The sequence below is a fragment of the Arachis ipaensis genome, chromosome B3 (genome assembly GCF_059453495.1).
Source record: "Arachis ipaensis isolate K30076 ecotype BB chromosome B3, ASM5945349v1, whole genome shotgun sequence".
Classification (NCBI taxonomy): Eukaryota; Viridiplantae; Streptophyta; class Magnoliopsida; order Fabales; family Fabaceae; genus Arachis; species Arachis ipaensis.
This window is the reverse complement of record NC_142438.1, coordinates 11,615,470-11,675,916: the sequence shown is the minus strand read 5'-3', so window position 1 is coordinate 11,675,916 and position 60,447 is coordinate 11,615,470. Positions and strand designations below refer to the sequence as shown.

The window sequence follows — 60,447 nt, the reverse complement described above, 5'->3', positions numbered from 1 at the left end:
GTCCCCAAGTATCACTTGTGACCGTAGATGTACAGCAGAATAGAGTAGAGAACAACTCTCCCTTGAATGCCATTTTCGGATAGAGTAGAGAGTTGGGAAGAAGGGAAGAAGATTTGATGCAAGCCAGATGAGATGGATTACCTTTAACCTAAGCTTGATTTGGATTAGATTTTCTGCTTTAGCTTATGTGCTTCAAGCTTAAACTTTCTCTCTCTTGCTTCTTTGGTTACTAGCTTATGGAGGAAGCTTTTTCTCTCTTTCTCTTTCTTACTTTTCTGAAGTCTTGATTTGAGAGGAGAGGAACGTTGCTTTGGTTGGAGCAAGATGGAGGGAATTGAAATTAAGCTGGATTTGGTTCGGGTATTCATTTGAGCAACCCATCTGACTTCTTTCTTTTCTTTTCCTTGGGCTTCAATTTTGTTTTCAGCCCATTATTCTTTTCTGTTTGTTTTTCATTCTATTTGGGTTATGGAATTGGATTTGGCCTACAATACATAAATAATTAGTAATATGCAATTTGTAATTAATCCATACTAATTATTTATTTACCAAAAATAATGTTTGTCATCACTAATTACTTTAGTTAATTTCTTAACTCAACATTCATAATCTAAAACAATATATAAAGAGAATACAGAAAAAATAGTGTCCAATTTTCGTATAACAATCTTAACCTTATTATTGACGTAATTGCATTTTAAAAACTGGTATAAAATGCAATTATTATTAACTTTCCTTCATTCATATTGCGGTTACTTTTTTATTTTAGGCACACTCCTACTCATTGTGTCCTCTTTTTCGTTCCACTAATAAATATAGTACTCCCTTTTATCTTTCAGGTAATCCTATTAGTCTCATATTTATAAAGTATAATTATCAAAATCAGATCTCTTACTGTAATTAATACATAGGTATTAATTATGTCAATAATTACATAATTTTTTCTGTCTTTTTCTATCTCTTGGGTTATGTAAATTTTATTTTATTTTTCTAACCATGGATACAAAACCTTCTCAATATTGGAAGAGAAAGTCTATGTATATTATTCAAATCCTGGTAAAACTTTAAAGTATATTCAGTTTGAATGGTATCAATAATTTGAGAGAATAGATTTAAACTTAAATACCTATTCTTAATGAAGAGCATTGGGTATATATTTATTGAATTTTTTTTAAAGAAAAAATTTGTGTATTTTTTGTCATCTTTTATTTTTGTGGTGATGGACAACAGTAGTACTCATATCATCATTTCAAAATTTATTTTATAGTTATGCCAATTCATAAAGTATTTTACAAAAATGATGTTTAACTAAATTTTTTATCTTATAATTATTTTATATTTTGGGATTTAAAATTTTGTGTTTTTATTTTTATTCAAATATTATTTTTGTATTTTATTTTAATTTTGTTAGTTTAAAAGTATCAATATTAATTTTAATTTTTAATTTTTAAAATGAATAAAAAGATGTGATTTTTTTTATAAATTAGATTATTCAAAAATTACTCATTACAAAAGAAATTAAGTTTAATTCTTGACATGTTAAATAAAAGATGGTTTAATTAGATAAAAATATTTTAAAAAAATAATATGAAAATATAAGAACACATATCAGATAAAAAAATTTTCTTCTTTCTACGTCAAATTGATAAAATAAAAAAAAAGACAGAACTATTTTTTACGTGAAAAATTAAGAATAAATTAAAAGGATAGAAGAATGATTGAAAATATAAATTAAATAAGTAAAGTAAAGAGAAGGAAAAATGTAAGTTGAAGTTATGCATGAAATAATCGAATAAAATTTGCAGTCGATGAAGGCAATGAAAGACGATGGAGGCGATGCAATTGAGCGTGTTGAAGAAAGGAGAAGGGCGATAATAAGAGAAACACATAAAAGTGTGCATGAAGAACAAAATTGGTAGATTTTCCAAAAAAAAAAAACTTTAACAAAATAATTAGAGTGAAATTAAACTATTGGTGAGAGTACCAGGACGTTTTAAACAAAAGGATATAAACTAAAACTAACATAAAATTAAACAAAACATAAAGACGGTGAATAATATAAAGACATTGATAAAATAAAGGATATAAACTAAAACAAACATAGAATTAAACAAAACATGAAGATGGTAAAAAATGTGAAGACATTGATGTTCGCTTAGTTACAGACACTCAGTATTTTTTTATTGGGAGATGTGTTATCATGGTTATAGGAGTAATAAAACTGTTTTTATTTTAGTGTAACGTTGTTAGATTTTTCAAAATAAATTTTATGACTATTTTGTCTTTATAATTTGCTTTATGAAATGGTTTGTTAGAGGGTAAATATAGTCCAAAAAAATTAGAAACTAAAGTCGTGATCAACTCTTTATATTGGCTTTATAGATTTTTACCTTTTGTTATATGGTACAAAGATTATATATAGAGTAAAATATCGTTTTTGTCGTTAACGTTTGGGGTAAGTGATTCAATGTTATCCTACTATCAATTATACTAACAAATCAGATTATATTTTTCAATTATTCTCATTTGAATGTATTTATTTTTAATTAGGTCTCATTTGGATGTGTTCGATTTTAATATTATACCCACTATTTGTGTTTGGATTCAATTATGTCCCTAGAAAAGTGAATTATATAAATGTTGTAGGAATTAGTTTCAAATTTTGATGAGTTATTTTTCGGAGTGGATCATTGATTCTATCTCAGACATTTGTATTCTAATTTCAAGAAGAAATTTTTAAAACTCAAACTAAAGCGCTCATGATGTGTAATTGACGGTAAGATAACATTGAATCACTTTTACAAACGTTAAGGATACAAATAGGACGATTTGAACGTTAGGGACAGAATAGGATTTACCCCAAACGTTGGGGACAAAAACGATACTTTACTCTTATATATAAAATAATAAATGGTACATGTTCTCATATATAAGAACATGGAACTTAATATTACCCTTTCATGGAGTTTCTCTACCTTAATAAAAGAATTAATATCATTTACACTTAATGTTTATTTTTGTACTTAATAAAAAAAATAATATAATTTAACTTTAATTTTTAACTTTTAAGATACATGAAAAGTTGTAACCTTTTATGCATTAGATAATTTAAAAGATACTTATTATATATAGAAAGTTAAAAATATTCTAAACTTAAAAATTAGTTTTTTAATAACAAAATTAAATTTGTTCAAAATCGTAAGGAGAGTTAAAAAGAGAAAGAGAAAGTTAAAACTTTTTAACTAATTACAAAGAATCACCACCATCAAAACTATTGAATTTGAGTATATTAAGTGAGGTTTAAGAAGCAAACCAGAACGATAAATCTAAAAGTTTTCTATCTCTCTTTATATAGTGTTTCACTTTGACTAACTATTTTTTATGGATAGTATTCAAATGACGAACAAAATAATAAGAAGATTCGTATTAGATTATGAAAATTAATCTCATCCTTATAATATGACGACGATATTTCAAAACATGTAAAATGAAATAATAAAGTATAGTTTAATTGATGTGCACAATAAAATAAATATAAAACTTATAAAATAATAGTCAAATGTGGATAATAATGGTTGTCTTCTGTCCTAAGGTACTATATTAAACTGCAAATTAAATTTATAATTATTAGTTAAAAAATTTACAATTATGTACTATTTTTTATTATTTTGGTTGAAAATAATATATTTTGATATTGTGTTTTAAGATTACTGACATCAAATTTTGATAATTTCGAAAAATTTTAAATGCTTTATGTCTTAATTCTTTTAGCAAAACTTCAACAACTCATAAAAATTAACACAACAGATAATTATAAATCAAAATGATAGATAAGAGTAAAAGTTGCGATGATGATACTTGGTAATAATTAATAACGATCGGATGAAGAGGATGTGGAAGGAAAGAATAGTGTTTGATATAATAGTGACGATGAGACAATGACATGTATATATATATAGAACAATATATAGTAAGAGAAAGAATAGTGTTTGATATAGTGAGGCGATATAATACAAATATAAATTAATAATTTTGAAAGAATAATGCACTTAAAGATTGTTTAAAAAATTAAATATAAAATTAAAAAAATATATTTTTTATCAATTGAAACTATGCATGAAGATAAAGAGTGTTTTGAATATAAATTTTTATCTTTGCTTTAAATTAAATATTATTAAAAATAAAAAAAATAAACTTAATAACATTTCTAAATAGTTAATTGTAAATAATGTTTCTAAATCCTTATTTTTATGTTGTTACACATAATAACAACATAATAAGTTTGTTTAATATCTTATTTACTTTAAATTTATAATGTTTATACATTCTAAAAGTTAAATAACTTATAAAATTTTTATTTTTGTTTTTAAATTTTTTTACTCTTAATGTTAGATTATTTTATTAAATTTATAATTTTAAAAATAAAATTATAAAAATTAATCTCTTCACAATAATAGAAAAGCGGCTATCGTACCTGTTGAACCGCTAGTATACATGTAAAACCAATCTTATCGTGTATATATCTTTTATAATAAACATCACTTTAGTCTTTAGCAATAATATTTCCTTAACAACCAATATGTTTTTTTTGTTAATTAGAAAAACAATCCAAATATATAATTAATTATAACAATATTTTTATATGAGTATAAAAAATATTTAGTGCACGAATAATATTGTAGAAGTAGAACCCGGTTCTCATTCCCTAAAGATCGGCCCCATCAGAAAAATATTTCACATAAGAAACCCTTCCTTTAAAGATTCGGATTGCACAAGACCTAATTCAATTTAACCAAAAGGAGGCATTCATTGCTGAAAAGTGAAAACCAATCAATAAAAAATGTAGCTTCGGAGTAATGAGGATGACAAATGTGTAAAATAGCTTCAGAAGATTAAAAAGCATGATGCACAGATCTTGATCCTCATGCCACCAATATAATCATAGCATCTAAGAGATACAAAGTCCTGATTTCAAGTGCTAAGAAATTCGAAAATGTAAGGATTAACACTGCAATGATCAATGTCCATAATGTCCTCATAGCAGTTCGTGCTCAACAGCAGAAAATATACGGATCAAATGCTCATATCAAGTAATGGATTTAACATACAACATTGAACACAAAACAAAGGCTATGCATTATTAGCATCTGGCTCAGACTTTGTTTCTGATGATTTAGCGTCTTCCGAAGCAACTGTGTCAATGGTCATATCCTCACCTGTATCTGCCTCAGCCATCACTTCATCCTTGTCAGCTACCGGAGGTTCAGTGCCATTTTCTATGCCATCGAGTTGCAGCTGTTGTTTTTCATTTGCATTCTCTTGCTCATCTAGCTCTTGTACTGTTGTTGCTTGTGGAAATGGATCAGTAGATATTGTCAATGTGGATGTAACTAACAAGTTCTACAAATGAAACACCACACGAGTCGAGAAACATTGCTTTCATCAAACAACATATGAGTTGATAACTGATCATAAAATGAATCATTAAACAACTCCAAATACAGGATTTGATTTGCCTCGATGAAGGATACCTTTTCCAGGGCCAAAGCAAGCTTCGAAAGATGTGGATAAATGCCTTTTGCATCCAATAGGATCTGCTCAGTGCAATATCAGAGAAACATTATTTTATGTAACCATGTTATAATGTTGAACAGATAAACTCAGACACTGATGCTCCAATATGCTATTGGACAACATACAAAAGAACTGGATATACCTCACAAAGCCTTTGCAATGTAAAGGGAGGACCTTCAATGAAACAAGTAAGCGCTACAATCCAGATAAATTACCAAATAGTTTAGTGAACCAAGAACAGAATAAACACTTAAAATAAGTAAGAACCTAAGTAATTAACAAACATTGTACACATTCTGAAAAGAGATGAATTTTAGACTTAGGAGATTTGTTGTGCAATATGAATGAAGGTGCCTGGGTTGAGTATAGAAGTTTATCATAAAATAAGAAACATTGTTCTAACAGCTAAACAAAGGCTACTTCATTATGGCATCAAATAAGATAGAGTGAATTTCATTTAAATATGTATGAATGAGTTATCAGCTCAATGATCAATACAGCTCATGCTAAGCCTTGGAAGCTTTTCTTTCATTGCTAATCTTCTACCAAACAACTGCTATAGGTTCGAGTTAAACCCTAGAACAACAAGTAGGCATAATCAAAACTATTACAAGAATTTGAATATTAAGAATTACCAGAAATTACGTAATTCATTAACATATTGTCTAAAAAATTTGGTTAATGTTGTTGTTTTATTTTGGTGCTAGATAATCTATAAAATTGAAAATGTTTAACATTTCCAAATAATTCAGTTCAATAACTTTTATCAAAAGTAATTTCAAAGATTGGTCTACTCTATAGATTCTTGGCTAACAATATGGTACCATCATCCAACTTGTTGACCACCTCAGAGTAGGATTCTCCTAAAGAAGCATATTGCTGTTCACTAGTCATTTTTGCCTCAGGGTACTCTGCTAATACCTGTATTACAAATATGGTGAAAGCATTATTAAAAAGACAAAACACTTTAAGTGTAAGGTCACTATTAACAAACAAAAACAACGTCGCTTTTCATACCATGTGTTGAAAGTAAGAACTATCATGCTAGAATAACACAAGTTTAATAACATTATGAACTTACAAGTTACAAAGTATAAAAAAACTACGTGCTAGCATACCACTAAGAACCAATACACTAAGAACCAATACAATATACACAAGAATGCATGCTAGCATACCTCCCCATACCTGCTTCAGCTGAAAAGATAGCATAGTCTTGAGCTTATCCCAGTCATGCCTGTCATTCAGAAAGTGCACCACATTAGCACTCAAAAATAAAGGTCCATTTCCAAGTCTAGGTCCACTGAAACAACCAATGAACCAATAACTAGAGTGATGGTAAGGTGCCAAAAGACGGCCTTAGCACCTAATTGATGACGGGGAAAAAGAATCCCTAAAATCTCAGCCATCTAACTCGGTCACTAACTATGATAATCAAACACAAAATAACATGAACTTGATCCTTCAAGAATCTTATCATCAGTTCAGGGTTTGGTACATCACAGATCTTAATATTTAATTTTTTGGAACTATCATCATGCACAAGCAAAGATTTCTGTGGAGAATCAATGCAAAATAGTACTACATCATTTCACGTCTTTCTATTCCATTGTATTGTATTGTATTTCACATCTATATATTTAATTTTTACCGTGTGCATTAACAATGTTCAGTTACACACAAAACAATAATCATATTTCTCAGATCAACCAGCCATAACCTAAAGGAACAAAAATTCAGTTACTAAAACGACTCGCACCAGAACTTCCCAGTAGATGCAATGACTTCTAGAACCTTCCTCACTTCTTCCCGAGAAACATCATCATCCCTTTGCTCACTATCTTGCTCACCATCCCTAAAAAAGGAAATGAATCAGAAAAACGAATCAAGGACAAACAAGAAGTCTCCCGTAACAATGAAGTACCTGTGGTTGGAAGAATCAGGTACCACATCATCACTGTGTGGATTAACGGCGTCGACTGAGGAAACCGCTGTTTGCTCTAAATTCTCACTCGATGGAACCTCCATGAGAGTCTCCTCCAGCTGCACTATAAAAGTAGGGTTTCATACAGTGGCGGATACGTATCTTTCTGAAGATGTGTACATACGAAAGAAGCACGATGAGAGGGTAGATACATACCTTGTTAAAAATTGGAATACGGAAAGAGTTGTTAGGTTTTTTAGATAAGTGAACGATGAAAGTGTGGTATTTTGAGGGCGGAGAAAAGGAGCAGGGGCCTCTGTGGTTCTGTACTGTGTGAAATCACGGCGGAGGCTCCGTCGTCGTCTGCGGAGGGAGCAAGTGTCAGTATGTTGAGCTGTGAAAACGGTGAGCTCAAGTTCTCTTCCTCAGTATTGGGCTTTCCAATTTGGGCCATCTAGCCCACATGTCTGGGCTTTCCCATGTATGATGTATTTTTTTGTAGCCTAATTGCTTCAGTCTAAGTTCCATCCATGTATTTGAAGTTTGTGATAAATTCACGTTTTAGCTGATTACTTTTTATTACACAATAATATTAAAATTTGAAATTTAGAATACAACGTAACTCAACAACGTATAATTTATCTATTCTAGAATTAAATATATTTGTACTATAAATTATTATTTTTTATTTGTTGTAGTTAATGATATATTACATAAAATTAATTTGATATTTGTTGTAGTTAATGGTATATTGCATAAAATTAATTTGATGTTAGAATAGCACAAAATTAATATTAAAAGAAGAGAGGGGGGGGGGAGTTAATCCTATTTTTGCACAAAATTAATGTACCCATTTATTTATGGGTCACACTACGGTAAAGATGTAAGGTACAGAGATTCTCTCTGAAATTTCTATCTATGGATACGTGTTTTTATTGTCTCTTGTAGCAATCAGCTTGTGACCATGGCTGTAGAAAGACTGGTGGCTTGGCTAAAAGCACATTTGAGCTAAGTGATCATATATAAAAATTTGACAATTGACAACCTTATTTATTTTTTATTTGAGAGTTTTAAGAGTTTTGTTTAAGATTTTTTTTGCCTAATAACAATTTTATAGTAATATAAATTTCTAATGGAGGTTTATAAAAAAATATTTTTGGCAAAGACTACACGTTTTTTTAAATACACTAGTGTATATTCCCGTACACTATATGAAATAATTAATAAAAATATATAATTTTTTTTATTAAAAGAGATTAAACAAAAATATATTTAATAAGTATTATTATAAACATTTTATAAAATTATAATTAAAATCAAAGTTTAATTATTTTTAATATTAAAAATAATTAGTATTTATCTTAATTGATTTGGATTGATTGAGTGATCATCTCACTCGTCTACCTAATTAAGTATTAGAATTTCGAATCCCATCTTGTGTATGTAACAACTTATTGGCTAGTGGCAGACCCTTAATAAATGGAGTTTCAATCCGTGGATAATTAGTTCTCGATCTGTCGAGTTGGAAAATACAGTAAAAGAAAATAGTATTTGTCTTGAAAGTAGAACAATTCTAATTGATGATAGCAATACTTATGGAGATTTGCCTTTGTTGAAATTTAACTGTGACAATTTTATTTATTGGTATCATATTTATTGAGGAAGTCAAACAATATGATCAACGTTATTACGGGTTAAAATTTTATATTTTATTACATGATTTTCAAGTTTCTAAACTTATAAACTTATGTCATTACAAAAACTATTAGATTGATTAATATTTTTTGGCAATATTACCAAAACACTGTAGTTGAATATATTAATTTGTGTAAAAAGAAACTATAATAACTTTTGTTATTCAATATATAATTTATTCTATGGAAAAATGAATTATTATTCCTAGATTGGAATATATGTTTTTCTCCATTTTTAAATTATTTTATTTGATAATAATTACCATTAAAAAAAATGAATGACTATACTATTTTATAATATAATGTATAAAATAATTTTTTATTTTAAAATTAATTCTAGTTAGTGAAAAAAATTCAAAATATTTTCTTACAAGAATTTAAATTTAAATTTGAATTTAGAATTGATTAACAACTTACCTTTTTTAAAATTTTAATAACAAAAACAAAATTAGTTAGCTGCAAAATATTCAGTATTTAATAATTTTAATAATTTAAATTTTAATTACCAAAAATTGAGTTAGAAATTAATTATAATTTAATAATCGATGATATATATATATATATATATATATATATATATATATATATATATTAGTACACAAATAATAATATCTAATATATCATTTAATTTTTTTAACAGAGCTAATGTATAATTTATTGAGAATTGATTTATTGTCTAAATTTTTTTTATAAACTTTGTAGTATATGAAAATAGTGATCTTATTTTTTATTATTATTTAAAATATTATTCATAATTTTTTATTATGTAATTAACTTAATTAATATTATTCATTGTCTTATATATTATTTATTAAATCATTTAATATTTATGTGGTTTAATGAATCAAACAAAATTTTAAATAATTTAATATCTATTCTAATTAAATTAAATATTTGATTAGTTATGATGGATGTAATTTAATGAATCAAATAAAATATTAAATGATGGAATATTATTTATTCTAATAAAATCAAATTAAATATAATTCATTAGTTATAATTAATACAGTTGAATGAATCAAACACGTTAAATTAAAAAATAATTTAGCTAACTTGTCTCTTAAGGACATATTTTAAAAAATATTTATTTTTCAATAATTTTTATAAAATATTTATTTTTATAATGTTTTTAGCCTATGCTCTAAGGGCACAATTAGCAGAGCCCATAAAAAATACTTAATTAGTTAATACAAATAATTAGTATACTTGATTTGGTTCAATAATAAATTAAAAGAAATAAATATGAAAGGAAGAGATAAAGAAAAAGTGAACGAATAAAAATGTGTAGTTATCAAAAGACAATAAAAGAAAATCTTTTTTATTTTTCTATTTATTAATTATTAATTTATTTAATTAATTTTGCACCATTTATTATATGTTATTCATCTTACAAATTAACACAATTAATTAGTTTAATTATAGATAATTATTTATAATTGATATAACTCATTTTACTATACTTTCTAAAAAAATAATTAAAAAGGCACGTTTTAATTTTTTGTTAAAGTAAAATAAAATAAAATACATAAATTGAATAGATATAAATTTGAAAATTATAAAATTTTGTTAACAATTCAAATAAATTAATACCATAAAACTGAATTTAATGTCTATTTAAAATAATTACTGACCTTCTATTCTTCTAATTATTAATAATTTAAACATAATAATACACTATAACTTATTTTTTTATTTATTTTAAGTAATTACTAACATTTTATTTTTTTAATTATATTCTTGTCTTATTTATCATACATGCTTTTGAATGGCAAAATTACAAACATTTTTTCAAAATGCTCAAATGCGTTATTACTTTCCATTAATGGCAAAATTACTCGGAGATTCAACGGGATGAACGCATATTGGATCAGATTGGATATGGCCAAAATTTCGATCCGATCTGCACTAAAATCATGGGATCCAATATCCACAGTTTTTAAGTTTGGATTCGCTCTGATCCGTACATTTGCGGATTGGGTCAGATCAGATATATTCGCAAAACACAAAAATATTTTTAAAAATTTATTTTTATTGAAAAACCTATTATTCACTTATTGACTTGAACATCGGAGTGCTTTTTACAGATATTCACTCCCTTATTTTTTTAATACCGACATATAATTCATCTCGACGAAAAAGCTTGCAGAAACTTATCGACAAACGAGCTATATAACCACCAACCTTCACAAAAAAAATAATAATAATAACTCTAAACTTAAACCCAAATCTTATACTCTTAAATCTTAAACAATATAAGTTAAAGCTTACTCCCTAATGTGCAATAGCTTTTTTCTGTTTATCAAAAAGCAAAAAAAAATTACATTTTCAAAAAACCAAGATGACCCTCATTTTTTTGTTTAATGAAATTAAATTCTTAGATAAAAAGAATTAGTAAAAATTATTTTAAGCATAATTATTAAATTCAGTTTGATTTTGTTAGTCGAATTCAGTTTGACTTAGTTGATTGAATTAAACATTTGGTCATCAATCCATATTGGTCGTTAAAAATAATAACAAGAGGTCGGGTTCGACACAGGCTCCACCATAAGGAAGTCGGGAACGATGGTTAGCTAGCAGATAACACTTATTTGAATAAGTAATTGCCCCTAAAATCTCTCAACCTACTTCCAAGAGTCAAACCTCAACTTCCCTAAGATAAAGGGATGGTTATCCTCCTTAAAAGGCGGAACTACTCCAACGGTGGTTATGGGTTCACCACTATAACTTGTTGAAAATAACTTAGTGAAAGTTGATTGAATTGGCACAAGTATTAGTGAACACATCTATTTTAAATTTTAGTTTCACACTTTTGACTATTTTATATTTTTTATCTATGCAATACCGATTTTATCGATTTAACTAATAATTAATCAGTTAAATCAAATAAATAGTGAATCAGTAATTTTATCGGTTTGATTCTTACAACTATGATTCAACTCATTCTACTGATCGGTTTATCAGATTATGGTTTATGGTTGACTGACTTCGGAATACGAATTTCAATTTACAGATTCGGATTCAACATTCACATCTCATCCTCCATGGTTCAGGGTTTAGGGTTCACGATTCAACGTACATTATTACGATGTCCTTTTACTAAAAGAGATAAATACATCAACTGCAATTTACGATTCCGAGTATAATTTTTACAAAATTTGGTTCTCTGGCTCCCAGACCATGGTTCACCGTTTTCACGGTTGCGAGTTTCTGGGTTCGGCTTGCGGGGTTCAGGTTCTAGAATTAATCTTGCTGTGTACTGTTCCAAAAAGGAATAACCAAATCAACTGACTTTTTACGGTTCAGGATTTGGCTTTTAGAAATTTGTCTATATCGTTTCGTCTCTCAAGGGTATACGAATTGTGTTTTGTAGATTAGGGTTACGATTTTCGTTCTTTGGGTCTTCCAAGTTTGGAGTTCAAGGCTCATGGTTTATATGTTTCGTTATCATATTTATTATTTATTAAATAATTCGATATTTACTCTAATCAAATCAAATAATTAATATAATTAACTAAATTAATTAATTTGATATAATTAATTATAATAAATGGTAAAATTTGAATGTCTAATCAAATTAATTAATTGATATAATTAATTAATTATAATTGATTTGCTTTAACGAATCAAATGAAATAAATCAGGAAACACCTTAAGAGCATGTCGCATTAGTTCTGTTATTAAGTGCAAAAATCTTATTTTTATATAATAGAATAGATAAATAATAAAGATATTTTTTTAAATTAGTATAATTGTGCATTATTCATTAAATATTAATTGTAATATTGTAATATAATTATAATAAAAATATTTTTTTTAAATAAATTTATTTAGAAAAATATAAATTGGTTATTAATAACCGGTGTCATTATCATATAATTATCATATTATTATTATTATTATTATTATTATTATTATTATTATTATTATTAGTTGATTACTTTTTTGTTCTCGGGCCAATTCATTGCAAAGGCAAAGGCATGCAATGATCCAACTATCTATTTGGATATTGTCCAAAAAAACAAATTAAAACCAAACAGAGCCATCCACCATTCCAGCGTAGGAAGCTCGGTTCTGTAGTGGGTTAGCTTTCTCTGCACAATTCTACGCTGCTCCCACTATCATGGCTCATGGACACGTGTTGTTATTATCTTCTTCTAATGAGAATATTTGTAAATCTTTATACACTTGCATCTGTACATTATAATTATCCTTATATATATATATATACTTACGCCTTTTTTTTGTCATTATTACATCAGGTAAGAATCAAATCTTCTCTAAACGAGGAGAAAGGACAAATGCCATGTGAACTAATGTTAAACCAAAAAAAAATTTCTGTCCTGGATTACATTCAAATTCAAATGTTTAAAATTTAAAAAGAAAAGGAAATTGAGCATGTTTATAGGACTGTCTTTATCTTTTTGTAAGAGATGATTGCTATATCGATCGTTGTCCATATTGAATTTACATAAATGATTTTTTCATATTAAAAGAAGGGAGAAAGATGAACTTCATAGAAAAATAGATTACATTAAAATAGATTACAGTAGGCGAATGGTAAACAGGTGTCATAGATACTAGACAGAAATATTCCATTAAAATGATAATAAGAAAAACATAATATCTAACAGAAATTGCAATAAAAATCTGCAACTTGACTGAGAAAAGCAAAATATAGTGCATATGAGGGTCAAAACCAAAAGTTTGGACCCTCCCCTTGTATGTTGTATCCAACTATCTAAGCAAATATTATTTGGACATTCAAACTGCTTCCTAAACTACATAAAACGTGCATATAAACTCTTGTGGTAAACAATTTGTTCAAGCCAACGTCCATATAAAACTCTTGTGGTAAACAATTTGTTCAAGCCAATCACTTAGCCTTTGGAGTATTCTGGTTCTCTGGCAGCACCTGCAGTGCAGTTCTTTTCCTCTCCACTTCCTGCACATGTTGAACAGTCAACACTTAATAAGAATACCACTTAAATGCAAAATTGATAACTCAAATAGATTTAAAATAAAATGCAATTAACAACTGATATAGAATAAGAAATTCAGCCTCACCTTCCCAGCAGCATTATTATTATTCAGCCCCAACTTCTTTAACATCTTCCTTAGTTCTCTCACACTCTTTTGATGCAAATCATCGGTTCGGTTCTCCTTCACACTCTTTTGATGCAAATCATCGGTTCGGTTCTCCTTCATACCAACAGCACTGTCCACTGTTTGAATCTCATTTGCAACACCCTTTGTTTCTTCCTGTGATTGTTCAACAACAACAGATTGTATTGGAGTATTATTACAAGCTTTCACCAGCGTGTTGGAGTTGAAACTCGGCATATGCATTGAAGCATCCATAGCTGTTTCTTTTGCAGCTGAATCATCATTAGGTTCTTCATTTTGTTCTTTATCTTCAATGAAAACTTCTTCTGCAACTGCATGAAAATTAGATTCTTCATGTTGTTCTTTATCTGCAATGACAACTGATGAAATATCACCTTCAACAGCTGTGTCACAATTGAAACTCAGCACAGAGAGTGAAGCATCATCAATGACAACTGATGAAACATCACCTTCAACAGCTGTGTCACAATTGGAACTCAGCAGAGAGAGTGAAGCATCATCAGTGGGAACTTCTTCTGCGACTGCTTGAACATTAGATTCTTCATGTTGTTCTTTATCTGCAATGGCAACTGATGAATCACCTTCAACAGCTGTGTCACAATTGAAACTCAGCAGAGAGAGTGAAGCATCATCAGTTGCAACTTCTTCTGCGATTGCATGAACATTAGATTCTTCATGTTGTTCTTTATCTGCAATGGCAACTGATGAAACATCACCTTCAACAGCTGTGTCACAATTGAAACTCACAACAGAGAGTGAAGCATCATCAGTGGCAACTTCTTCTGCGACTGCATGAACATTAGAATCTTCATGTTGTTCTTTATCTGCAATGACGACAACTGAAGAAACATCACCTTCAACAGCTGTGTCACAATTGAAACTTAGCACAGAGAGTGAAGCATCGTCAGTGGGAACTTCTTCTGCGACTGCATGAACATTAGATTCTTCATGTTGTTCTTTATCTGCAACTGATGAAACATCAACTTCAACAGCTGTGTCACAATTGAAACTCAGCAGAGAGAGTGAAGCATCATCAGTTGCAACTTCTTCTGCGACTGCATGATGTTGTTCTTTATCTGAAATGACAACTTCTGATGAGAGATCATCTTCAACTAGCTTTTCGGGATTGAGAATCGGCAGAGATAATGAATCATCATGTGTTGCAATTTCTTCTGCAGCTGCATCATCATTAGAATCTTCATGTTGGTCATTACCTTTCAATTGATCAGATTCATCCTTTTGTTCTTCTGCTTCTCGTACAGCTAAATGGATCAATGATGATTCAAGAGTAACATGGTTAACATCTGCGGAGGATTCAATGCAGATCTGAGCAGCACTTGCATCCTTTTCTTCTAAATCCTCAGATGTTTCTTCTAATTTTCCTTGGTGATTTTGAAGAGTGATATCTTCAAGACTGTTGCTTTTCTCAGTAACATCAGAAGAGTTCTCAGAATTTGGATTTGCATAATCCTCTTCTGAAGCATTACTATCCATTTCCTCAACCTCTGTCTTGGATTCTTCAGCAGATGATGCACCGATAACATCAGAAGCACCATCAATTAATTTCTCTTCCTCCATGGTGGAGGATTTTTCCAAGAGCTCAGAATTATCAATAACAGTTAGATTTTCTGAGGCTTGAGCAGAAGGCACATCGAAGAGGTCAGATGCATTGATCTTTTCCAATCCCTCTTCCATGGATTCTTCACAGTTCTCCAATTTGATTTCAGATTCTTCTTCTAGATTCTCACCAACTTCTGATGATAATTCTTCAGAATGGTGCAATTTGACTTCACAATCTTCTTCTTGGGGCTCATCAGAAGAACAAACATTGGATGAATTCAGTTCAATAACTGCATCAGAACTTGCTGAGTCCTTTTCATCTTCAGATTTGTCATCATCCTCTATTTCAGATAACTCAGATCCTGCAAAGTGAAGACCACCATGCTCAGATAACTTAACAGAAAGATTCTATCATGCAGATCTACAACAATAAGAAAAGAACAAACCTTCATCGCCTCCGTGCACATCATTCTCCTCTATTGCTTGGTCCCCTTTATTCGAATCTTCCAGTGTTTCACAACTTCCTTCCAACTTCACATTTGTTTCACGTGGCACGGAATCAGCTTTCAAACTTGACCCCTTGTCTTCTGATTCAGCCTCCAGCAAAGGCTCAACATCAATTTCTTCCACAGAAACTGCTTGCACTTCTGAACCCAAATCATTGACTTGGTGGTATTCAGATTCAGTTTTCATTTCCATAGAGCAGACCTCTTGTTCATTAGTTTCTCCTGAAACCACGTCAGTCACAGTCTTCAAACTAGCCCCTGCATCAGACACTGTACCAAATACAGCATATATCAAAATCATGCTACAGAAGTTGAGATAACATCGAATGAATCAATTTACACAATTTAACAACCAAACATTACCCTCTTCGGTATCTGCAGAGTCTTCAATTTGCTGAGACACACTAATGATTTCTTCAGAAACATCATCAACCTTTTCAAGTCCATTGTCTTCAGCATCCATCAAGCTCATGTTGGACAGGTTCTTCTCAAGCAACCTCACCGACCTTCGAGTACTATATCCTTGCTGAACCGAAGTTCCCTTGGTTTTCCGGCCAGTGGCCCTTGTCCTACTGCTTGGAACAGCAGCAGGAGTCTCGGTCAAATCAATGATCTTTTCATTGCCCCTATTCTTCTCTTCATCATCTTCAACCGCCTCAACTTCCTTCTTTCTGCGCAAAGAAACTGCAGGAGCCCTTTTCTTTGCAGCAGGAGTAACCAAAACATTGGCATCTTTATTCTCTTGCTCAGATGCTATCACTCCGTCACCATTTCCTGCTCTTCTAGTCCCACGCTGAGGCCTCTGCGAAGACACCACCTTTGAGCTTTGTTGTTCTTCTCTAACAGGTTTGTTTCCGGTTGCGGTTCTAGACGCCGCACCACGATGAGGAATGGGGGTTTCAGCTGCTTTTTCAGCTTCAATTGGATTAAAAAATTCATCCAATCCTTCAACCTGAACCAATTTGGGGAAAAGAAATTTATTTAACAAAAAAACGAAAATGAAATTTTGGTTCATTGTTCCCACTTTACATAGTCACAAAAGGGTATTTCGGCATGAATAAAAAAAAATCAAAATTGAACAGAACAGAACAGCAATAGAATTTTGCAATGACAAACAATTGAGATGATCTAAGGAATAATGAAAGAATACGAAGAAAAAGGGCAGAATCGTTACATGGGGAAGAGCCGAGAGAGCGTTAGCCATGGCAACATTGGTGATGTTGGCGGGAATCTTGTTCTTCTTGCAAAGTGCTTGAAGCTCCTTCCTTGAGAGGCTGTGGAAGTCCATGATCGAGTGAAAGAGGAAACAAAACAAGATGTTTTGGATTGAGAGAGAGAGAGAGAGAGAGTTTGAAAAGAAAGCGAAAGTCAACAAGTGAATGGTGATAGTGTAGCAGATTGCAGAGTAAGGGGTGTGTGGTATTTGTACAGTGTAGTCGGCGGTTTAGCCGTTAAGGGTAGAGAAACGTTAAGGAATGTGACCGTTGGGAGCTTGAATTTGAAATTTGAATTTTTTGTTGGATTAAAAGATTAAAACATGATTGGTGACCGTGAGTGGCGAGTTTATTTACTTCAGTATACATAATAATTTAAAATTATTTTATTTTATTTAATTTAATATTCATAATTTTATGTATATAATATTTAATATTTAATATTATATATTTATTTTAAAAGTAATTAATAAAAATAAAATAAAATAATTTTAAATTAATTTTTATTGTTTATTAAATATTTTTATTTTGTTTCTTTTTCAAAGTTGTGGATAGAACATAGAAGTAATTTAATACGATGAGATACTTTACCTATTAGTAATAAAAGCCAACGAGTTATACTTCAAATGACATAGTCTTCGCATATTCATTTAAGAGGTCGCGATTTCGAGTCTTTTTATCTTCAGCATGTATATATATATATATATATATATATATATATATATATATATATATATATATATATATACTCAATGAGTTATAACTCAAATAACATAATTTTTTCATACTCACATAAAAGATTGCGAATTCGAGTCTTTCTATTTTTGATAAGAAAATATTAAAAATTAAAAATAAAATTGAAAAATCAGCAACCTCTCGGTGTGATACATTCATGAATATGGCATGAGGGTTGAATTCATTGATATTACTCACAATAATATCTACTATTTCTATTTCTATTATTTATTTTTTTTTGGTGTGTTTAACTAACATTTTTTGTCTTGAAATATCATTATCATTATCAGTATTCATATACATTAAAGAAAATAAATAAATTATCAAAATGGTCTCTTAAATATTATTCATTAATCAAATTAATTTTTCAAATTTTAAAAAATTTAATTTTTATACACGGATAAATTTTTAAAATTAAACTCAATTTTTATATCACATAAATTATCTAGATTTCTAGTCTTGAAACTTGAACCCAAGAAGTCAATTTCCGATATCACATTTGTTATTATTATACTCATAATTTATTAATTATTAATAAACAAATTCCACCAACGCTAGATAATGGCAATTTTTTGCCCTGAGTGATTAAAGGGTATATATAAAACATAAAAAAGATTTTAAACGTGGCCCTGGATATAATAAATACTAAATACTCAAAAAAGTAAAAATAGATTTTAAATATACCAATAAATATATTAGAATCTTAAGACAGATCAATTTCTCATACATATGATGTTAGGACTTAGGACATAGAACCCACTAAAGATCACTTCCGCATAAATTTCTTAATCCATAATAATCGCATACATTGGACTATCTTCTTTCTTTGTAAAGCCTTTTTCTTTTTTGGGGGGCTACTTCTCATAATGCATTTGAGTGGGGAGTGTCACAACTTGTTTTATCAAACACCCAAAATGGAAAGTTACATCGACTTAATTAAACTATAGGCAATAATAGTATATTATATAATTTTTTTTTTACCAAAGATAAGGAAACTCGAAACCACAACCTCTTAGTTGAGTATAGAAAAACTATACCATTTGAACTATGACTCATTGGCAGCAATAAGAGTATATTAATATTATAGACAAAATTGTATGTTTATCTCAATATTTTAATTAAATTAACCTATAGTTTTATAAAAATTGATAACAAATTTTTCGGTAAACATGACACTAAACCAATTAGACTATATTTGAGTTAATAGTCAAAATCGTCCCTGAAAGATACCTCGATCTCCATATGAATCCCCGAAAGATAAAATTAATCAAAATCGTCCCCGAAAGATGACGGATATGACCACGTTAGTCCTTCCGTCATCTTGTCCGCTGAGTTGGTTGACCTTGGGTGACGTGTTCCGTTAACTGCCTGCGTGGCACAATAACAAAACGACGCCGTTTTGATTCAATGGCCTTCAGATCTTGATACGACGTCGTTTAGTGTCCAGGTCTTGATACAATCAACCTTCTACCTTCCTCAACCTTCCTCAACCTTACCAGTGCCACCATCTGTCACAAGCATTTCATTATACAGCTTCCTTGCAACCTCAACGTTCTCCATTTTAACCAAACAATTCAGCAACGAATTAGAAGCGACAACTGGTGCGGTATTTGTAACCCACTAACTTACCGGCAAGTGCACCGGGTCGTACCAAGTAATACCTTACGTAAGTAAGGGGTCGATCCCACGAGAATTGATGGATTAAGCAACAATAGTATTTGATAGGCTTAGTTAGACAAACAGAAAAGAGTAATTGAGGGTTCAAAAGTATTAAACAATAAAGAAGAGTTTGAAGACAGGCAAGTGAATAGGTGAGGAATAAAATATTGAGAATGCAGTTAAGGCTTTAGAGTTATCTATTTTCTGGATTGACTTTTCTTATTAACTAATTTTAATCATGTAAGATTTAATTCATGGCAAACTATTTGTTACTAGACCCTAATTCCTTAGACCTTCCTAGTCTCCTCTAAAATTCATCAACTGCCAATTCCTTGGTCAATTAATTCCAATTAGAGGGTGATGATCAAATTCTAGTTTATATGCCACAAGAATCCTAATTATCCAAAAATAAAGGGATTATATATCACGTATCCCGTTAAATACAAACAATTAGAAATTCAGGATAATATGTTTTCAAGCTATTGTTCAAGTAAAGAGTTTTTCCAAGTTATACAAGAACTCAAATAGAACGTGGGTCATACTTCCGTTCCACCCAAATTCATAAAATAAAGAACGAAAATAATTATTGAAATATAAATCAAAACATGAATTAAAATAGAAAAATAATATTATCAATCTATACAATAGACAGAGCTCCTAACCTTAACAATGGAGGATTAGTTGCTCATGGAATATGGAATGTAAATTTTGTATGGAATAATGTTGTTCTGGAACCACCCTGTTGGGATCCCTTTTATAACTAATCCTAATAATTTAAAAATCAAATATCTAAAATTAAAATTAAAATAATATCTTTTCCTAAAATAATATTTGAATTTAAATTCGAATTAATTAACAAGTCTTCAGCTGATGGGTGGGGACCACTTGATTTGTCCATTCTGCAGCTTCCAATCTGTGTTTTCTGCACATGGCGCATGTCCTTTTTCGCGAGTCACGCGGACGCGTCGGTCACGCGTTCGCGTCAGGCACGCGATCGCGTCATTGCGAATTCCTCCATTGCGCGCGGTCGCGTGAGCCATGCGTCCGCGTCGGTATTCGCTGGTCATCTCCTTGGTTTCTTCTCTTTCTCTGTAGAAACTTCATCAAATCCATCAGAATGCTACCTAGGATGAATAAAATTGCACAAAACTCAAAATAGCATCCATAGTGGCTAAAATATAATTAATTCTTAATTAAACTCAACAAGTTAGATGCAAATTCACTAGGAAAAGATAGGAAAGATGCTCACGCATCACAACACCAAACTTAAATTGTTGCTTGTCCTCAAGCAACCAAAAACTAATATAAGCTTAGGATGTGAATTTGCATGAGAATGAGAGTTCGATTAAGCTCATGTCTCTTCTTATAGTGGGGTTTACAACTGCAATCCTGAATAGTTTTGGCATCTCAATTTATCCTTTGAAGTTCAGAATGATTGGCATCCATAAGAACTCAGAATCCAAATAGTGTTATTGATTCTCCTAATTCAGTATGTTGATTCTTGGACACAGCTACTTTATGAGTCTTGGCCATGACCCTAAGCATTTTATTTTCCAGTATTACCACCGGATACATAAATGCCACAGACACATAACTGGGTGAACCTTTTCAGATTGTGACTCAGCTTTGCTAGAGTCCCTAGTTAGAGGTGCCCAGAGTTCTTAAGCACACTCTTTTTGCTTTGGATCACGACTTTAACCGCTCAGTCTCAAGCTTTTCACTTGACACCTTCACACCACAAGCACATAGTTAGGGACAGCTTGATTTAGCCACTTAGGCCAAGATTTTATTCCTTTGGACCCTCCTATCCATTAATGCTCAAAGTCTTTGATCCTTCTTACCCTTTGCCTTTTAGTTTAAAGGGTTATTGGCTTTTTCTGCTTGCTTTTTCTTTTTCTCTCTTTGTATTTTTTTTTTCTATATTTTTTTTCCCGCAAGTTTTGTGTTTTTCACTGCTTTTTATTGCTTCAAGAATCAATTTTATGATTTTTCAGATTATCAATAACAATTCTCTTTTTTTTTCATTATTCTTTCAAGAGCCAACAATTTTAACATTCATAAACTTCACTATAAAAAATATGCAATGTTCAAGCATTCATTCAGAATCACAGAAAATACCACCACATCTAAGTAAATGAGACTACTCTAAAAATTAAACTCAAATTCTCATGCACTACATCTGTTCTTCTTTCTTTTTGATTTCAAGCTTAGTGGGCAATACATGAGACATCTTTCAGAATTAAAGCACTTAACAGAAAAATTAAGCTATAACCTAAGAATCTACTAATAAAGGATCATGCAATAAACAAAACAAAGTAGCAGGAAACCGGAACATACATAATAAAAGCGGGAGGGAATAAAAAATGAAAGGAACTCAACCACCTGGGTTATCTTAGCGGTTGTTTTATTCTTCAGGTTGCGCTCCTTTGTGAAGATGATTCGCCTCCTTTTTTGTGCCATAGGAATAAACAGAAAACCTTTAAGCAAAACGTCAACACCAAACTTAAAGGTTTGCTTGTCCTCAAGTAAACAAGAACTGAAAATAGAAGAGACAAATATTAAGGTGAAAGAAAAATAAAAGGATAAGAGAATAAGAGAGAAAGAAACTTGGGCGGCGCAAACGACGCGTTCGCGTCATGCATGCGATCGCGTACATCGCGCATTCTTCATAATGACGCGTTAGCGTCAGGCACGCGTCTGCGTGCCCTGGATTTTGTGCGATTCGCGCGAAGCCAGCCGCGCGCCCGCGTGACTTTCTGTTCGCATGGCTTGGAAGCCAAATTCTCATATGACGCGTTCGTGTCGTGCATGCGCACGCGTGGATGGCCATATGTGCAACTAACGCGAATGCGTCAATCACGCGTCCGCGTGACCAAATTTGTGCTTTTAGCACACTTCTTGCCCCAAGCCAGCATAACTCTCTGTCCAGACACCTTTTACGTCGATTTTTCGGGTCACGCGCCCGCGTGGGTGACGCGCCCACGTGAATGGCGAAAATCACAAACGACGCGAACGCGTGGGGTACGCGTTCGCGTAGGATCGTCTTTGCTAAAGGCATGAGTCCAGCGCCACTCCCGCTCAACTCTCTGTCAATTTTCATTTTTCACGCACACATGATTGATGCGTCCGCGTCACTGACGCTTGCGCGTCATGTGCCTCCCCCGCCCCTTTTTTTTTTTGAAATATAGCTTGAGGTGTTCGGTTCCTGGAAGAACATGGCTGCATGATCAGAAAATTAGTAAGAACTCAATAAAAATAAAATAACTAAGAAAACTACCACTACGAAAAATAGCTAAGGATACGAATTTATCGGGTTGCCTCCCGACAAGCGCTTCTTTAACGTCAATAGCTTGACAATCAGCTCTGCTAGTTCAGCAGGTGAGTGGACCTCTGGCGATCAATCTCGCCTCCAATATAGTGCTTCAACCTCTGGCCATTCATTGTAAATTTTCTGTCAGAATTCTCTTCCTGTATTTCCACATGACCATATGGTGAAGCTCTGATAATCACAAACGGTCCTGACCACCGGAATTTCAACTTTCCGAGAAAGAATTTGAGCCTTGAATTATATAGAAGCACTCTCTGTCCTGGCTCAAAGACTCTGATGGCTATCTTCTTGTCATGCAATAGCTTAGTTCTCTCCTTATAGAGCTTGGCATTCTCATAGGCTGAGTATCTGAATTCATCAAGCTCATTCAACTGAAGCATCCGCTTAATTCCTGCAGCTTCTGAATCAAGATTCAGATATCTGATTGCCCAGTAAGCTTTATACTCCAGTTCGACTGGTAAGTGACAGGCTTTGCCATAGATTAACTGATAAGGGGACATGCCAATAGGAGTCTTGTACGCTGTCCGGTATGCCCAGAGAGCATCATCAAGCTTCCTAGACCAGTCCTTTCTTGAAATACTGACGGTCTTCTCTAAAATTCTCTTAAGTTCCCTGTTGGAAACTTCAACCTGTCCACTTGTCTGAGGGTGATAGGGGGTTGCCACTTTATGACGGACTTCATATCTATGCAGAAGAGAGTCCAGCTGTCTGTTACAGAAGTGACTTCCTCCATCACTAATGAGTGTCCTTGGGACACCAAACCGGCTGAAGATATATCTCTAAAGAAAGCTCATTACCACCTTGGCATCATTGGTGGGCAAAGCCACAGCTTCCACCCACTTGGACACATAATCGACTGCCACTAGAATATAGTTGTTTGAATATGAGGGTGGGAAAGGTCCCATGAAATCAATAAAGGGATTGACTTTTCTTATTAACTAATTTTAATCATGTAAGATTTAATTCATGGCAAACTATTTGTGACTAAACCCTAATTCCTTAGACCTTCCTAGTCTCCTCTAAAATTCATCAACTGCCAATTCCTTGGTCAATTAATTCCAATTAGAGGGTGATGATCAAATTCTAGTTTATATGCCACAAGAATCCTAATTATCCAAAAATAAAGGGATTATATGTCATGTATCACATTAAATACAAACAATTAGAAATTCAGGATAATATGTTTTCAAGCTATTGTTCAAGTAAAGAGCTTTTCCAAGTTATACAAGAACCCAAATAGAACGTGGGTCATACTTCCGTTCCACCCAAATTCATAAAATAAAGAACGAAAATAATTATTGAAATATAAATCAAAACATGAATTAAAATAGAAAAATAATATTATCAATCCATACAATAGACAGAGCTCCTAACCTTAACAATGGAGGATTAGTTGCTCATGGAATATGGAATGTAAATTTTGTATGGAATAATATTGTGGAATATGTTATTCTGGAACCACCCTGGGATCCCTTTTATAAATAATCCTAATAATTTAAAAATTAAATATCTAAAATTAAAATTAAAATAATATCTTTTCCTAAAATAAGATTTGAATTTAAATTCGAATTAATTAACAAGTTTTCAGCTGATGGGTGGGGACCACTTGATTTGTCAATTCTGCAGCTTCCAATCTGTGTTTTCTGCACGTGGCGCATGTCCTTTTCACGAGTCACGCGGACGCGTCGGTCACGCATTCGCGTCATTTGTGTAGATTCCAGTCCACGCGTTCGCGTCAGGCACGCGATCGCGTCATTGCGAATTCCTCCATTCCGCGCGGTCGCGTGAGCCATGCGTCCGCGTCTGTATTCGCTGGTCATCTCCTTGGTTTCTTCTCTTTCTCTGCAGAAACTTCATCAAATCCATCCGAATGCTACCTAGGATGAATAAAATTGCACAAAACTCAAAATAGCATCCATAGTGGCTAAAATATAATTAATTCTTAATTAAACTCAACAAGTTAGATGCAAATTCACTAGAAAAAGATAGGAAAGATGTCCACGCATCAACAACACTGGGGAAACAACCATGCACTTTCCGCACTGTATAGAATAACCGAGAGCAGCATCAACCATCCCAGAATCTCCGTAGGCTCGAATCAGAGAGTTCAAAGCCTCATGGGTAGGTTTCAAGTTCCCAACTTTCATGCTGTTCAGAACCAGCTCGATCTTGGAGAACACTCTGAATCTTGCCAAGATTAAGAAGAGATGAATAAGCAAAGCCATCGAGGGAACAAGAAAAAGGTCTCGAGTTAGCCCAGTCGAAGAACTTCAAACCCAGCTCGGGGTCGTGTATTCGGTCTAGAACGAGCAACATCCGAAACTAGAACCTCAGATTTTGTAAAGCGAGACTCGAGGGAGTCCTGCCAATGGGCGTGGGTTGCCAGTATTCGAATGGCGTCAATAACGAGGTTGTGGATGCAGGGACTGAATAGGGGCGAGTACCATACTACACGAGCTCATAAATTAGCCTCTCGCTGCTTTATTTGCTCTTCGCGGAAGCTACTCGACTGTTAAGGAGAGGGTTTAACACTCCTCTCTGGCCGGTGCTTCTTTCTTCCTGACCCTTCTTTTTCTTTCTTCCTCTTCCTGCTGAGCCAATGAGCTAAGCTGCATCCAATCAGGCATGAAAGAAAGCGCTAATTCAAGAATGAAACCTCTCAATCAAAGCTTTTACCCTTTCTTGAAGCGCAGGAGCTCAATTAATTAGTGCAAGTGCTTGGCTATCGAATCAGCAGCTAAGGTAGCAGACTGATTTGACTTGATGACCTGGTATGATCATGAACTAGAATGTTCTATTGAATGAGATATAGCCGTAGATATCCCAGTGTCCACTCTTCGATCTCCCATCGAATTTAGGATTAGGGTTCATCATACAAGGGACTAATTTGATTTCTTTTAACGTACCTACCTTGTCAGCAATCCCAGCGTACACGTAGGCATCATCCGCCCAAAAAGTTAACGGAACACGTCATCCACGTTAGCCAGCTCAGCAGACAAGATGACAGAAAGACTAACGTGGTCATGTCCGTCATCTTTCGAGGACGATTTTGATTAACTTTATCTTTCGGGAACTCATATGGAGATCGAGGTATCTTTCAAAGACCATTTTAAATATTAACTCGACTATATTCTATCTCGTAAAGGTTCCTACATGGCTAGATGTGTTTGCATATTGATAATCAGATTGCTAATTGCAAGAAAAAGGGTTATGTCTGTTGCTATATCCCGATTCTAGTTAACGTGCTATGTTTATGCACCAAACTGTCCTTTCAGTGTTCTATTTCACTTATTTTTTATGTTTTAATATATATTTTATACAAATAATTAATTAGTGATTAATTTTTAATGTACAAGCTTAATTTATGTCATTTTAGATTTAGATATCTTGCTGCATTCACACCCTCTTGTTTCACTTTATTCAAACCCTCAAACGTAAAATATCCAGTGGTACAAAATCTAATAGAATCATTCCGTTAAATAAAATTTTCTCATTTGGAGGGGCAGTTACCAAAAGAAAAATGTTGTATCGTAGAGTTAAAATTTGAGATGGTATCACCATCAAACATTTGATGTCATAGCTTATTCAAATAATTTTTTATGTAGAAGAAAAAAACAGGCCAATAGCTGGGCACAAGGCGCTTATTCTTCATCAGGCATCCCATATTCACACCATCAGGTTCTTCAGCTGCAAAGGCCTACCATTCAATATAATGAAAGCTTCACCATTTTTAAGCTATCAGAAAATGCATCAGTGCAAAAAGGTAAAAGTAAATTAAATTAGATAATAATGAGCAACTTTCTCTTAAGTAGTCATGGTCAAAGAGTTCAATACTAGAGGAATGAGTTATGAGTGCCTCAGTGTTTGGCACTGTTTATTGGAGAATCAGCATTTTTACCTATATGTTATGGTAGGACAGAGGTTTTCAAACCCTTCCAGAAACAAAGCATGCCAGAGCTTCCCATACATACATGTATGACCACGACCACCTGCTTGCCCTTGCACATAGACCCCAGTTACAGTTAAATTCTTAATAAACTAAATTCTAAACCAATATTTCAAACCATATGTGTTATATATTTCTCATCAAGCATTCCAGTTGCAATCTACAACTCGGAACAACTATAACAAGCACACATTCCCTGCATAAATCACAACAGGTCAACATAAGATAAGAATATCAAGTAGCAGATGCTACATCTCTGCTACATTTTAAGTGAAGAAGGAACACTAACAACCAATCCTAGAAAGAAAAAACTGAACTCATTAGTTCCCATACAAGGTACAAGCAAAAGGTATCAATATTAAAGCTATTGAGCCTATAAATATGATAGTTTAGATGCCTGTTAAATGGAAAACTTGAAAGGTATCCTGTTTTCTACATTTGATGAAATTCAAACTATGACTATGGCTAATGCATCAATCTTCCCCCATCACATCTTTTCTCTTTTTGATAAAGTATCTTGTAACCAGAACCTGAAAGATAACATTATAATTAGATGAACATATAGAGTTTAATAGTATCATGGACCCTACAACTCATGCACAAAGTGACAACACGCATCAAAACAAGAGTCTTGAGATCCTTGCTTCAAATTAAACAGGACCTGGATGAAAAAAAAGAAACCGCTGCTGCCGTGCCATGATTGCCACCATTGAAAGCCACAAGTCAAGTATGGGCAATGACAAAATTGAGGATGTAAGCAAGCCCCAGAAGGCCCATCTGCTCAGTAACAAATAAAAAAAAAGATAAAGAAGTTAATAAAACTTAAACAGGGCAGAAACCTTGTGCAAATAAATTAATAACAAACATCTGGAGATCATAACAATATCTAGAGTGGAAAAATATATTAGAGGATAGAGTTCAATGCTTGAAAACACAAATAAACACAAGGGACAAAGGACAGCTGAAATTTACATAATAATTTTAGTTTACACATACATGCACAAGAAGGAAGAGGAATTGAGCAGGATAAGGTACACTGACAACATGGTCCAAAGTCGGTGAGAAAGGGGAGGATTACTAACTGAAGCATTTTGCCTTGGCACCAAGTAGCAACAGAAGTACACCTATGGGTTCCTATCTTGAGAAAAATTAGGAAAGGATAATCTATTGCTATTTGCTAAACAAATATCACCTGGTTGCTGCTGAATAGGTCTGCTTATACACCAAATCAAGTCTATAAACTTAAACTCAAGAAAAGAATCATATAATAACTCTGAACTAAAGCAAAATCTATAAAATATTATGAAAACAGAGAAAAACCATTAAATCAAATCAGACCATCCAGCTGAGGATAATTGGCGTACAATTGTATATTTGTATGTAAAAAAGAATGAGAAATTAAGAACAATAATCATTACTAATCTGGACTCACATCATTACCATTACTAAGTATGTAACTTAATGCATATAGAGTGCATGAGACATGATGAAATAGTAACTAATAGAATGATTTCACTACAAGCTGAGTGAACCAAAGGAGGATATATCTGTGGGGCATTATCAATCAAATATGCAAGTAATAATATGCTCAAATAGGCCAGATCGTACCCTTTAAACAACAGAGTATTTGCCAGGTTGAGATCCACCAGGAAGTTGTAAAGCTTGATTTGTGATGTCTTCCAAAACACGTTTCAACTCTGCTTTAGCTCTCTTAACAGACTGCTCACTAGGACCCTCAATGAACAAGTAGAGCTTGCGTTCCCCAGGTCCCGCAATTTTACCAGGTGGGAAATATTGTCCCCTGGTGGTAATAGCGGCTCCTGTCCACTCAGAAATTGGACCCAAGGTTTCCTTGTGTGTGACTTTCCACCGAGCACTTTGAGGGAAATCATTTATCTCTAGTTCAGCTTCATAATGCTCAGGCAATGCTTCAGACTGTATCTTAGCTAAGTTGTGCTGCAGGTTAATAGCAGCTAATGCTGCCCGAGCTGCCCCATCATTTGTAGTAAGGGGAAGCCCTGTAGGCAAAACTGTAGTAGTTTGGAGATTACCAAGAACAGCTGGCAACGGAACAGTTAGTCCACCATTAGAAATCAGCTGAGCAGGAGAGATGGGGCTAGGTATAGCAGGGACAGTTCCTTTTGAGGCAGCAAGAATATGAGCAAGCTGTGAGATGTCACCTCCCGACTTCCTAATATTTTCATCTTCATCTTCCGAATCTGATTTATCCTCTTCAAACCCATATCCCTTGGCTTGAGCTTTCTTCGCTGCTCTCCTCTCCTCGTCTTCTTCTTCATTAAATTTAAAGCCACTGCCTCCATAACCAGTTCCATGAGCCTGCTCAAGCCCTTGTTTCACTTTTGCCATAAAGCCATCAGCAAGTGCTTTCAGGTCATCAGGAACAACTTGCTCAGATAGCTCCAATGCTTTTGCCAAATCAGGTGCATATCTTGCTTCTTCCTCCGAAATAAAAGTAATAGCGCAACCCTTTCGGCCTGCTCTGCCAGTGCGGCCAACACGATGAACATAATCTTCATAGTGATTAGGAACATCAAAATTGATAACCAATTCAAGCTCCTTGACATCTAGTCCCCTGGCAGCAATACTAGTTGCAATCAACATATTGCAGACATTGCTTTTGAAATCAGCAATTGTGGATTCACGATCTGTCTGGTCCTTAGCTCCATGAAGAGATAAGCAAGGATAACCAGACTTTAGCAAATCCTTGAACAAAGCATCACATTTTTCCTGTGACTGGACAAATATCAAAATCTTTCCTTTCTCATACCATTCACCCAATATCTCTAATAGCCTATGAAATCTTTCTTTTTCTGGTCTCAACTCCACCAGCTGTGTTATGTCCTTGTTCACAACACTTCTGCCACCAACTTGTATTTCAACAGGTTTATTTAGAACCTTGCGGGCAAGAATTTCAACCTGGCGGGGGAAAGTAGCAGAAAATAGAACAGTTTGACGATCTGGTCGGATATTCTGAACAATTCTTGTGATTTGGGGTTCAAACCCCATGTCAAACATTCTATCAGCCTCATCCATGACCAAATAAGTAACCCTGCGCAGGTTAGTTATTTTGCCACCACTGGTACATAGTATGTCAATCATCCTACCTGGAGTACAAACCACTATCTCAGCTCCACGCTTCAACTCACTAATTTGTTGAGCAACACCAGAACCTCCATACACAGGTACACATCTTAGACCCAGTACCTTCCCAAACTTCTTTATATCACTATAAATCTGTTGAACAAGCTCCCTTGTAGGAGCCATGATAAGCCCAATTGGTCCATCTCCAGTAACAACTGGTGGCTGATCCTTGATGTGCCTCAACATAGGCAAAACAAAAGCAAGTGTTTTGCCTGAACCAGTTTTAGCAATGCCAATGCAGTCTCGACCATTCATTATTACAGGCAGTGCCTGGGCTTGAATAGGCATCGGCTTTTCGTAGTTAAGCTTTCTTATTGTCTCTAAAATTTTGCTAGTAAGTCCAGTCTGATGCCATGATTTTACTGGCTTTGGAACATCCTTCCCATGTATCTTCAACTCCAGCTCCTTCCGGTATGCAGCAACTTCTTCAGGAGTCATCCTTGAGACATCCTTCACTTCAATGTAGAAATTTTTCTTGAAAGGTTGATAATCAATCTTTGAATGGTCAACTATAGACAGCTTATCAGCTTTTGACTTCTTCACTCTTTTCATAAACTCCTCATCATTTTCTTCAATGTCGTCATCGTCAACTTGAAGATCTGAATAATCAGAGTCAGAGTCTTCACCAGGAATTATTCTTCCAATCGATTTATTATTGGAAACTTTCCTTGCCTGTCCACTACGACCCTGCTCATCCCCTCTATCCTTGAGTTTCTTGTCATTAGTTTTATCAGGTATTGAAGAGCAAACAGTGTTGTTCAGCTTTTCAACTTCAGGTAGAACCATAGAATTCATGAAGGCATCCAATGGATCAATTTCCTCATCCTCAGGAGCACCAGCAGTTCCTTCTTGTAAATCAGACGTAATTGCCCCATTATCACCATCTGCCACCATAGGATCCCCAGGCTCTTTATCAACAGGTTTTTCATCTTCATCTACATCCATCGCAGTATCTGGCTTCCCTGTACCAGTTGCTTCTTCATCATCAGATTCCCCTTCAAGGGTCCAGGCCTTTCCCAACTTTGGTTCACTAGCACTTGCTTCACCCTGCTTTTCTCTCTCAGCTTCTTCCTTCTTCCTCCTCAGCTCTTGCCACTCCTGAACTCTTCTCCTCCTCTTTTCCATTTCTTCATCCAATCTTTTGTGTTCTTCCTCTATCTCCTCTTCATGAGTAGGTTTTCTCTCCTTCACCTTGGCATCCGAGTCATCTTCAACACTCTTTCTTCTTGGGCTACCTTCAATATCCTCAGTATGCTTATGTGACTTGCCAGAACTCCTTTCCTTGTCTCTCCCCTTATAATCATCATCCTCTTTCTTGTGCCTCTTCCTGTCTCTCTCCCTCTCCCTAGAATCATCATCACTATAATCACTATCAACTTCCCTACGCTTCTCCCGGTCGCGCACTCTCCTCCCCCTTTCTCTTTCAATTTCCTTCTCTCTCTCACGCTCCCTTCTATCCTTATCCTTTTCACGCTCACGTTCCCTCTCCCGCCCCCTCTCTCTATCTTCCCTCCTTTCTCTTTCTCTTTCTCTCTCTCTTTCTTTCTCCTTCGCCCTTTCTCTCCTTTCCCTCTCCTTTTCTTCCCTCTCCCTTTCCTTTTCCCTTTCCTTTTCCCTTTCCCTCTCCCTTTCTCTTTTCTTCTCGCGAGCTCTTCTTTCTTCCTTGTCTTTATCTCTGCGCTTCTCCTTCTCCCTCTCCCTCTCATACCTATCATCAGAATCATCACTACTATGATCTCTATCATGCCTTCTGCTATCCCGGTCGCGGTCCCTCTTCTCCCTATCCCTATGCTTCCCATTGCTTCTATCCTTATCCTTTTCCCCGCCCCTGTCACGGTGGCTCCTCTTGGAATCATCTTCCTTCACCTCAGAATCTTCTCTCCTTGATTTATGCTTTCCATCTTCCATCAGCTCCCTTGAGTCCCTTCTCCTCAGAATTCACGCTGCAAGCAAAAGCAAACATTTTAGACAGACACAAAAAAAAACCACAAAGTAATCCCAAACCCTAGCAGGCAAATTGGGAACGTTTGTACGCGCTATTAATCGGGTGGCACATGCATCCAAGTAAATAACGAATTAAGAACAGCACGAACATATTACGTAGCACGCAAAAAAATAATTGAAGAAAAAAAATAAATAAATGAACTGAAATTGAAAGAGAAGAAGAAAGCAAACCGCTATAATTGGTAGGGCTAGGGCACTGGCTTAGCGATTGATAAACAAAAACGTGTTTACTCCAATCGAAATATCGTATGGAGAATGAATCGCAGCAAGAAATGCAAAACGGAGATATAAGAATTCAAGGATGCAGGAGATGGTAACCCAGTGAGCGTGATGTGTTCTTCAGGCGAAACGATTTTCGACTGGTTTCCGCTAAGAACTGACAAGTTGAAGGTTTTGAAGCAAGCAAGTAGCCCAACAAAGAAAGAGTAAAAAAAATAAAAGAATAAATAAATATAGGCTTAAATACCTTTTCTTTTTTTTTTTAAATTGATTTTTATTATACGATTTTGCTTGCTATTTATTTATGAGAAAGTATAGGGAGCCAATATGATTATTAGTGTTATATTGTCTTGTTAGGTTACGTTTTTGTGATGAGTGGTTTCAGGACATGGTATTAAAGTTCCAAATCCGGAAGGTTAAGAGTTCGAACTTTGGTGAACCCAAAATTAATTTTTTATAACATGAGATTGTTTATTATCCCTTGTATCCGGATGGTTAAGAGTTCGAATCTCTCAACCTTAACCCTACCCGCACTCTAAAGTTCTAAACCCTACCTTACCCTATCCTACTCGCAGATATATCAAATTTTTTCAAAGTACATATAAAATTCAATCATTTCAAATTTTTTACAGATTAATAACATAAAAAATAACAAACTAATACTTTAAATTACTAAATTGACTAACTAGTTTAGTGGTTTTCACTTATTGTAAGTCATTATATAAGAGAGGTTGTAGGTTCAACTCTTACTTCTTTCACTATATACTTAATTTTTATAAAATATGTGTTATATATTTGAGGTGCGGGTAGGATAGAGTAGGGTACACCCTAAACCCAAACGGATTGGATCGGATTGGGTACCCACGGATAAAATATGAATTGCCAGCCCTAATTTTATGATTCAAATTCCAAATTCAAGCTAATCGAAATTGCTGAACTAAACAAATTCAATTTAATTTGCAAGCCAACAAAATCCCAAAAGTTTGAATTAAATGGAATCTTAAATTTTATAAATCACATAAATTGAACTAGATTACATATTAGATCAAATTTTTATTATCAATCAAATTTAATCAAAACCAAGTGAAGTTTATTAGAATTAAATTTGATGTGTTTTTTAATTATGATTTATAAATGTGAAAAGTAAGTATTTTCTTTATAATTAAATTAGACTTTTTATGTTTTTTATTTATCTTTTTAGATATATAGTCATAAGTCATTTATGATTAATAACAACAACTAAATTATTCACTATACAATTTTTTTTAATTTAATTTTGAAACAATAATAGTGAATAAAATTTTACATACTTTTCTAATCAAGTTAATATATTTAGAGCCAACGAGTTACAATTTGAATGGTATAGTCTCCCCATATTCACCTAGAGATACCTATTGAATTGATCATCTGATATATCTATTGTTCACATTATTTAGTATTCTCATTGTCTACCTATATTTTTTCAAAAAGTTAATATGTTTGGATATTTTTTATGTAGTCTGTGAAAATTAATTACTTTATTTATATGATAAACATAATTAATTACAGTGTATAAAAGTGAACATTTATATTTTTAGTTAAAAATTACATAATTGAAAGTCACATCATACTCTCCATTAACAATATTGATGGATCAAACCCACATTCAGCGACATTACTTAATTTTGTTTATAATTTTAGTCAAATAAAATTCAAAAGTTTTTTATTTTTCTTTACATCGCTCCTAATCATGATTAAACTTGTATCTACTTGTTGCTATGATGTAGCCTATATGTTTTATTCATGAACAGAGCAACGTCCTTGCCGGATTCTCAATTCTTAATTTCTTATACATATATATTTCAGGTATAATCCACATGGTAAGAAAGTAATTATTCCAATAATCTAGGGATGTCAATGGGGCAGGGCGGAGGCGGGGAATGCCTCTCTGCTCCTCATCCCCACCCTCAGATTTGCTCCCCATTCCCGCCTCATTCTCCGCTGTGGGGGAATATTACTCCCCATCCCCATTCCTTACGGGCCCCATTTTCGGCGGGGACCCCATTCCCCATGTACATAATAGTTTTAACTAATTATTAATTTCCATATGAATAGAGCTGCAAGTGTCTATCTTATACAAAAACTGCAAGATTTTATACAAAAAGTCTAAATGACACGATGGTGACTTCTTTCGAAATAACGCAATGGGGATGCAACGACAAGCCAAAGGACAAAGTACTAGACGAGGTGGGAGACGCGGCAACAGAGGGGAGAATGGACACGACGGCAGAGTTACGAAAATGAACGCCGCAAAAAGAAATTACGACGCGGTAAGGGTGATGGCACGGTGAGGTGTGACGATGCGGTGAGAAGGGTGACGAGGGGGTGGCTGCAGAGAGGTTGGATGAAGAAGGGTTATGCAAATAAAGATTAGGAGTTTTGGGTTTCTATATATAGTGTGTGTGAGAAATGTCTAAAAAACATATATGAGAAATAAACTATTAAGGATAATTCAAGAAATTCATAAATTTCGGGGAATAGCGGGGATGGGGCGGGGATCCCCGATCGGGTCTCTGCGCCTGCTTCGGGGGAATTTTGTCCCCCATCCCCATCCCCGCAGAAAAAATTCCCCACAATCGGATCCCCATTCGGGGCAGCCCCCGCAGGAATCCCCGCGTCTCGGGGAATTTTGCCATCCCTACAATAATCAATAGCTTAGAATGGGTGCAAATTCCATTTAGAAGAATGCTTAGGCTGCATTATTCCACACATCTAGACTAGTTTTCCAAGAAAGGCAAATAAATTGTTGCTTCAAAAGTAGAGAGTATCAAATCTAGTTTGATATCACAATAAAGGAAAAGAAGGTAAGAAACAACGTGGTATTAGATCCATGTATCCATGCAAGGAAATCAGACAATCAAGTCTTGTAAATATTTACTCGAATCTCCTTAGCTCAATGTCGAGAATCTTTGATGTTCCAACCATTTCAAAGTTGGTAATATGGTTAATGCCATTATTCAGTAATTTTATTTTTATTTTATTATTTTGATATAATACTGACATGAAATAGAATGATATGGCAGAAACTGACTAATTGAGTTATTACATTCTTATCTTATATTCAGGATGTCACAAAAAAGGAGTTGATTTATGGAATGGTGCAATGTAGAAATTTTTATACTATAAGATGATTTTGAATTTGGTGCAATGGTTAAAATATTACAACCAATTGAATAACAATAAGTACATTAACAATGAACAAATGGCCAAGGATTGATTTTGGTAATAATAACAGCATGAATTGAAATGAAAACGGAGGCAACATCTTTATTCTGTATTGTATGTCAGAACCAACATAACTCCCTCACAAAACATTTTTGAGACACATGCATGTACATAGTTAATTAGTTATTACATAAAAAAAAAAACTCTAACAAATACTATTTCTATGAATATGAATAAAGCTTGGCTTACCTTGGAAAACTAGATGAGGTACATATCTCAAAACATAAATGATGTATTTTTTATACTATCTCTATATTTATGTCCTATTCCAACTGCTAGACACAACAATATAATTATAGACCTTTTTTTTCTAACTATAAAGAAATAGGGACTACTGCTGATTATCATGTGAACTGTCTTCTGATGTATGTGTCTTCATGTACAAACAGTGGGTCATGGCTAACTTGAGTTGGTGGTATCTGAGGTTGTCCCATGGCTATGCCCCCATGATTTGGATCCAAGGAATCACAAGAGTTGTTACCATTTTTTCCCTCAGCTAAGGTAATATAATAGACAATACCAAAGGCAACACTTGCAAGGGATAAAATTGCACACCCTGCAAACACCCTAGGCTTCACAATGTAGCAGTAGTAGTTGCCAAAGTATATGCTCTCTTCGCCGTGTTGATCATTCAGCGCCGCAGCAGTTAGCAACAGAAGAAACGCAATGACAAATGTGAACCTGTTCGAAAAGAGTGTTTTAATAATCACCAACATGGTTGAACTCAATACTTAAATTACATATAAGTTTCTTATAATTATATATCAGAAGTAACCTAATCAAACACCACAGAAACAATGTTCTCAAATAAAAACAATTTAGGCCAAATCAGGATACCAGCATAGTTACCAAGATAAAGAGAAGCTGATCAAAGCCACCTTCCAACTGGAATCAGGGATTTGAGGGAATTTCGAGCAACAAATGCAGCCGGCTGCGACATTTATGACAATCTGAGATACCATGAGAGCCAGAGCTGCAGTTAAACCAAGAGGTAGAGCTGGAGTTCGAGGATATATGCATTGATTTGGGGTTACAAATTGAACTTGAGAACGCTGCACATATTACAAAGTAATAGTTATGATAATTGATATATAGGAGCTTTCAATATTTTCAATGTTAGTATGTTACACATACATCCGAACTTCCAAACAATAGTCAAAGCTAGAAATTGCAAAGTCAACATCATAAATAAGAAACAAAAGATACTAAATCTGCCAAAAATTCCTTAACAAAAGAAGCAAAAGTAAATTGCTTAATGAAAACTATCAGCAGTAAGTTTTATTTGAACATCATATCACTCCCTTTTTTTTGTCTCCTTACAGAAGATTGATGGCAAAATCTTACCATCCTTCTTTTTTTCAGATACAATGTTATTCATCCAAAATTAACAAAATAGAAAAGGATTATCCAATTAAGTTACCATAGAAAACAAGATTAGTGACAGCACCATAGAGAAAGCAAAATCTTCTTGATGAACAGTGTAATAAGACAAAAGAAGAAACATTAAAGTTGTTAACTTCTCAATTAGACGGCTGAAAAAGAAAAGTATATAATAATGCTCAAAGATACCAAATTTAAAAATCTTGCATAATACACAAACACCTATTAAGCAACAAAACTAATCTAAAGTTCGATTCTTTTTTCTTTTTTCTCATGTGCCAGCAAGGAATTGAACCAAATAGAACACTACAGACAAAGTTACCTTAATCCTTGTCGCTTCTGCACCAAAGCTAGTTGCAGCTGACAATAGACCCAAGAATCCAACAACACAACTCACCAACAGAACCTTTCTCTTCATTCTCTCTTCTCTACCTGTTTCTATAACCGTGAAATTATTTGTTAAAGTGTAAGTTGGGGAAGAAGTGAGTGGTGAGTGGTGACTATGAAACTTTTATTCTGCCTCTGTTTAACTGTGCCATGATAGTACCTCACCATTATAAATAAATAAATACTAAGAGTGAAGTGGCTACAGGTGAATTTATATTTGAAATATTTTTCCTTAAAAAAATATTAAGAATATAATATTTCAAAAACTTAAATTACAAAATGATAAACTGCAAACATGGAAAGACGAAATGATAAAATGCAAAAACATACTGAGAAGAATTCTTATTTCGAATTGTTTATCATATTTATAAACGCAATTTCCTTATAAAAAAATTATCTATGAATAATTGTGGATCTGTTCTAGTTTTTTTTCTAATCTATTATCTATTATTAAAATCAGATTTTTTTTTCAATTAATAGCGTAACTGACAAGACATATGTCTTCGGGAGGCTCTTCCTACTGCTGCATTTCGTTTTAGAATGGGCATTTCGCACACGGATAGCTGTCCACGATGTTTCTCTCAAGTCAGGAGTCGGTTTTACATTGTATTCGGGATTGTCCAAAAGCCCAACTTGTTTGGCAAGCTTTAGGGATCTCCGATCAACCAGTGGATTTGATGAGTTGGTTCTTACATAATAGCAAACAGCGCCCCTTTAGATTCTTTTCTGGTCTCTGGTGGATTTGGTGTTCGAGAAACAACGAGATCTTTCATCCTCACGAGCATTGGACCACAGACAAGGTGATTGGTATGGCTTTGTCCTTAGAAAAGGAGCTCCGAAATATTTTTGAGTTGCAACGACTATCTATCCCCTCAACCATTAGTGGCTCTTGGATTCCCCCTCAGTGGGTACCTTTAAGATTAATTGTGATGCTAGCTATCCTAGCAGTGGTGCTCGAGTTGGTTTTGCTTGTGTTAGCAGAGATTGGAAGGGAAGGTGGCAACGAGGCTGTCTGGGAACAATTGAGAGTCGTAGCATTTTGCAAGGAGAGTTGTTTGCTATTTGGAGAGGCTTTCTTTTAGTATGGGACTCGGGACAAAGAGACATTATATGTGAGACAGACTGTGTGGAGGCTTTTACTATTGTCAATAATTTACAAGATTGCTCTGGGTTTACTGATCCTTTGGTGTTAAAAATCCGAGATATCATGTCTTGGAAATGGCGTGCTGATCTTCGGTTGATCTTGAGAGATGCAAATACAGTAGCAGACATCATGGCAAAGACTGCAATGAGGACTATTTCTCCCCAAGTGGAGCTTCCATTGCCTTGGAAGGAGTTTGAGAGTAGTATTCAGCGGAACTGCCTTTCTTAAGCAGTTTCTTGTTTTTTTTTTTCTTTCTTAGTTTTTGTTTATTTTCTTTTAAGTCACAAAAAAAAAATATTTTTTAATATTTTATTTGATTCACTTAAATACATTAATTAAATAATTTAATTGAGATAAATATCAAATTATTTAATATTTTATTTGATCACATTAACTATAAGTAATTAATTACATTAATTATTTGATTTGACTGAAATAAATAAATTTATTTTATTTTAATTTACATTAATTTTTTTGTCTTATGTATTTTAATTAATTATTTTTAAAAGTATTAAAATTAATCATTTATTTGATTTGATGCAGATAAATATTAAATTATTTAATATTTTATTTGACTACATTAATTATAATTAATTGGTTATATTAATTAGAATAATCTCTTTTATTTTACAAAATAATATGGATCACATAGTACATCATTATTTAGACATGAGATGAATAGATGCATTTTCTCTGATTGTTGTAATCTAGAAAAAATAATACCAAAAAACACTTTGTAAGGTGTGTGAAGTATGTTTGTCCTATTGTGCCATAATATGCAAAATTCTTTTTTTCTAATTTGCTAAAGTTAAACGGCTATCTTTGCTTGAGTATTCATTGTGTACGGCCCTCATTTTTTATTAGCAACTCTAATCATTTTTAAAGTAGGCCACTTCTAAATCTCACCATTTTGAGTATTAAACATAAAACAATAAGATAAAGCAATAGTAACTCTTGAAATAGAAATAAGATTACATTTAAAGCTTGACACATATAAAACTTCAAATAAAATTCTGTTTTTTTAAAGTAGGCCACTTCTAAATCTCACCATTTTGAGTATTAAACATAAAACAATAAGATAAAGCAATAGTAACTCTTGAAATAGAAATAAGATTACATTTAAAGCTTGACACATATAAAACTTCAAATAAAATTTCGTTGAGGAAAAAACGATTCCACATAAAGTTATAATAGCTTGTGAATCATTTGGCATGATAATTTTAACTAGATTAATGTGTTTAAAAGAATGTAAATATTTAAGACTAAAGCAAATGTAAGTAGTTTGTCACGGCTCTGGACACATTTCAACGCTATCATGTCGATACTCGGACTTACTCAACCTCTTGAGTTAAGACCAAGTTAGCCTAACCCTCAATACTTAACAAAAAAAAGTTAAGAATACAAGAGTACACAAGGAAAAAAGTTTTGGTGAAAAGAACACTTTATTATCTAAATGTTTATTACAAATGACTCACACACCTAGCTCTAACTCTCACCCCTATTTTTAGCCATCCACCTCCTCAATGGATGGTTAGGATTAAATCTAATCAACAGTCTAAATTGATCATCTAGAACCTTCACTATAAATATCTATCCTACCACATTTCTCAAAATATTTCTAGATCATTTTCATTCCATACTACTATTCATACTTCTATATACATATATATATATATATATATATATATATATATATTCACACTCTTCTATAATACTCTACGACCTTTCAGAGTCTCCTAGAATCTTCTAGCGTATTTCGAGACCTTCTAAAACTTCTAGAATGTTTCAGAACCACCTAGAGCATTCTCAAATATTCCAGAAAACTAAACAAACACAATTAAATTTAACTTTCTAAAATTTACAATGACATTCTTTTCCACCTATTACATAGACGTCCTCGTCACGTTCTGTTCATGATAGCGTTCTAAGTGTTCTTGAAATTGCCACAAGTCTTTACGAGCTTTCCAGCTAGCATCGGTTATCGGGAGTCCTTTCCACTTGATCAAGTATTAGATACTTGGTGGTACTCTTCTTCGTCGCACGACACGATTAGCTAAGATCTCTTCGATTTTCCTATCAAAGGATCTAATCACCACAGCGGAGCATGACTCGAGTCACCTCTACTCAGTTCATCTTGGTCTTCATGATATGGTTTAAGCATACTCACATGAAAAATCGGGTGGATCTTCATAGAGGGAGGGAGTTGTATTTTGTAAGAAATCTCTTCAACATGCCCAATGATCTCAAATGGCCCTTCGTATTTGTGGATTAAGCCCTTATGACCCTTGTGAAAGGCTTTGAATTATTGTGGAAGAAGTTTAATTATTACCTTATCTCCCACTTGATATCTTTCATGCCTCTTCTTCTTATCTGTTAATTTCTTTATCCTCTTTGCAGCTTTGTCGAGGTAAGAACGAGTGGCATCTGCCTATTCTTCCCATGAATTAATCATATGATAAGCTCCAGGGCTCTTTCCTGAGTAAGAGGAAGAAAGAGAATATGGTGTAAGTGGCTGTTGTCTAGTCACAATCTCGAATGGACTCTTTTCTGTGGACTCACTCCTTTGCAGATTGTATGAGAACTGAACAATGTCTAGGAGTTTTGTCCAATCCTTCTTATTAGCGTTTACAAAATGTCTCAAATAACACTCGACTAAAGCATTCACTCTCTCAGTTTGTCCATCTATTTGAGGATGGAAGCTTATCCAAAAATGAAGCTCCAATCCAAAAAGTTTGAACAGCTTTGTCCATAGTCATCTTGTGAAGCGTAGATCTGATACTCTTAGGTAATCCTCAGTACTTTACCACATTCTTGAAGAATATTCATGATGCTTCCTCTGCAGTGCAATCAGTATTCAGTAGGAGTAGGTATAAAGGTAGCATACTTCGAAAATCGATCCACTACCACGAGGATAGATCCAAACCCCTCAAACTTCAGTAAGGCAGAGATGAAATCCAAAGACACACTTTGCCACGGTCGCTCTGGTGGCAACATAGGTTCCAAAAATTCACTTGATGTCTTGTTTTCAATCTTATATTGTTGGCACATAAGACAAGTATTCACATAGCTCTCCACTTCATCCCTCGTTTGAGGCCAATAATAGAAAAATTCAATAAGTGCCAAGGTCCTTTGTTGGCCTTGATGACCAACCTATTTGGTGTTGTGGCATTCCTTCACTAGCTTTCTCCTTAGATTTTTTCACTTAGAGATGTATAGTCTTCTCCCTTTGGTGTAGAAAAGGTTGTCTTCTAACCAAAATCTTTTGGTTTTACCTTCTCTAGCCTACTCCACCTACTTTTTGTCCAATGGATCATGATGCAACCCCTCTTTGATGGTATGCACAATATCTCTTTTGACCATAAAAATGGCTGCCAACTCAGCCTTAAGGCTCAGTGCATCTGCTACCACATTAGTCTTGCCAGGCTTGTATTTAAATTCAAAATCAAACTTGGCTAAGAAATCTTGCCACCTAACTTGTTTGGGGCTTAATTTTTTCTAAGTTTAGAAGTAGCTTGTAGCCACATTGTCTGTCTTGACGATGAAGTGTAAACCAAGCAAGTAGTGTCACCAAGTTTTCACACAATGCACCACCACGATCATATCCTTCTCTTGGACAGTGTATCACCTCTCTATATCATTCAACTTACAACTCTCGAAGGCAATAGGATGTCCTTTTTGTACCAAAACTCCTCCAATAGCATAGTCAGAAGCATCAGTATAGACTTCAAACACCTTTGAGTAGTCGGGCAGTGCTAGTACTGACCCTTCTATGATAATAGCCTTCAATTCATCAAAGGCCTTTTGATACTCCTTTGGCCATTTTCAAGAGTGATTACTCTTGAGAAGATCAATTAATGGTGCAGCCTTGGCGGAGTATCCCTTGATGAAAGCTTGTCGAGAAGTAAAGCTCCGATCCAAGAAGTTTGAACAGCTCTGAAGGAGCATGAATATTTTTCAATTTCCATCATGAAGAGGTTCTATGTTACTGGAATAGTGTAATAAGTGCTTCCTTCTGCCTATCTGAGAAATATCCCATCCAAACTGATTTTTCTTTCATTTTTTATAACAGGTTAGGGGCTGCACTCTGCATTACTTGCAACTAGCATTGAGTTCACTGAAGTAGCTGAATGTGGAACTCCATTAGAGTGATTTGTGGGAAGCCATGCTTCTGGTAATATGTATCCACAAAATGACCTTGTTTTTCACAATGCGAGCAAAGCTTGGGAGCTCCGCTCCCAGTACCGCTGCTACCTTTTACCATCACACCCCCTTCCTCTTCCTCTGACATTGTTGGCTCCAAACGGCCTTTTTCACCTTCAGTGTTGATAAATTTGGTTCTTCCTTGGCTACTCTGGTATGTCTCAAAGGCATTAGCAGCTACAGATTTTGTGTAAATAGCATTTACTAGCGCATTCTAGAATCTAGTTCAATGAGATGCATCATTTGTCTCTCTTGTTAAAGAAGTAGAGAGAAAGCAATATTCACATCTGGAAGGGCCTAAAGCAACATAATCTGGAAGCGTACATTTACATATCAGTCATTTAAAACTCTAGGAAAACAGATCATATAGGATTGCAACCTATATTGCTTCATTATGTCTAATTCACCATTACAATTACTCAAACAAGCACAAGTTAGTATGAGTATGAATTCATCTAGTTCTTTCTATATCTCTTTCAATTTGTATAGTAATAAGTGATGGATAACTCACCTTATTTTGTGTTGAACAGATCCTCCTCAAGTTCAGCAATCCGAAATAAATTACCCTAATAGAATTGATGTTTGAGGTCCTTCCATGTAGAATGCACAATAATACACTCTGCATAATTTTTAGGCTCAACGAGCCATGTAGCCATGACAGCACGAATGTGTTGTACCGGTCCCTGAGGTAGTTTGAGCAATGTGTCATCCATGAGTCTAATTTTGTTCTGAGTTTAGATAGATGTACACAAATTTGGATCAGGTGTGATAGTTTAGTGTGGTTAGTAGAGTGATTGCGAATGCTAAGTGTCTCACTTGGATGGAAGTATAGTAACAACTTGAAGGATCTTGAAGAAAATTGATGTTGAATTTGGAAGTGGCTTGGATTGGTTGAAACTGAACAATTATCCTTTTAAAGTTTTGAAAATTTGTTGTAATAAAACTCATTGCACCATGACAAAGCTCTATTCAAACATGTAGAATTGGATAGTGAAAAAGTGGAACACCATATATATGAGAGAAAAATTCCAAAGGAAGAAAAGAAAGATAGTTGAAAGATAGAATCACACACTTTTGTTATTACCATAATCTATATATATATATATATACAAGTTTACTCACTACATAAAATCCTGAACACATAAACCTTAATTAATTTACTCTAACAAACTATACACATTAGAGTACTTAAAAATTACCTAATTAATAAGATAAAATACCAACCAAATTTATATAATTACATATATGTTAATTCTTATAATATTATTATTAATATATAGTCTCAATTACAAGATGTGTTAGGTAAACTTGAACCTCATAAGAGGATCAAACATTTAACCATACCAGAATATGGTGGCATCTTATTTTTGGTTTGGTGGCAATCCAACATTTTGCAAGATTGAGAACATTGTTTGTAAGGATTGTATTTGTATAATTTTTTCTTTTCTTGACTAGCTTCCAATGCTAAAATTTTTTTGTTTGTGAATGTCCCAAACTTAAATGCTTACCAAGTTCTATTGGTTCATCTTTTTTTTCTTTTTTTCTTTTTATTTCGAGAGAGAGTTTTTATCTCACTACAGAAAACCATATATACAGAATACCTAATTAACAGAGTAAAATACCAACCAAATTTACATAATTAAATACTTATAATCCTATTATTAATATATAACCTCAGTTACAAGATATGTTAGACGACAAAGTTGAACTTCACCATCAGAGTGTCAAACATTTAACCATATCGGGATATGGTGGCATTTTGTTTAAAGTTGGGTAAACAATGCAGCATTTTACAAGATTGAAAGCATTATTTTAAGGATCCTGCTAGAGAGACAATGGACTATTTGTACAATATGTACAATGAGCTATTGAGTTACAAAATGAACATCCTCCATACTATCTAGAATAATCATCAGAGTATTAGGGATAATAAACATCTTCCCAAAAGATTAAGCTAATTTTGGGATTCACCAAGAATTGAAGTCTTGACCTTTTGGATCTAACATTCTAATATCATGTCATGATACCACTCATCCCAAAAGTTTCAACTGATGGAAAAAGGTAACACTAATGATTATATCTCTAATACTCCATAAACCTCCATTGTACACATTGTTCAGATATTTCATTAGCTCCTCATACTTTTCCTTATTTTAAAGATTGCACTGAACAAAATAGTAAGTTGGAATATGTTGATGATCAATCTAATAAAGTCCTAACTGAATTTACATTTTTGCAATCTCTTACTTTGCATAACATTTAAGACCTAAGAGAGTAAAGAACTTTGAAGGAGGATAACACGCTAAGCCAGCTTTTCTACTCTAGAAATCCTTTTTACAATTGGATATCTTACCAGCCTTATATTCTTATTATTTAATATTTATAAAAATTAATTATATTTAGAATAATACTATAAGATCTGCAAGTATTTGTTGACCTGCAAGTATTTGTTGACCTGCAAGTATTTGTACCCTGTCGAAGTAAGGAACCATGGTATATATGTTTGGAATAGATTTCATTTGGAGAGAGTTAAAATCGAGATATGAATTAAAGGAGGGCGGGATCCCTTAACTTTTAAGGGGTTCTTTCCAAATGGAAATCTATTCCATTTGGAATAGATTCCCTTTCGACACGTAGCCATTGGTCATTGCCGGAGAAGCTTTAGTAATCGATACTATTTAATGATGCTCTTAGTGGGTGCACAGGACCAGGAGTCTAGTTCAACGCAACCCTCACCAACGCAACCCTTCAATGCACCACGATAGCCGCTGCTCCTGTCCGCCACTATTTTTGCCGCCGACTGCACGCCGAAAATCACCCTCCTACTGGCTTTAGGGGTGGCAAAACGAGTCGAGTCCGTCGGGCCGATCCGCTAACCCCGCTAAAAAAGGCGGGTTGGGTTAGGATTTGGAGCCCGCCAAATTAAAAAAACCCGTCAAACCCGCACCGCCAAATTGGCGGGTTTTGGCGGGACGGGACGGGCCGGTCCGCCGGGCCAAAGATTTTTATTTTTTTTTATTAAATAAAAGAGTGATTATTATTATAAAATTAATAATTATAGAATTTTTAAACACTTTTTTTTCATTTTTTGTTTTTAGTCTTTTTTTAGTTATTAACTTTATTTATTTTATTTTACAATTTCGTATATAGGCTCAAATTATGTGACTTATTTTTTAAAATAAAGATGATTCTATTGACAAATATTATTTTGAACAATTTTATTGAAGTTAAAAATAAAAAGAAATAGTAAAAAATTTATATTATAATTTGGCTATTTTTTATTTATATTTGATTTTTTAATTATTATTTTTTAGTTAATTTTAATGAATTTTATTTTTAAAAAAAAAAGAAGCGGACTAGCCCGCCAACCCGCCAATCCGCCAAAAAACGGAGCGAGCTAACATTTTAAACTCATTTTAGTTGGCGGGGCGGGCCGGTCCGCCCCGTTTATGGGACGGACTTAGGCGGAGCGGGGCGGGTTGAGACGGGTCGGCCCGCTTTGCCACCCTTAATTGGCTTACGCGACTTAACCACCAACAACACTTGAAACTCTAGTTCATCCTCGATGCTTCATACTGTCGCTCTTTCAAGTTCCAACTTGCTCAATCTTACTGAAAATTTACAAATTTGTCTCCATGATTTGCTATTTTGGTTAAATTGTTAATAATTATTGGTTAATAACTATTTAATAATTCATAGATTTTATCCTAGCACATTAGCTACTTGATTACTGGGGTCAAATTATCAATTCATTCATGCCAAACTCTATCACGTGTCCCATTTAAATTTGTTGGTGGTCTTGGCCACCTTAGTCATTCAACCCACATATCCACTACAAACATCCCTATATAGGTGAATTCTACCCAACTCCCTTTAAAATAATATGTAAGTTATTTTTTATAATGTGTCAAATTTTAATTGGTCATCATCTTAACTATAGTTAAATTATTTTGTAATTTATTATTTGAGATGGTAATGATATAATTTCTTAAGATATCAAAACCCACTTCCATAGACAGAAGTCACCAAAAAAAAAAACCCACTTCCATTAAAACAACTTTTCACTCCTCCATTCTTTCTTCATTGCGTAGTTTCCGTCCTTCCAAATATCGCTGTCGTGATAAGGAACGCCAACGTCGTCATCATCATTTCTTAACGACGTCGTTAAATTCTCGTCGTCCGTAACTTTACCGTCCTTCCCAATATAGCCAGTGCTGACTTTATTGTTATCTCCTATCCTCTCACTCGAACCTTCTTTTAGCAGTTGATCACTCCTTGTCAACATAATTAATGGTTAGTTTGGTTATTAAATTTTTTTATTAAAAAATATTTTTTTTATTTAATTACATGATGGAACATATACTCGTATAATATAATAAAATAAAATCTATTCAGAGTATTTAAAAGTATAATTAAAATCAGGAACATATAAATATAATAATAAAATTTGTATTTTAAACAAGTAAACATATCTTTTATCATACATAAAGTATTTTAAAAAATAAACAAATGGTTAAAATTAATAACACAAGTTTAAAATGATAAAATCCAACTTTTTTACAAGTATTTTTTATAGTATTTTTATTCTTTTAAATTTTAATTTATTAGTACTTCATTATTTACTTAATAATTAAACAAATTATTTTTTGTATTATTCTAAAGAAGAGATCAATATAACAGTTTAAAAAATAACATAAAAATGATATTTTAAATAAAAAATAGTTAATATTAAAATTTTTAAATGTCAAAATAAATTGTATAAATATTTAAGAGATAAATATGAAATACATTCCTAAAATAAATAAAATAAACAAAAATAATTTTTTATTTCTCAAGAATAATTCTATTTATATGTTTTATTTATTCTAGACATATATTTTATATTTAACTCTTAAATATTTATACAATTTATTTTTGTATATAAAAATTTTAATATTAAATATTTTTTATTTAAAATATTATTTTTACGTTATTTTTTTAAATTGTTATATTAGTCTCCTTTTTAAGATAATACAAAAAATAATTTCTCATAAAAATAATTTGTTTAATCATTAATTAAATAATAAAGTACTAATAAATTAAAAACTAAAAAAATAAAATATTATAAAAAATATGATAAAAAAGTTAGATTTTATCATTTTAAGTTTTTGTTATTAATTCTAACAATTTATTCAATTTTTTTAAATGATTTATGTATGATAAAGCATATGTTTACTTGTTTAGAGTACAAATTTTACTATTATATTTATATATTTATGATTTTAATTATATTTTAAGTACTCTAAATAGATTTATTTTATTATATTATATTCTACATATGAATATATGTTCTATTATGTAATTAAATAAATATATTTTTTAATAAAAAATTTAATAACCAAACTAATCATTAATTATGTTAGTAAGGAGTGATCCACAGCAGAAAGAGGGAATTCAACGACGTAGTTAAGGAATGATGCACTCGAAAAAGAGAGATTGCGTGAGAGGACAGTAGACGTCAGCGCTTCTTATCACGACCGCGACGACGATGCTTGAAAGGATCGAAACTACGCGATGAAGGAAGAATCGAGGAATATAATAGAAAGGTGCTTCAATTAATGGGAGTGAGATTTTGAAATTTTAAGAAATTATAGCATTACCATCTCAAATAATAAATTACAAAATAATTCAACTATGGTTAAGATAATGAGCAATTAAAATTTGACACATTATAAAGAATAACCTACATATTATTTTAGAGGGTGTTGGATAATATTCACCATATTAAAAACATATAAAAAATTACTTACTTCAATGGTTATATCGCATTTATTACGATGTTAAGGGACATTATTTAAATTTATTTATACCACACTAGAACACACACTCTTTGTATGTAGAAACAAACTTGCTATTTATTAACAAAGTAAAATACAAACTAAATTTATATAGCCATAAATAATATCTCACTACACATAGTCATAAATACCTAAACCTTAATAAATTTGTTCTAACAAGATATATACATGGAATACCTAATTAATAAAATAAGATACAAATTAAATTTACATCATTACAAACTTATAATACTATTATTAATATATAGCCTCAATTACAAGATATATTAGACAATTTGAACCTCATAAGAGGATCAAACATTAACCATATCATATCAGGTTAGTGGATAATGTAGCATTTTACAAGATTGAGAACATTATTTTAAAGATTGTATTTGTGTAATTTTTTTTAACATTTTTTAATGCTAAAATATTTTTGCATTGAACAAATTAGTAAGTTAGAATATGTTGATGACGAGACTAGTAGAATCCTAAATTAGTTTTACATCTTTGCAATCTCTTACATTCATAATATGTAAGACCTAAAGGGTGGAGAGCTTTGAAGGAGGATAACATGTTTAAGCTAGCTCAATTAGATATCTTATATAAGTCTTGAGAATATAGAGATTTGTGAATGTCCTAAGCTTGAATGTTTTTTATTTGTTTACCTTTTTCTTTTTTTATGAAAAAGTTTCTTTTTCTTAAAAAAAAAAAAAGCTAAACCTCTTACAACAGATACTTTGTCACTAATAAAAATAATAAAAATAAAATCTCACTACATAAACCACATAAATATCTAAATCCTAATAAACTTATTCTAACAAGCTATATACATGAGAATACATACGGAGTACCTAATTAACAAAATAAAATACTAGCCAAATTCATATAATTACATACTTATAATACTATTGTTAATATATAGCCTCAATTACAAGATATGTTAGACAAATTTAAACCTCATAAGAGGATCAAACATTTAACTATATCAAGTATTTTGTAACATTAAAAGTATTATTTTAAAGATTGTATTTGTGTAATTTTTCTTTTTCTTGAACATCTTTTAATGCTAAAAGATCTCTGCATCGAACAAATTAATAAGTTGGAATATATTGATGAGTCTGGTAGAATCTTAACTGATTTTAAATCTTTATAATATCTTAAATTGCATAATATGTAAGATCTAGGAGAGTGGAGAGCTTTAAAGGAAGGGAACATACTAAGCCATTTCAGCTTACCATAAGCAAATGTTCTACTCTAAAAACCTTTCATACAATTGGATATTTTACAAAGTCTTGAGAATATAGAAATCTGTGAATGTTCCAAGCTTGAATGATTTGTCCTACTCTTACAATAAATATTTTTATCTTAAGAAGATTGATAAAAATAATATCTCACTACATAAAATTTTAAACATCTAAATCCTAATAAATTTATTCTATCCAACTATATACATGAGAGTACGTACCGAGTACTTAATTAATTACATACTTATAATACTATTATTAATATATAGCTTCAATTACAAGATATGTTAAGCAAACTTAAACCTTACAAGAGGATAAACATTTAACCATATTAGGATATGGTGGCATCTTGTTTCAAGTATTGGGTGGGCTATCCAACATTTTGCAAGATTGAGAGGATTGTTATGAAAATTGTATTTGTGTAATTTTTTTTTTTTTTTATCATCTTTCCATGTTGAAAGATCTTTATATTTAACCATATTAGGATATGGTGGCATCTTGTTTCAAGTATTGGGTGGGCTATCCAACATTTTGCAAGATTGAGAGGATTGTTATGAAAATTGCATTTGTGTAATTTTTCCTTTTTTTTTTTATCATCTTTCCATGCTGAAAGATTTTACATTGAATAAATTAGTAGTAAGTTAGAATATGTTGATGATGAGTTTGGAAATGTCCATAATACTAAATTCTATTTCTTCACTTTGTCTTTCTAAATTTCTTTTCTAAAATAAGACTAAACCTCTCACTATAAATATTTTATCATAAAAAAGATTATAGAAATAATATTTCACTACATAAAGTACTAAACACTTAAATTTTAATAAATTTATTTTAACAAACTATATACATTAGAGTACCTAAAGAGTACCTAATAAATAAAACAAAATACTACCCAAATTTACATCATTACATCTGTTAATTCTTCTACTACTATTATTAGTATATAACCTCACAAGATGTGCCCGGAAAACTTAACCTCATAACAGGATATGGTGGTATCTTGTTTCAAGTTGGGTGGGCAACCCAACCTTTTACAAGACTAGGTAAATGACTGCGCATCTTTATCAAACATATAACATTTAACTGTATATATATTTGTAAAGAGTAAAGACATATATTTTTAGTATTTATATCATTTTTAAAAAATCTAATAAATAAAAAATATAATTTTAACAAAATAATTTAACAAATTATTTTAAAAAATTCCTATATAATATATCTTTTAAGAAACAAATTTTATGTAATATTTTATAGTGCTCATTTTGGAAAAGAGCAAGGTGTAACAACCAATTTATATTTAAACTAACCTAAATTTACAAAAAAAAAAAATAATGGATAATTTTATTATCCAAATCAATAAATTTATTTGTAAAATCATGTAAGTAATATCTTTTTTCTTATATAAAATTTTTAGAATTAATGTAAAAAACATAAATATATTTTTAGCTTCCTGTTTTACTAGTGCTTTATATATTTAGTTAAAATCTATTAATTATGTAAATTTTTTATTAAGTATATGTTCGGTAGCTAGACTTTGAACGAGTAGGATATGCCAAATGCCTGAAAGAGGTAAGAAAATTGGATTCGGTTCGCTTTCGTGCGTCAGGGTCTCCCGGGCTAGCGTGAAGGGGGTGAGGTCGAGGCGTGAGGTCCCGTCGAGCTGACGGCTTGGAATTGGAGCACTTGCAAAAGGACTTCGACGCTCAAATCAGTGTCCGTACGAACGCGACAGATAGAATAAAGGATAGGTGTCGTACCTTTGGGGAGGGGTAGGACCCTCCCTAATATAGTCTGTATTAGAGCAGGTTCACATGGGCAGACCCACCTTCTAGGAAGTTTCCTTCCCAACTGTCAGGTACTCAGGTACCTCGTGGAAGGGGAGGTGACATCTGGCTCGCCTCCCGATTCAGGTTGCGTAAAGCTGTCGGGTCGGCCGGTTACTCGGATTTAGGCTTTAGGCTAGCCGGAACCGGCCAGAATAGTATACAAAGATAAATGCCATTTAAAAAAAAATAAATTTATCTATACTATATTGTCATTCACAAAATATTCAAAATTCTAAAAATTAGTATATAGTTAAATTCAAAACACATTAAATAAAAAACAAAAAAAATTAGGTTCAACATGTCTTAATATTCATGTAATTATGTAAATCTGGTACTTAAAAATCTATATTTTAAGTGATTTTCTTTATCAAACTAATGTAAAAGACAAAACGTGAAAATTTTATATAATTTAATAATCAAATATTTATTAAAAAAATATTTTATGAGATTGCAAAATTACTTTCATAATACTCAAATACAATTCATTTTTCTCTTCTTGTGCTTAACAAAAAGATACAATCACAGCCAATGAGTTATAACTCAAATGGCATAATTTTTCCATACTCATCTAAGACATTGCAGGTGAATAATTGTTGGATTTTGTCTAATTAATCCATAGGTAAGGTAAGAAAACTCTAAACCCTTGTGGTTATTCAATTATGTAAACCCTAGTATTAATTTGGTGAATTTCATGGAAATAGATTGAATTGTGTTGAATTTGGTGACTAGGAGTTAAATTGGTAGATATTAAAAGCTTGAAATATTGAATTCTGGGAGTTAGAAATTCAATTGGTGAGGAGTTGGAACTTTGGAGATTGAGAAACAGTGGATAATTGAGGTGTTCCGAGTTTAGGGAGGAATCGACCAAGGTATGGGTTTAGGTTGCCGTAGATAATATATAATGTTTCATAAAAACGTAGGTTACATAATCATATGATAGGTTAAAAATGTATACGTATGTGGATGTTTAATAACCTTGATAGAAACATAGAATTATATTGAAAATGAATTGATGAATGATGACTTTGTTGATTGATGAGTTTGGTGTTTGATTATGATAATGTATAATGATGAATCATGTTGTTTTGGTTGTGGATTGTTTGAAATGAAATTGATAAAATTGAAGTTTGGTATGTGGTAGAAGGGATGGAATGAATATGGAATTGTCTTAAGTACTTTTTATAATACTTTACTACACAGAATCTTATGCTTAAATCATAAAATAGAAGTGTAAAATATACATGCATAATATACTTGAAATAATATAGTTAAAAAATTATACAATATCTAAAAATAAAAAGACAAAAGTAGTCCTTAAAAAATTAGTAGTAATATACACCACCATCATGAACTACACAAATTTTAAAATTAAAACAATAAAAAATAAAAATCAATTATATATAAGATTAAATATTATTTTTTTCATTCTTCAAAATAGATCATTATTAATAACAACAAAAAATAATAATTATAAGAAAAAAAAATAATAAATTAGTAAAAAACAAAGAATTTTATTATGATTCAATCTTCACATGTCTCTTGAGTCTCTATATCTATTTAATAGAATTCACAAAAAAATTATAAAATCAAATTTAAATCTTTAATAACAAAAAAAATGTATATTAACCATTTTATGTATCATTTTATTTTAATAATTAAATTTTTTACAAAGATTGAGAATATTGTTTTGATTAATTATATTTATATAATTTTCTCCTTTTTTTAGCTATTTTCTCATGCTAAAAGATCTTTGCATTTAACAGATTAGTAGGTTGAAATATGTTACATTACATAACATGCAAGACCTAAAGCTGGAGAGCTTTAAAGGAGGATGACATGCTTAAAGGAGGATGACATGCCTATGCTCAGTATGCTGTATCAACTTACCGTAAGCCATTGTCCTGTTCTATAAATCCTTCTTATAATTAGATATCCTGCAAGTCTTCGAAAGATAGAGATTCGTGAATGTTCCAAACTCAATTACTTATTAAATTTTATCTATGCACCTTATTTTTTTGAGAGAGTTTCTTTTTCTAAAAAAATAAAAAATTAAAAACCTCTTGCCATAAATATTTTGTCGTGAAAAGGTGATAAAAATAATATCTTATTTTTTTAGAGTAATAAATTTCATTTATTAAATTTAACATTAATTTATTAGTATATAATCTCTTTAACATATATAAAAGATTTTCAAACACTAATATTTTTAAGATTCGATTAATGTCCTTTCCATATTTTATATGAAAAAATTAGAACTTATTAATTTAGCGATGTTTTAGTCTAAAAATTTAATGGTAATCTTCATATTGAATCAAATCGTATCAAACAAGATTTAATTTTTCGGGTCTGCTACAAGTTTACAAGCTTACAAGTTGACCCAGCCCAAATACAACTCATGCGCATGAAGAAGGATTACATGGAGCGTCACATTCACGCGCTCAACACTCAAACGGTTACGTATCCTAGGAGTAATGACAGACTCTTTCACTTCTTCCACTTCTCAAACCGATTCGAATACAAAGCAACCCTTCCGTTTTCGAGCGAAAATCGAAGTTCAAAATATACAAGTCGTCGCTAACCTTCGAAACCTCCATCAACACACCATCAAACTCTCCATCAAGAATCTGAAGAGAAAACAAAGCAACAATACTCAAGGTAAGTTCATTAAGATTCCTGTATATTTTCCAGATTACGAACTAGGTTTTACTTTTCTTCTACGTCGTTGTTCTAGGGTTTACTGTTATTCTTGCTTCTTTGTTACACTGTTCTTCTACGTTGTTGTTATAAGTTCTCCTGTTATTCTTGTTGTTCTAGATCTTCTGGTAACTGATTTTTGGGGGTATATTCCGTAGATTGGGGGGTGTATACTGCTTGACATTGTAATGTTGCTTGATATTGAAGCATGTTTGAGTGATATCTGACTGATATATATATGGATGTATCTGAATCATATCTATGGGTGTATCTCACTGTTATCAATGGGTGTATCTTACTATTATTAATGGGTGTATCTGACTCAGATATATGGGTGTATCTTACTGATATCTTTGGGTGTATTTTTTGTTTCAGAGAGAATGGCAGCAAGAAACCAAACAAAAGACCTTAAGTGTGCCACACATCTCCTAAGTGATAAATTCAGAAATATGAGTGAGGAGAAGAAGGCGATTGTGAGGGATCTCAGATTCGGTGGGTTGATGCACATCCCACCACTAAGGGTGGATCACCAACTGTTAAGGGAGCTAGCAAACAACTTCAAACATGGGGAGAACAGACTGAAAACAGGATATGGTTCTTTCAAAATAACACCAAAAATAATAGGTGATGCGCTTGGCATCAATGCAACAGGTAACTAGCTTAAAATTATAGGTGTATATTAAGTTGATGATTGGGTGTATTTGAACCGACTTGGATACTTTTTTGTTTTCCTTTTTGTAGGAGATCTATTTCCTGAGAAAGTTGAGTATAAGAAACTTTCTGATGATGACAAAATAATTTTTAGAAGATTCCAGAGTAAGACCCTCAAAAGTCTTACCGATGAGATGATGGAAATCGGCGTTGGCAACGAAGAGGAACGCCTGATGTTCAAGAGGATATTCATCCTCTATATATAGATGGCGTTCCTTTTGCCAACGACGATAAACAAAATATCGCCTGTGCACTTGGCCCCAATTTTTAAGATGGACGGCATATCGGAGAGAAACTGGGGGGGCATGTTTTGACCTTCATGGTCAAGGGCATCACAGACTATAAGGAGAAAAAAAAAGAAGGCAATTGATGGCTGCCTCTTCGCCCTGATGATAATTTACTTTCATCTTTCAAAAAACAAAGGCAAGAAGAGGGCTGAAAGACCACCAAAGCCCTGGATTGCCAACTGGACTAAGGAGCAGTTGGTGGAAAGAATGACTGCAGAAAGAGAGGAAATTTTGGTAAGTAAACATAATATGTTGGTTGTATTTTATTTACTTGAATGCTGCTAGCTAAAATATCTAATGTTTCAGGGGATTGTGAAGATGGCGGAGACAAGAGCAAGAGAAAAAATGAAAAAAAAGAAAAAAAAAAGAAAAAAAAAAAACAAAAAAGGAAGGCGAGTTCAACATCGTCTTCGGAGACAGAAACAACTACTGACAGTGACACTTCTACCTCTGAATCTAAGACTCAAGAAGACTCAGAGGATTCAGGAAGAAAACACCGCAGCAAAAAGGGGAAAAAGTAAGTACCATACTTGGGTGTAATTTCTTTTTCGAGTTGGGTGTATTTTGTTGATCACGTTGGGTGTATGTAATTTATTAAGTTGGGTGTGTTTCGTTTGCTGCGTTGGGTGTATATTATATATTCAGTTGGGTGTATCTTGTGCATTCATTTGGGTGTATTTTTTAGTATGTTCTAAATAATGATTGTTTGCCTTCCAGAATGGACTCCAGAAAAAGAAAGAAGAGTCAAGAGGAGTCAGATTCTGATTTAGAATCTGAATCTGAATCAAGTGATGAGTAATGTCCTGAAATTATTACTCCTTTCTTTTGGCTTCATTATAAAGATTTCGTGTATTAACTGAAGTGTCTCTTATTAACTTATAGGAGCGAAGAATCATCACCGGTGGAGAAGGAAAAGAAAAAGAAAAAGACAAAAACATCACCAAAAAAGTAAGCACTTCTTTGGATAATATTCTGTGATAAAATTAATTTTTTATTTTTCATTGGTACTCTTTTTTTTCCACCCAGAACACAACCAAAAAAGAAAAAAGTTGTTGTGGAGGATTCACCTCCTGAAGAAGATCAATACTTTGATGGGTACAGTACCTCGTAAGCTATATTACCGTCTATCATCGTAATTATTTTTGTTAACATCTTCTTTTATGAATGTAGTGAGAGATATGAAATATCAAGTGACGAACTAGAAGAATGGCTAAGGGAAAACGTTGATAAATCTGCTGCAGAGGGGTATGTATTGGTGGGGTGTCTATTTCAGATTTTGGTGTGTTTTGTTTGCTAATAATTGTTTCTTGTTTCGCAGGGAGAACCAAGCAGACCTGCGATCGACAGAAGGTCGCTATGTGTCCTCTGAAATGTAAGAAGCTTTATTTAATAAAATATTGTTATCATGATTTGGGTGTATTTTGTGGAACCATTTGGGTGTATTTTGTTGATCAAGTTGGGTGTATGTTGTTTATTAAGTTGGGATATTTCGTTTGTTGTGTTGGGTGTATATTGTCCATTCGGTTGGTTGTATCTTGTGCATTCATTTGGGTGTATTTTATACCTGTATCTTATTTTGTCTGAATAACATCAAATCTGTTTTAGAATACCGGTTGTGAACTTGGGAAGTGATTATCCTTCCTCTCAAGGACGCACAGAACAGAGTAGTGTAAATCAGCCGTCAGAGAGCATGTAATTTCTCTTTCAAATAACCGTTACTTTTGTTCTTCTATTACCTTCTACTTCTAATTCTATATATATTTTTTTTAGAAAAAAAAAGCCCTTTATTATTTTATTCAAGAAAAAAAAGGCAGGAAAAAAAAGCAAAAACTGCAAGTATGTAAGTTCTCAAAAAACAAAGCCTGTCTTCTTTTTGAATTGTTCGGGTGTATTTTTTGACCTTCTTTGGGTGTATTTTAGGTTGAGTCCGGCTGATTCGAATATGATGGTTGTGAGGGAACAGACACCGTCGGATGCGCTTACAATGTGAGTTTTCCAAGAATATTTCAACCTTATAACCTTATTATTTTCAAAGGCGTTGTTAACCCTTCTTTTTTCTTCTTGTTTAGAGTCCCGATTCAGGTTTTTGTGCCGACATCCCAAACAACCACTGAGACAGATTTTGAACCAACCCCTATGCTACAGATTGAAGGGACTACAGAAACGTAAGAAATAGTATTGGGTGTATATTTGTTTAGAGTTTGGGTGTATATTTGCTAACAGTTTAGGTGTATATTGTTCCTGATTAGTTTTTTTTACGCCATGATTAATTTTGTGTAACTGTGCAGCACTCCTGAAACCCCCAAACAACTTCAAGAAACCACACCCACGCTTCCCCCAGCTCCAACTAAAATGTAAATTCATCAGACTAAAATCAATCTTTGCTTATCATCCGTATATTTTTGTTCTTATTCTTATTCTTATACATGATGACGCAGTCATCCAGCCGCAGAAGACGTTGCTGCCCTGTTGATGATGGCACGGACAACATCCTATGTTCCTAAAACAGATTCAGGGGTGCCATCATTCAGCCTTGGATTGACTGATTCAAGCCAGGAGGGAGCGTCAACACAGGAGACAGAAAGGGCAAAATCTCCAGAAGCTGCAAATTTGATAGAACAATTAGACGATTTGGTCCAAAAAATAGCAAGCAGTGCGGCGAAGGGAAAAAACAAAAGTCCACAAATTCAAAGGGAGACTGGGGGGAAAGTTCTGGGAAGTTTGAAACTCCTGGGGGAATGAATCAGATTACGGATGATATGAAACAAAAGTGCTACATCTGGGGGACGCGACTGAAGGAAGACGCAGATGGCAATACTAACGAGTATGAGCACATGTGCACTCTAATTGCCCAAGATGAATACCTTTTGATTAGAATGCACCTTGCATCCCTCCAGGCAAAAAGTGATATAGAATCTAGGGTAATATTAGAATAACATTAATGTTTTTACACCAAAGTCAACTGCAATGTTTATTAATGTAAAATTGATTTCGGCATATATTTCTAGATTGTATCTGCCATCTGCCTCATCCTCAACCAGAAAAATGAAAAGAGGTTTCAAGAACAAATATACTGTCTCCCCCCCCCCCCGATATTGTGGTAAGTGTTACTTCTACGAACTTTGGCTGTATTTTCTGTATTGATTTGGGTGTATTTTTTACGTTCAATTGGGTGTAAGTTGTGTAGTCATTTGGGTGTATTTAAAGTATTCACTTGTGTGTATTTTCAGTATTTTATTTCTTGTTTTGCAATTCTTGCAGAACATGGCACTTTCGGATCACCCAAACGGGGAATTCATATCACCGAAAACGAATAAGGAATTCAGGGTGGAAGACTACCCGAGTTTTATTCCCTTCATAGATGCAAAAAAATTAACTTCACATCCATATTGCTAAATTTGTTAGTACGCTTCTTTACTTATATGCCAAATAAAATAACACACTGTTGAAATGTGGCAATCCTTCAGATTTTTGCACCTGTTTGCTACTCGGGGCATTGGTGGTTATGGCTGATAGATACAACGAAGCGGAGATGTCATATACTTGACCCGCTACACAAAAAAGCTCCCGGCGAAGAGAGAAAGAAGGTTAATAAATTCACTGTAAGTTGCCTCTGTCTTCTTTACTTTAATATTTAGGTCTATTTCGTTAGTTGTGTTGGGTGTATATTGTTCATTCAGTTGGGTGTATCTTGTGCATTCATTCGGGTGTATTACTGATTTGTTTTGGTATTTAAGGGATATGTATTTTCAAGATTGATAACATATGCCGGCAGAGAAGTTCTGAAGAAAGGCGAGAAGGAGAAGGAAATTAAATCATCATATGTTAAAATATCAAGCCAAAAATCAAGGTATAAATTTGTGACTCTGAACATTAAACTTTCGTAAATGAGATTTGTAATTTATTTTTTTCGTTTTCAGCTATGACTGCGCTATCTACGTTATGAAGTAGATGGAGTTAATTGAGCCGGAAAACATTAAAAAGGGGAAGTATGAATGGGATAATTGGCCACAGGTAACTGTCTTTAGAACTATATAACTCTGTATTACTTTACTGAATTAATATTGCTGTTTAAACAGAATATACTTTTTAATTGTAGGAGGAGGTGGACCACTATAGAGTGGAGTATGCTTCGCGGATACTATTCAGTGAGATGAATAAAGAGAGAGATCGGGCAATTAGAGAGAGTAATGCTATAAGGCTGTCGAAGCCATCCTCTGTATTATTGAGTCCGTTTTGTCAGATAAATTCTACTGATATAGAAACTGCGTAATCCAACTGCTGGGTAGTTTGTAAATTGAACAAATGCTGTAAATATTTGCCATTTATCAACAACTTCTATTCCATGTATATTTTTTTCCATAGTTAAACTATCTGTGCTGTTAAACTGTCTGTGCTGTATTCAAAAGCTGTATTACAGGTGGTAAAATATGAAGAAAAAAATCAAGGCATATATAAACGCAAATTATAAACTGTTACACCCAACGCAGGTCTAATAATACACCCAAGATTGCATAAAATATACACTCAAACTGTCTGTGCTGTATTCAAAATGTATGAATTACAAGTACTAAAATATGAAGAAAAACATCAAATCAAATATACACCCATAACCTGCGAATTTTTACAGCTTTTGTTCTATGTGTATCTATATATATATCTATATATAAATTGTCAATGAACAAAAATACACCCAAAAGAACAGTGCTTTTACACCCATATTCTCTAAAACTATACACCCAAAGAGTTATCCCCTGCTGCTGGTACCCTGAACTGATAATTCATAACGTGTCCTTGATATTGGCTGGAATTTGAATGCACCGCTGATGCAGCATCAAACAG

At 33.0% G+C, this 60,447-nt stretch overlaps 4 protein-coding genes across 12 annotated transcripts; all 4 read right to left on the bottom strand.

Moving 5' to 3' along the window:
* Positions 1-4,892: 4,892 nt before the first annotated feature.
* Positions 4,893-7,974, bottom strand: LOC107629537 (serine/threonine-protein phosphatase 4 regulatory subunit-like protein). Of its 3 annotated transcripts, none has more exons than XM_016332353.3 (8): positions 7,715-7,974; positions 7,499-7,617; positions 7,334-7,429; positions 6,763-6,811; positions 6,399-6,495; positions 5,717-5,769; positions 5,532-5,594; positions 4,893-5,400 (listed from the first exon to the last, which is right to left on the bottom strand). In XM_016332353.3, exons 2-8 carry the CDS (start codon positions 7,600-7,602, stop codon positions 5,131-5,133), a joined length of 732 nt encoding a protein of 243 aa, XP_016187839.1. In that variant the 5' UTR covers positions 7,603-7,617; positions 7,715-7,974; the 3' UTR covers positions 4,893-5,130. The 3 variants fall into 3 exon arrangements, with proteins under 3 accessions (XP_016187839.1, XP_088366219.1, XP_016187840.1); XM_088510093.1 differs by having other exon boundaries at positions 6,709-6,811; positions 7,499-7,622; positions 7,715-7,967; XM_016332354.3 differs by having other exon boundaries at positions 7,499-7,622; positions 7,715-7,967.
* Positions 7,975-13,702: 5,728 nt separating this feature from the next.
* On the bottom strand, positions 13,703-17,775 carry LOC107609204 (uncharacterized). 2 transcript variants are annotated; one of them, XM_088510092.1, is made up of 6 exons: positions 17,557-17,775; positions 16,746-17,334; positions 16,323-16,652; positions 14,361-16,238; positions 14,257-14,322; positions 13,703-14,134 (listed from the first exon to the last, which is right to left on the bottom strand). In XM_088510092.1, exons 1-5 carry the CDS (start codon positions 17,668-17,670, stop codon positions 14,276-14,278), a joined length of 2,958 nt encoding a protein of 985 aa, XP_088366218.1. In that variant the 5' UTR covers positions 17,671-17,775; the 3' UTR covers positions 13,703-14,134; positions 14,257-14,275. The 2 variants fall into 2 exon arrangements, with proteins under 2 accessions (XP_088366218.1, XP_088366217.1); XM_088510091.1 differs by having other exon boundaries at positions 14,257-16,238; positions 17,557-17,771.
* A 9,002-nt stretch (positions 17,776-26,777) lies between these two features.
* On the bottom strand, positions 26,778-32,898 carry LOC107629538 (P-loop containing nucleoside triphosphate hydrolases superfamily protein). 6 transcript variants are annotated; one of them, XR_001617972.3, is made up of 5 exons: positions 32,602-32,898; positions 28,873-32,369; positions 27,926-28,041; positions 27,217-27,794; positions 26,778-27,015 (listed from the first exon to the last, which is right to left on the bottom strand). XR_001617972.3 is itself a non-coding variant. In XM_016332355.3 (3 exons), exon 2 carries the CDS (start codon positions 32,332-32,334, stop codon positions 28,876-28,878), a length of 3,459 nt encoding a protein of 1,152 aa, XP_016187841.2. In that variant the 5' UTR covers positions 32,335-32,369; positions 32,602-32,898; the 3' UTR covers positions 26,778-28,041; positions 28,873-28,875. The 6 variants fall into 6 exon arrangements, 1 of the variants encoding a protein (XP_016187841.2); XR_002358825.2 differs by having other exon boundaries at positions 27,217-27,460; XR_015907708.1 differs by having other exon boundaries at positions 26,778-27,005; positions 27,217-27,460.
* Positions 32,899-35,929: 3,031 nt separating this feature from the next.
* Positions 35,930-37,866, bottom strand: LOC107634165 (protein VASCULATURE COMPLEXITY AND CONNECTIVITY-like). Its single transcript, XM_016337741.3, has 3 exons — positions 37,616-37,866; positions 36,763-36,965; positions 35,930-36,594 (listed from the first exon to the last, which is right to left on the bottom strand). Exons 1-3 carry the CDS (start codon positions 37,709-37,711, stop codon positions 36,258-36,260), a joined length of 636 nt encoding a protein of 211 aa, XP_016193227.1. The 5' UTR covers positions 37,712-37,866; the 3' UTR covers positions 35,930-36,257.
* Positions 37,867-60,447: the final 22,581 nt, after the last annotated feature.

Coding starts and splice junctions, on each gene's coding strand:
- LOC107634165 (XM_016337741.3), bottom strand. CDS start 37,711: ATGAAGAGAAAGGTTCTGTTGGTGAGTTGTGTTGTTGGATTCTTGGGT. Junction 36,966..37,615: donor CAGAAGCGACAAGGATTAAG/GTAACTTTGTCT, acceptor TAATATGTGCAG/CGTTCTCAAGTTCAATTTGT. Junction 36,595..36,762: donor ATCAGCTTCTCTTTATCTTG/GTAACTATGCTG, acceptor CTTTTCGAACAG/GTTCACATTTGTCATTGCGT.
- LOC107629538 (XM_016332355.3), bottom strand. CDS start 32,334: ATGGAAGATGGAAAGCATAAATCAAGGAGAGAAGATTCTGAGGTGAAG.
- LOC107609204 (XM_088510091.1), bottom strand. CDS start 17,670: ATGGACTTCCACAGCCTCTCAAGGAAGGAGCTTCAAGCACTTTGCAAG. Junction 16,239..16,322: donor TGTGCACGGAGGCGATGAAG/GTTTGTTCTTTT, acceptor TTCACTTTGCAG/GATCTGAGTTATCTGAAATA. Junction 14,135..14,256: donor ATAATAATGCTGCTGGGAAG/GTGAGGCTGAAT, acceptor CAACATGTGCAG/GAAGTGGAGAGGAAAAGAAC.
- LOC107629537 (XM_088510093.1), bottom strand. CDS start 7,602: ATGGAGGTTCCATCGAGTGAGAATTTAGAGCAAACAGCGGTTTCCTCA. Junction 5,595..5,716: donor CATTGCAAAGGCTTTGTGAG/GTATATCCAGTT, acceptor TGCACTGAGCAG/ATCCTATTGGATGCAAAAGG. Junction 5,401..5,531: donor TTGCTTTGGCCCTGGAAAAG/GTATCCTTCATC, acceptor TTTCATTTGTAG/AACTTGTTAGTTACATCCAC.